The sequence below is a fragment of the Hyla sarda genome, chromosome 7, assembly GCF_029499605.1.
Source record: "Hyla sarda isolate aHylSar1 chromosome 7, aHylSar1.hap1, whole genome shotgun sequence".
In the NCBI taxonomy this organism is placed as follows: domain Eukaryota; kingdom Metazoa; phylum Chordata; class Amphibia; order Anura; family Hylidae; genus Hyla; species Hyla sarda.
This window is the reverse complement of record NC_079195.1, coordinates 29399341-29471429: the sequence shown is the minus strand read 5'-3', so window position 1 is coordinate 29471429 and position 72089 is coordinate 29399341. Positions and strand designations below refer to the sequence as shown.

The 72089-nt window shown below is 44.2% G+C and overlaps 1 protein-coding gene across 4 annotated transcripts; it reads left to right on the top strand.

Moving 5' to 3' along the window:
- Positions 1-33162: 33162 nt before the first annotated feature.
- Positions 33163-56137, top strand: LRRC23 (leucine rich repeat containing 23). Of its 4 annotated transcripts, none has more exons than XM_056529994.1 (8): positions 33163-33440; positions 35409-35558; positions 36287-36399; positions 37096-37352; positions 49636-49766; positions 51608-51744; positions 51828-52047; positions 53183-53671. In XM_056529994.1, exons 2-8 carry the CDS (start codon positions 35409-35411, stop codon positions 53195-53197), a joined length of 1023 nt encoding a protein of 340 aa, XP_056385969.1. In that variant the 5' UTR covers positions 33163-33440; the 3' UTR covers positions 53198-53671. The 4 variants fall into 4 exon arrangements, with proteins under 4 accessions (XP_056385969.1, XP_056385968.1, XP_056385967.1 ...); XM_056529993.1 differs by having other exon boundaries at positions 33163-33463; positions 35406-35558; XM_056529992.1 differs by having other exon boundaries at positions 33164-33440; positions 35406-35558.
- Positions 56138-72089: the final 15952 nt, after the last annotated feature.

Here is a 72089-nt window from a genome sequence, read left to right as displayed (position 1 = left end):
TGCTATGGGTACACATTTCCGTTGTTTTGGAGTTTGCTTTCAGCTGGTTGTATTACGACGTCTCTTGTGAAGCATGTGAAGCGGATGCGAGGTACCATTGAGAAAAACCATGGTGCTCTCGAAGATGCCCACCGTCGCGCTGTTGTTACTGTGTTGTCCCTAGTCATGTTATTCCTTATGCACTTTGTGACATCCATCATTCTTCTGTACAAACTGTTTCCTGAACAAGACTTCCGCTCAATTCTCTTTGAAATTATCTCTAGGTTATATGCACCATGGCATGGGATAATACTTGTTAGAGGTAATTCCAAACTCAGGAGTGAGGCAAACAAAATTAAAAAGAAAATACTTGGGACATTGCAGCTACTTACATCAAAAAGAGAAAACAAGTTATTCCATATGTAGATAAAACCTCACTCCAGTTGATTAATAATTCATTTTAGTTTTATGTTACACTTATACACTCACTGGCTACACCTATTATATACACCTGTTTTATTGCTTGTTAACACAAATTGCTAATCTGCCAATCACATGACAGAAACTCATTTCGTTTAGGCATGTAGATGTGGCCAAGAGCAGAGGATCAGAATGGGGAAAAAGGGGATTTTTAGTGACTTTGAAGAAAATTTATCAAACAATTTAGATGGCTTTTTTTTTGGGGGGGGGTTTAAATTTGTCGTAGGAAAAGTCGCAGGCTGGTCCGATATGACTTTTCCTGCAACATTTCTTTTAGACTATTTAATTTTTATGACCACAAAGTGATCTTATTTAGTGAATCTCTGTGAAACTTAACCAGAGCATCTCGGTGGGCATTCATCAACGTCAGTTCACCATTTGATAAATTTGGTGCACGGATGCCACTTTCCTGGCAACTTTTTTTTTGCTCTAAAGTGAGCAAAAAGCAAGTTCACATTCAATAAATGAGTTTAGCATTGTTGCTGGTGCCAGATGGGCCGTTCTGAGTATTTTGCTGGGATTTTCACAATCACAACAGTTTACACGATGGTTGAATGGTTTGAAAAAGTGGCAGGTGTGGAGGAAAATGCCTTGTTGAGGAGAATAGGCAATTGGTTCAAGATTACAGAAAGGCAACAATAACTCAGATAACCAATGGTTACAGCCAAGGTATGCAGAATACCATCTCTGAATGCACAACACGTCCAACATTAAAGGGGTACTTCGGTGAAAACCTTTTTTCTTTTAAATCAACTGGTAGCAGAAAGTTAAACATATCTGTAAATTACTTCTATTAAAAAATCTTAATCCTTCCAGTACTTATTAGCTGCTGAATGCTACAGAGGAAATTCCTTTCTTTTTGGAACATTGATGACATCACGAGCACAGTGCTCTCTGCTGACATCTCTGTCCATTTTCGCAACCGTGCATAGCAGATGTATGCTAAGGGCAGCATGGTGGCTCAGTGGTTAGCACTGCTGCCTTGCAGTGCTGGGGCCTTGGGTTCAAATCCCACTAAGGACAACAATAAATAAAGACTTATTATTATAATAACGTCAGCAAAGAGCACTGTGCTCGTGATGTCATCAGAGAGCATTCCAAAAAGAAAAGAATTTCCTCTGTAGTATTCAGCAGCTAATAAGTACAGGAAGGATTAAGATTTTTTAATAGAAGTAATTTACAAATCTGTTTAACTTTCCGGAGCCAGCTGATTTAAAAGAAAAAAGGGTTTCACTGGGGTACCCCTTTAAAGAAGATGGACTACAGGAGAAGAAGAAGCAGAAGATCCCACCGGGGGCCACTCTTGTCAGCTAAGAGCAGGTATCAGCTAGCAGGGTCAGAATTCGGTGTAAACAACATATGGATCCATTCTGTCTTGAGTCAGCAATTCAGACTGGTGGTGGTGTAATGGTGGGGGGGCATTTTCTTGGAACACTGGGCCCCTCAGTGCCAATTGAGCATGGTATAAACACGACAGCCCACCTGAGTATTGTTACTGACCATGTCCATCCCTTTATGACCACAGTGGACCCATCTTCTGATCCTTCCAGCAGGATGATGCCCCATGTCACATGACATCATCTCATACAGGACAATGAGGTAACTGGACTCCAATGGCCTCCACAGTCACCAGATCTCATCCAATAGATGTGGTGGAACCAGAAATTCTTATCATTGATCATGGAACTGTCTCTTAAATGAGTGGTGAGGAACATGAGGGATTATGAGACTACCCCAAACTTAAAGGGGTACTCCGCCCCTAGACATCTTATCCCCTATCCAAAGGATAGCAGATAAGATGTCAGAACGCGGGGGTCCCGCCGCTGGGGACCCCAGCAATATAGCATGCAGCACCCACCTGAAACTGCATCCAGAAACGCTGGAGGCTCAGGCTATATTGCGGGGGTCCCCAGCGGCGGGACCCCCATGATCTGACATCTTGTCCGCTATCCTATGGCCATTAGGCCAGCCACTGCCTCCAGCTCAGCTAAGCTACGCAGTATAGTTACAGGCCGGCCAATGTGACTGTGTCCTATTTAGACTCCTGTATGTCAGACAGGTTCTTCTAAGCACTGCAGACTCCCTGTTTCGCTGCAGTTGATCCTGCAATGTGACTGCCAGGCCTGATGATTTAGCTGACGGACGTGCTACCTCTCAGCAGGCACTGCTCTCTTAAACTGGCAGTGTCTGCCGGACCCAGTGGACCCGGACAATATGAGTACTGGCTGGCAGAATATGAAGGTTTGTTCTTCCAATCGTTTTTTGTTGCAATTTTTTGCCGCTGACAAAAATTGCTACCATATTCGTTATAATTTTCGTATGGGAACAGGTTTTTGTTAACGCAAATTAAAATTTTTGTTAAGAAAAAGGGTAAAAAAAACTTGTCAGGAAAATTATGATGAAAGAACACAGATATGTACAACATAGAAAACACGATCACATCTCTGCTGTGACCGTGTTTTCTACATCGTATGTGTCTCTGGACTGGCCAGTTGGTCGCTTTCAGGGGTGAAGGCTGCCAGTGCTGGCTCTTCTCTTTCCTCCACCCACCCTCATCTAAAGCTAGCGTGTTACTGCCTTGGAACCTTTGGTGGAAAAGGTAACCCAATGCTCCTGTATTTTGCATCTGTTTTTCTCCAATCTGATTTGACTTCACGCTTTCATCTCCAGCGCTCCACCATCATGTATTCACCTACTGACTTACTTCTTATTTCAGGTCAAACTGCAATAGTTTTGTTAGGTTTTGTCACCAATGGCTTCATATCGGTGGTAAATCTACTGGACTGGAAATTCGGCAATGTTCTATCCACCTCAGACTACTATATAGCTGGTGTTGCCTTATCAAATCTCTCTCTCCTGTTGTGGTCTGGATTCAATTGGTGCTGTGACCTTGTTGGAAACTATGGTGCATTGTGTTAAAATACCTTCTAGATGATGATGATCTCTACCCTCTGGAGCTTTAATATGGGTGGACTTCTGTGCATGTTCTAATGTACCAAAATTGTTTTGTCCAAAAACAGGGTACTTATGTGCTACCAAAGGTATCTCCACACATCATTTAAAAAAGTAATTTGTCACACAATCATGAGCTCCTTCATCCTAGGGATACCTCTCTAATGAAGATGGAACAACCAACTCCTAAGTCTGGCTATGTATTCCAATGGCCTCCACAGCTGCCACGCCCCCTCCCATAGGCTTGCATTGAGGGGGCGGAGCGTGACATCACACTATTAGACACGTCACAATACTCCGGCCCCGTGATCGGCAGTCATCAGATGGTAACGGGGTGCTGCGTGAAAGGATAGGGGATAAGATGTCTATCCAAAGGATAGGGGATAGGATGTCTTAGCACCGGAGTACCCCTTTAAACTAAATGTGATCTAAGATAATTTACCATTGAATTATAAAGGAATTCACTGGTAAAAATAGGTCCATATTTTGGAATTTTTTTTAAACCTAACATGGGCATTTTTTTAGGTTAACATTACATAAGAAAACACAGCCAAAAAAGTGTCACATACCCTAGGTGTCTACAGTATGTGAGTGTGTTGGAGAATAAATATTCACATGTATGCTTGCCGATATTGCTAAAAGAAATATCAAACTACTTTGTAAAATAGCTTTAAAGGGGTAGTCCAGTGGTGAAAAACTTATCCCCTATCCTAAGGATAGGGGATAAGTTTGAGATCGCGGGGGGTCCGACCGCTGGGGCCCCCTGCGATCTCTCTGTACGGGGCCCCGGCTCTCCGCCGAGATAGCGGGTGTCGACCCCCGCACGAGGCGGTGGCCGACACGCCCCCTCAATACATCTCAATGGCAGAGCCGGAGATTGCCGAAGGCAGCGCTTCGGCTCTGCCATAGAGTTGTATTGAGGGGGCGTGTCGGCTGCCGCCTCGTGCGGGGGTCGACACGCCCCCTTCCAGCGGGCTGTCGGGGCTCCGTACAGGAGATCGCGGGGGGGCCCCAGGGGTCGGACCCCCCGCGATCTGCAACTTATCCCCTATCCTTAGGATAGGGGATAAGTTGCTCACCACTGAATCACCACTGGACTACTCCTTTAAGTAAAAATATCCTAATGTATATACAGCTCCTAAGTGTCTCCAAGGCTACAGACTACAAACTCAGTGTGTAGTCAGTTCCTGTAGTCATATGTTAGGGCTAATGAATGGAGCATGTAGACCACTGCACGAAGCGGTGGCCGACACACCCCCTTCATGCTTCTTTATAAGAGAGACGGGTATCTCTGGGTCTCTTATAGAGATGCATACAGGAGGCGTGTCGGCCACCACTTCATGTGGTGATCGACATGCTTCTCTCAGGAAAGGAGCCGGGAGATCACGGGGGTCCGACTAGACGACAATATCACAACCCCTATTGTTGTTATTCAGGACCCTATGAAATCTATGGTTGTTGATTTTCCAATTACTGGCTCTGTTTTGCTACCTCCTACCTATATGTACTTCAAAATTGTCTTAATCTTAATAGAAGATACACCACACATGGATGGCTTCTGAGAATAGTATAATCATAGTTGAGTTGCTCTTCTGGCTCCCAAACTACTTGTGCTTTCTGCCTAACATCTTGCAAGAAGCCATGATAGTTTTAATGCCTAAACCTGGGAAGGAACCAACCGTGAGAAATACTATCCCATCTACCTTCTAAACAATGACTGAAATTTTTATTTTACAAAAATCTTAGTGACTCAATTTAATGAAGTAATCTAAAATCATACCCGCGGATCACTCCCCTACCATCTGTCATGTGTCTTAAAGAGACAGTTTGAATTAGGGATGTCCCGATACCATTTTTTTAAGATCGAGTACGAGTACCGATACTTTAATTCTAGTACTCGCCGATACCAAGTACGAGTACTTTTATTTTAAAGGGAATCTGACAGCAGGGTGACGCGGTCTCTGGCGCTGCTCACCGTATGATATGTGGGTCCTTGTTGTGTACAATGGAGGCGGCTGCTGTAGTATGAGCCAAAATACCTCTCTTCTCCATTGGACAGAACAGGGAATTTGCATTAGCGGCGAGTCCGATTACCACATGGTGAGCAGCGGCAGAAACCGGGTCACCTGCACTATCTACACATAAATTCAAGTTAGTGCAGGTGACTCTTTTGTAAGATTGCCTTTAATAGTAGGTAGTATCCCCTTGCAGACATTAGCAGCAGCCCATTGGCAGTCATTAGTAGCAGTCCCCCGTGTAGACACAAGTAGCAGCCCCCCTGTAGACCACAGCCCCACTTTAGACAGTGGGCCCCCATTTAAACAGCAGCAGCCCCCCCCCATTTAGACAGCAGCAGGGCCCCCCTTTAGACAGCAGCCCCCCCCCCCGTTTAGATAGCAGCAGGCCCCTCCCCCTTTAGACAGCAGCAAGGGCCACCCCTTTAGATAGCAGCAGGGCCCCCCTTTAGATAGCAGCAGACCCCCCTATAGACAGCAGCAGGGCACCCCCCCCTTTAGACAGCAGCAGGGCCCCCCTTTAGACAGCAGCAGCCCCCCTTTAGACAGCAGCCCCCCTATTAGACAGTAGCAGGGCCCCCCTTTAGACAGCAGCAGGGCCCCCTCTTTAGACAGCAGCAGCCCCCACCTTAGACAGCAGCAGGCCCCCCCTTTAGACATCAGCAGGGCCCCCCCCCGTTTAGACAGCAGCAGCCCCCCCCCCCCTTTAGACAGCAGCAGCCCCCCCCCCCGTTTAGACAGCAGCAGGCCCCCCCCCCCGTTTAGACAGCAGCAGGCCCCTCCCCCCGTTTAGACAGCAGCAGCCCCCTCCCCTTTAGACAGCAGCAGGGCCCCCCTTCAGATAACAGCAGGGCCCCCCTTCAAATAGCAGCAGGACCCCCTTTAGATAGCAGCAGGGCCCCCCTTTAGACAGCAGCAGGGCCCCCCCCTTTAGAAAGCAGCAGGCCCCCCCTTTAGACAGCAGCAGCCCCCCCCCCCGTTTAGACAGCAGCAGGGCCCCCCCTTTAGACAGCAGAGGGGCCCCCCTTTAGACAGCAGCAGGGCCCCCCCTTTAGACAGCAGCTGGGCCCCCCCCCGCTTAGACATTAGTAGCAGCCCCCCCTCCTTGCAGGCAGCTCACCTCCTCTGTCGGGTGCTGATGCTGCCGCTCTTCTGCCCCGTTCTCCCGTCCTCCGGTCCGCATTGTGTTGTCCTATGGAGGAGCATGTGACATATACGTCCCTCTGCTTCCTCCATAGCGTTACGCTGGTCGCAGGGAAGGAGGCGGAGTGAAGTGTGTGTCACATGCTCCTCCATGGAACACTATGATGCTGACGGGAGGATGGAAGAACGGGGCAGCATAGTGGCACCAGGTATCGGGGACATTAAACGAGTCCCCGATACCATGCAAATGGATAGTATCGGCCCCGATACCGATACCAGTATTGGCATCCCTAGTTTGAATGCTTCGCTGTCTTCCTGAATCTACAGAAATCACAGCAACTACTTTTCCTGTGATTATACATGAGGCGTAACATAAGTTTTGCTTGAGCCTTTAATAATTACATGTCATATTACACGTGGTACATTTACATGAGCATGTAAAAAGTTCAAAAAGCAAAAAGTTCATATAGATGGCCTCTTGCAGGAAATTAAACCAGGGTGCTTACAGTAGCTATCTATCTTCACTTCCCTTATGGATATACAGTAGCTATCTATCTTCCCTTCCCTTATGGATATGCGAGTTATAATACACAAAAAGATTCTGATGCTAGACATGCAGGAACGAGCCCTATGTATACTCTTATCTTACCTACCTAGCCTGGCCGTCCTTAGCCCTGTCCCTTTCCTGAACTCAAGACCATAGGCACCACATACCACAAAAATAGATGCTTCATAAAGATGCACGAGAAAAAAATATGTCCCAAAAATGGTATCAACCCTTGGAAATCACTGATCTTCCTTGCTATATATGTGGCTTCTCTATGACTTGTCAAATATAGAATATACTGGAATTTCAGCCAAAGGATACGATATAGAAGACACACCTCAATTGGGATGGAGGTAATTTGCAAACAACTTTCTATGGAGGTAAACCAATACTTATCATATTTGCATCTATCTCTAACTTCATTTTGCACCTTTCCCTCTCAGAATCACCATGTCTTCCACCATTGTATGGGTTTTTAGTACAGTCCAGATCTTGGCATTCCTCTCCGGCTTGATCTCAAATGGGTTCATCCTTGGAGTCAACATTTGGGAGAGAAAGCATTTAATCTCTCTGACTAAATCCGACTTCTACATGTGCTATTTGGCAGTAACCAACCTTTCTCTCCAGATCTGGGCCACAGCCACTTGGACATGTTACCTTGCTCAAGATGAAGACTTTTTCTGCCGCCTTATGAATGCTCTTAAGATGACCTCCGGTACTTGTAGCCTGCTGTTGACCGCATCTCTGTGCATGTTCTACTGCAGTAAGATTGTGGTCTTCAAGTACTGTTTGTGTCGATGGGTTCAAAAACAGGCCATTCAAAATTACCAATATATGATCATCGTGTCTGTTCTTTTGTGTATGGTAATGGGTCTACCTCTGGCATGGACTATTAATGACTACTCAAATACTTTATGCACCAGCTTGCCAACTCCATGTAACAAGACGATTAAAGAATATTCCTACATAAATATATATCGCTCTGTAATATTGTTTTTCGGGTATGCAATGCCGCTTTTTTACGTTGTTCTGGCTGCTGGTCTTATACTTCAGTCACTTTTATATCATATGAAACAAATGCACACAAGTATAAAAATGGGACATGAAATCAGTATGGAAGCCCACCGTCAAGCTGGATGCACAATACTGTCTTTGCTCCTTTTGTTCGGCGTGTACTTTGTGTTTTCTATAGTACTTTTAATAGATATAGTTCCTCAGGGCAGCATATTTTTTTACATATGTTATTTAGCACCAATGCTGTACTCAACTGTGCACGGTCTTATTATGATTACAGGAAACGTCAAACTACGCAATGCAGCTAGTGTCCTTGTGAGAAAGTTTAAATCTATGATGTGATTACTAATACATATCTGTCCATCATTTGTTACAACGAGAAGCAAATCAAAAGATGGACCCTATTCCCTCCACAACCCTTGTATCAACCTGAAACTATTGCTGTTAAATATAACCCAACACCGCTTTATTTTGCATCTATTTGTTTTCGATTTATTTTGACATTATTTCAGTTCAACCTGCAATCGTTTAGTTGGGGTTCATCACCAAGGGCTTCATACTGGTGGTCAATCTACTGGACTGGAAATTCTGCATTGCTCTATTCCCTCTGATTACTATATAACTGGTGTTGCCTTGAAACTCTCTCTCCAATTGTTGGCTGGATTCAAGAGGTTCAAGGATCTTGTTGAAAACTTTGGAACTTCCTGTCAAAATACCTTCTCACCGATTATAATCTCTACTTACTGGAGCTTACTGGACTTTTGTGCATGTTCTATTGTGCTAAAATTGTGATGCCCAAAAATTGGCTATTTAGGTTCTACCTCCATGCATCATTGCAAAAAGTGATCTTTCAAATAGCAAAGCTCCTTTATTCTAGGGATACCTCTCTTTCTGATTAACGCTATGTTCACATGGCAGAATTTGAATTCCACAGAAGTGGAATTCTGCAGGAATATTCAGCTCGGAAATTCCACTGAAACAGGGTTCCATTGATTTCAGTTGAATTCTACTGCACTACTGCAATTCTACTACAGCGGAATTTCTGCCACGAAAATCCCAATTCTGGCATCTGCAGAAGCATTGAACCATTTAAAGACGGCAACAAGATGCACACAAGTATGAAAATGGGACATGAAATCTGCATGGAAGCCCACCGTCAAGCTGGTTGCACAATACTTTCTTTGATAATTTTGTTCATTATGTACTTTGTGTTTTCTACATTACTTTTCACAGAGGTGGTTCCTTGGGATAGCTAACTTTCATACGTATGTTATTCAGCACCAATGTTGTACTTCACTGTGCATCGTTTTGTTATGATTAAAGGAAACGTTAAACTACGAAATGCAGCTGGTGGCCTTGAAAAAAAGTTGGAATCTATGATGTGATTACTTATGATTACTAATATATATCTGTCCATCGTTTGTCACAATGAAAATCAAATCAAAACATAGACCATGTTCCCTCCACAACCCTTGTATACAACAGGAACCAACCCAATGCCGCTTGATTTAGCATCTATCTGTTTTCGATTTATTCTGACATAAGCTCTTTTTTTTTTTTTTTTTTTTTAGCTCAAACTGCATTAGTTTTGTTTTGTTTATACTGGTGGTCAATCTACTGGACTGGAAATTCGAAAATGTTGTATACATCTCTGACTAATATGTAATTTTGTTAACTCATATGTCATTTTTGTTGCCTTATCAAATCTCTTTTTTCAGTTGTGTTCTGGATTCAAGAGGTTCTGGGACCTTGTTAAAGGGTTACTCTGGCCCTAAGACATCTTATCCCTTACCTAAAGGATAGGGCAGTGGTCTTCAACCTGCGGACCTCCAGATGTTGCAAAACTACAACTCCCAGCATGCCCGACAGCAAACGGCTGTCCGGGCATGCTGGGAGTTGTAGTTTTGCAATATCTGGAGGTCCACAGGTTGCAGACCACTGGGATAGGGGATAAGATGCCTGAACGCGGGGGTCCCACCACTGGGAACCCCCGCTATCATCAGCCTCCAGAGCGAACATCGCTCTGGGTCTGATGAATCACGATCACAAGACCGGAGTATCGTGACGTCACGGCTCCGCTCCCGTGTGTCATCACGCTCTACCCCCTCAATGCAAGCCTATGGGAGGGGGCATGATAGCTGTCACGCCCCCTCCCATAGGCTTGCATTGAGGGGGCGGAGCGTGACATCACACGGGGGCCGAGCTGTGACATCACGATACTCCGGCCCAGTGATCGTGATTCATCAGACACGGAGCGATGTTCGCTCCGGAGGCTGATGATAGTGGGGTGCTGCATGAAAGATTGTGGGGGTCCCCAGCGGCGGGATCCCCACGATCAGGCATCTTATCCCCTATCCTTTGGATAGGGGATAAGATGTCTTAAGGCCAGCGTACCCCTTTAAACACTATGGCACCCTCTGTCAAAATACCTTCCCACCGATTATCATCTCTTCTTACTGGAGCTTACTGGACTTTTGTGCATGTTCTATTGCCCAAAAACTGGTTCTTTAAGTGCTACCTCCATTCATCATTGCAAAAAGTTATCTTTCACATAATTATAAGGTCCTTTATCCTGGGGAAACCTCTCTTTCTGATTTAAATGGCGTGATTTCTAAGTGGAATTCTGCTGAAATATTCCGCTTGGAAATTCGGAAGCAACAGAGTCCCATTTATTTTAATGGAATTCTGCTACACTGTGCACACGGCAGATGTTTCTGCTGCAGAAATTCCAATTCTGGTGTCTACAGAAACATTGAACCGATTGAAGACTGTACATATCCGAGCAGTCCTAGTGCCGCCGAACCAAGCAAAAGTGCGGAATGTCTGCCCGTGATTTCTTGGCGGACATTTCGCACATGTCCGCCGTGTCAAAGAAGGAAATACTAATTCCTTTACTTTCTTAATAATATCGAACTGCTCTTATGACCTCTAATTATACATATCCATTGTTGTTAGGTTTGGTTTCAGGTGCTTGTATAACAGTTATAGTAAGAATAATGTTTGCTCATGTTAATTCATAATTATATACATTGTCTCTTCTGGCTTTCATCTGTGGTTTCATCTTGTATTCATCCATTATATTTGAACTTATTGCAGTACAGACTGTAGTTATATTGTTAGGTTTAATCACCAATGGATATGTAGTGATGGATCTATGGTGCTGGATATTCTACAGTGATCTGTATTCTAATCCCTTTGTATGTAACATCATATATTACTTCAATTGTGGTGAGGATTTAGCTGATTTTGTGTCAATGACCAATATTAGTTTATCTTCTTCCAGGATTTTCACTTGTTATACCTTTAGGGTATAGTTGTAAAATCCACAACTGCAGATTTTACAAAGCAATAGAGTGATTGCCTTCAACTACGGATTCGATCTGTGTGTGTGAATTCGCCCTAAGATTTGCAGAATTTTGCTTCCCAAATTTTTCCAAAGGTAGTAAAAAGAATCCATAGAGCAAGACTGTGGGTCAGTCCCATTGACTGTCTATATTCCATGTATGTGAAAAGGAGTTTCTTGAACCCGTTCACATGAATGAAAATGTTCTGCCCTGGTTCCACCACAAAAATAGCATGCTGCTTATTTCTGAAGATTATGTATGGAAGATTCTATACGGGATATTCTGTATGGAGAAGCAGAGACTTAGCCCCATTGTATGATAATGGACTAATCCTTGTGCTGATCTGAAGAAGTTTAAACTTCACATCGGCAGCAGAGATCTGTGGGTCAGCATTAGATTTTTACTGTAGAAATAGATGTGAGATTTCCATCCTTGTAGAAAAACAGCGAGTGGATCCAGCAGGTGCAGTTAAAAGACTTTTGATTTATTAAGTGGTGTCCATCAATTCCAAAAAACGCATAGCAGCCGTAACACCATCATGTTTCTGGAGCCTAGGCACTCTTAGTCATGGCTTACATGTGAACATACCTAAAAACAAGCATGCTGTCAATTTACAAATCTGCAAAATGCTCGTTGTGTTTCATGGTCTTGAGGGCAAATTGTATTGTATTTGTTAAGTAATTTTCATTAAAATCCACACAGGTCAAAGAAATTTCTGCAGATTCACCACCGATGTGATAGTTTTGCAGCGAGATACAAGGCAGAATTTGTTTCTAGTTTTAGTATATCAGCTTATAGTATATCCACCCACTGGTTGTTGCACTTGTATCACATGTTACTAGTTTTGTAAGTTCTTAGGATACAATATTTTTTTTTTAATTGTGGAGGGAATCGTATAAGTAAGGCAGCCAATGTATTTCAGTTTTTTTGCAGTATTACTGCAATATTATACAGCTATGCCTACTAGAAAGCACTGATCATATTACTTTCACCCTCCTCCTGGTGTGGAGTTATTGGTGGTGGAGGTAACTCAATGCTCCTGTACTTTGCATCCATCCTTCTTCCTACTTTGACTCCATTTTCACATCAGAATCTCCACGATACACGCAATTGTTCAGTTAGCTCTTATTGCATCTTCTTTCTCAGGAGTAACCATCAATGGCTTTGCACTGGCAGTCAATCTCTGGGACTGGAAATTTAGGGGTAATCTGAATGCCTCCGACTACGACATATGTAGCATTGCCTTTTCCAATCTCTTCCTGCAGTTCTGGTTAGGATTCAATTGGTTTTGTGATAATGAATGAAATTACGACATCTTCTGCCAAATTAACTTTGCCGTGATGATAATCTCCATGCATAATATTATTGGCTGGATGTCTGTGCTTGTTTTATTGTGTCAAAATCATGGTGTCCAACCATTGGTTACTACATAGATATAGCAAAATATACACTGAATCATACAGATGTCTCATCCTTCACTTTTTTTTTTAATCAACTGGTGCCAGAAAGTTATACAGATTTGTAAATTACTTCTATTAGAAAAATCTTAATCCTTCCTGTACTTATTAGCTGCTGAATACTACAGTGGAAATTATTTTCCGTTTGAAACACAGAGCTGTCTGCTGACATCATGAGCACTGTGCTCTCTGCTGACCTCTGCTGTCCATTTTAGGAACTGTCCAGAGTAAAAGGAAAACCCCATAGCAAACATATGCTGCTCTGGACAGTTCCTAAAATGGACAGAGATGTCAGCAGAGAGCACTGTGCTCATGATGTCAGAAGACAGCTCTGTGTTCTAAAAAGAAAAGAATTTCTGTTGTAGTATTCAGCAGCTAATAAGTACTGGAAGGAGTAAGATTTTTTAATAGAAGTAATTTACAAATCTGTTTAACTTTCCGGCACCAGTTAATTAAAAAAAAGTTTTCCACCGGAGTACCCCTTTAAAGGGAAACATTTAGTTCAGAACGCTGGGTGAGGGGGTCATGACGTCACGGCCACGCCCCTTGTGATGTCACACCCCCTCAATGCAAATTTATGGGAGGTCACGCCCCCTCCCATAGACTTGCACTGAGGGGGCGTGGTGTGACGTCACGACCCCCGCAGCCCCTACTCAGCATTCGGTACTAAATGTTCCAGACACTGGGACAGTGGAGTACCCCTTTAATGCTTTTCTGTCATAGGGTTACCACTCTTCTGGAAAAACAGAGATCCATCCACTATCCTGGACTCTCCTTTGATTAACATAAGCTCCAGATGTTATGTTGGCAAGATATTATAAAGGATAAACAAGATATTTTGGCAAATCAACAATTGGGAGTTGTCGTTTTGCAACAACTGGAGGCACACTGGTTGGGAAATACCACTTTGGCAAAAGCTATAGCAGCAAAAATGGCTTTATGCAAGTAATGTTTTTGGATGTTTTTATCCCAAAAAGAAACATATTTTGGCAAAAAAATGGCCCAAAAGAAGTCCCTTGCACTTTTTTTTATGGCCATAACAATTACAGATTGAAAATGAAACTGAATGTAAAGTTTGAGGTGTTTTAATAATGAATTCAAGGAAATGTAATAGTAAAAAAAAAGTACTGTTACCATTTTTTGTCTGTTTTATTTTTCAAAAGACAGCCAAAAATGTGCCTAGGCGTTAGAGGATAAAAATTCACTTTGACAAAAAGTCACACTTTGAGAATGAAGGGTGTGGCTTATTGTGGGTGGGGTTTGGTTTAATGTGTATGGTTTATTGTGGGTTGTGTTTGTGGGTGTGACTTATTTGGGGTGGGGTTTGTGGGGTTTAGCTTATTGTAGATGGGGTTTGTGGTTTATTGTGTGTGGTTTATTGAGGGTGGTTTATTGTGTGGTTTATTGTGGGTGGAGTTTGTGGGCTGTGGTTTATTGTGGGTGGAGTTTGTGGACTCTGGTTTATTGTGGATGGGGCTTGTGGGCTGTGGTCCATTGTGTGTGATTTATTGTGGGTGGAGCTTGTGGGCTGTGGTTTATTGTGTGTGGTTTATCGTGGATAGTGTTTGTGGGCTGTGGTTTATTGTGTGTGGTTTATTGTGGGTGGGGTTTGTGGGCTGTGATTTATTGTGTGTGATTTATTGTGGGTGGGGTTTGTGGGCTGTGATTTATTGTGTGTGGTTTATTGTGGGTGGGGTTTGTGGGCTGTGATTTATTGTGTGTGGTTTATTGTGGGTGGGGTTTGTGGGCTGTGATTTATTGTGTGTGGTTTATTGTGGATGGGGTTTGTGGGCTTTGGTTGATTGTGTGTTGTTTATTGTGGATGGGGTTTGTGGGCTTTGGTTGATTGTGTGTGGTTTATTGTATGTGTGGAGTTTGTGGGCTGTGGTTTATTGTGGGTGGAGTTTGTGGGCTCTGGTTTATTGTGTGTGGTTTATTGTGTGTGGAGTTTATGGACTGTGGTTTATTGTGGGTGGAGTTTGTGGGCTCTGATTTATTGTGTGTGGTTTATTGTAGGTGGAGTTTGTGGGCTTTGGTTTATTGTGTGTTATTTATTGTGAGTGGAGTTTTTGGGCTGTGGTTTATTGTGTGTGGTTTATTGTGGGTGGAGTTTGTGGGATGTGGTTTATTGTGGGTGGAGTTTGTGGGCTCTGGTTTATTGTGTGTGGTTTATTGAGGGTGGAGTTTGTGGGCTGTGGTTTATTGTGGGTGGAGTTTGTGGGCACTGGTTTATTGTGGATGGGGCTTGTGGGCTGTGGTCCATTGTGTGTCATTTATTGTGGGTAGAGTTTATGGGCTTTGGTTTATTGTGGGTGGGGTTTGTGGGCTGTGGTTTATTGTGTGTGGTTTATTGTGTGTGGGGTTTGTGAGCTGTGGTTTATTGTGGATGGGGTTTGTGGGCTGTGATTTATTGTGTGTGGTTTATTGTGGATGGGGTTTGTTTGCTGTGGTTTATTGTGTGTGGTTTATTGTGGGTGGGGTTTGTGGGCTTTGGTTTATTGTGGGTGGGGTTTGTGGGCTGTGGTTTATTGTGTGTGGTTTATTGTGTGTGGGGTTTGTGAGCTGTGGTTCATTGTGTGTGATTTATTGTGGGTGGAGTTTGTGGGCTGTGATTTATTGTGTGTGGTTTATTGTGGATGGGGTTTGTTTGCTGTGGTTTATTGTGTGTGGTTTATTGTGGATGGGGTTTGTGGGCTGTGGTTTATTGTGTGTGGTTTATTGTGGATGGGGCTTGTGGGCTGTGGTTCATTGTGTGTGATTTATTGTGGGTGGGGTTTGTGGGCTTTGGTTTATTGTGGGTGGGGTTTGTGGGCTGTGGTTTATTGTGTGTGGTTTATTGTGTGTGGGGTTTGTGAGCTGTGGTTTATTGTGTGTGGTTTATTGTGGATGGGGTTTGTGGGCTGTGGTTTATTGTGGATGGGGCTTGTGGGCTGTGGTTCATTGTGTGTGATTTATTGTGGGTGGAGTTTGTGGGCTGTGATTTATTGTGTGTGGTTTATTGCGGATGGGGTTTGTTTGCTGTGGTTTATTGTGTGTGGTTTATTGTGGATGGGGTTTGTGGGCTGTGGTTTATTGTGTGTGGTTTATTGTGGATGGGGCTTGTGGGCTGTGGTTCATTGTGTGTGATTTATTGTGGGTGGGGTTTGTGGGCTGTGGCTTATCACAGTGTGGTGTCCTGATTCACGACATACTACACATTGCCTGTCCTCTCAGGTAGATTTTGCCTCAGGTGTCTGTTTCGGCCCACAGCTCCAGTGAACTTGTTAATAATTTTGTCTTTATTGTGCTATGTTTTATACCAATGTATGTTGTTCACTTTATATAAATTGTACTGTGCCTTTAGGGGAAAGGGTGCAGAGGTGTCATGTGATCACTGCGGCCAAAAAGAGCTCAGCCCTAAGCCCCCTGGTCTGGCTAGACAGGGAGGAGTCAGTTAGTGTAAGGAGTTAGTGTAGCTCAGTCAGAGCTAGAGGAAGCCTCTCGGCTGTACCCTGCCCCATACCTCTAATGAGGACAGGAGTCACTAGTGGTTATGGGGAGAAGGAGATAAGTCAAGTCTAGTGTCTGGAGAGGAGAGGAAGGACGGTCCTGGGCAAGGAGGAGAGACTGTGCAGCATTCAAGTCAGTGGAGCCTGAGGAGGGGTCAAGTGTCGAGCAGCTACACCCATTCGTTAGCATCCCGCCGTCCAGGTCAAGTCTAAGTCTAAATTCCAGGGAGAAGTCGTCATAGTGCCGAAAGGGCCCTGTAGCGCCAAGGAACAAGAGTGAGTCTTTGTTAGTTGTCTCCTAAGTTAGTCTAAAGTCCAGCTAAGTCAAGTCAGTTAAGTCATCACAGCTGCACTATAACTACATGTCCAAGAGTGCCCAGCGAATTAAAATGACATCCTATGCAACCTTACCCCCAAACAATTGCACTAAAAAGTTTGTTGTTTTAATTGCATGGACTGTAACATCTGCCTGCAAGTATGTTAGTAAAAGTAGTTTCCATAATCCTGCATGTGTGGTCTTTTATTTCCTCATTGCTTGGCCCAGGAAGCTGCTTACCCTTGGAGTGTGGAGGTTAAAACTACCCTGGTGTCACAAACTCTATCTCAGTCACAACACCCTGTCACTATACTACAACACACCACTTATTTAGCCACCACAGCAGGGGAGGTTTTTATTTTAACTATAGTTTGTCCTCTGTAGGAAGGACTCCCTGGATGTCAGACCCCATGTAGCAAGTTTACCCCTTAAGGGTTTATTCACACGTACAGTATTCTGCGCAGATTTGATGCGCAGGATTTCAAGCTGTGTTCAATCATTCAGTTTGCGTTGAAATCTGCAGCAGAAAATCCTGCGCATCAAATCTGCGCAGAAAACTGCACGTGTGAATAGACCATAAAGGTTTACTGTAAAAATGTAACTCCACTCCCCTGTTATCCCATACCTATGTGCTGGCTAGACATCTCCCCACATAGAATGGTGTCCCACCTTGGCCAGTGATGGGCTGTGAGGCAATGTCATGTACTGAGCTCCGGCATTGGAAGAAGACCGGCACCGGGTCTCAATACGTCACACTGCAAGTCAACCATCACTGACCTAGGGTAGACACTACTGCGGCCAATAATTTGCTGAGCTGCACTGTGCCACATCGCCTACTGGCACCAGGATGAGGCTTGCACCAGGGACCAAAGCAGAGGTACCAGGGGAGCGTGAAATGTAAGTAAAGGTTGTTGTTTTTTTTTAATAAGAAACAGGATGGGCATCTTTAAAAAAAAAAAAAAAAAAAATACCTCTGGGGTAACCGTTTAGTGTTACTTGGAACTAAATGGAGGTGAACGGGGGCTGCAGGGAACTGGGGATAGGTAAGTATGTTTTTTTTTCTATTTTCCGCTGGCACCAGAGATAAGGAGAACTCCAGTGAAATAAGAGAAATCCAGTCAAATGAAATTACATTTATATAGCTGCATGTTAAAATGATACAACTTTGTATTGTACAAGTGTAATATTTGCTAAGCACATACCGTTTCTTTCAGCTTCTCCTCCAGGCAGGAAGTCCAGTAGTTCTTAGCACACATGATGACTGTCAGACACCAGTTTTCTGGGTTCAGCTGTCATGACCAGGGGTGGACAGGGAGAGTGAGCTCTAAGCTGTCCCTAATAACACTCTCCCTGGCTACTTGCCCATCTGCCCTAAACGGCGAATCAACAACTATGGTGCCAGTCCCTACCTGAGCTTAAGTGCAATGGGTATAAAACAAATAACAATGAACACAGCCTAAGACAGATATGAAACATAACGGGATGACTACCAAAACCAGACATAATATAAATACAATAAACGGGGCAGAATATAGTGTAATAACAGACAGTTCAGAAACCAGATAAACGGCAGATATGAATAAATGAACATGACTAGGTATGGAATGAGTATACAGCAGAAACCAGGAAATGCAGGGGATAAACAGAAGAACTGAAATGAAACAATAAACTAGAACAGGAAAATAGAACACTGTTTACACTGGACTCAGATAACTAACATAAACAGATTAAGTACAGAGGACACAGATCAGTGAGTAAGCACAGAGGACACTATAGACCAGTGATTCTCAACCTGGGTGCCGCGGCACACTGGGGTGCCGTTCGGCACTGCTCGGGGTGGCACAGGATTTTGCTGTCAAAATTATTATTTTTTCTTTTTTAAATTTCCCTCCCCGGCACCGCAGGGGGGAGGAAAGTTTGTGTGCGCTGTGCGTGCACCTGTGTCAGATAGAGGAGCAGTGTGCTTACAGGACGTGTGATGATGTCACCGTCATGTGATCAGTCACATGGAGGAGGAGGAGTCACAAGATCAGGGGCTGCTGCTCTAGGCCTCAGCGTCCCCCTACGTCCCCCAGCGTCCCTTAGCTTCCCCCTCCCCCTGCGGCCCAGAGAGGGGAAGTAAGCGGAAGGTGTAGTGACCCATGCCCCAGCGTCCCCCTCCCCTGCGGCACAGTGAATGATTTCCATGCTGGAGCCCTGAGTTGGTGCCCTGCCGGAGAGGGGAAGAACGAGGAAGAAAAATGGCTTGCTTAAGGTACTGTACCATGTCCATCCCCACTCTCACCCATGTCCATCCCCACCTCTCACCCATGTCCATCCCCCCTCTCACCCATGTCCATCCCCCCTCTCACCCATGTCCATCCCCCCTCTCACCCATGTCCATCCCCCCTCTCACCCATGTCCATCCCCCCTCCTCACCCATGTCCATCCCCCCCCTCTCACCCATGTCCATCCCCCCCCTCTCACCCATGTCCATCCCCCCCCTCTCACCCATGTCCATCCCCCCCCTCTCACCCATGTCCATCCCCCCCCTCTCACCCATGTCCATCCCCCCCCTCTCACCCATGTCCATCCCCCCCCTCTCACCCATGTCCATCCCCCTCTCACCCATGTCCATCCCCCTCTCACCCATGTCCATCCCCCTCTCACCCATGTCCATCCCCCTCTCACCCATGTCCATCCCCACCCTCACACCCATGTCCACCCCCCTCTCACTCATGTCCACCCCCCTCTCACCCATGTTTATCCTCCTGTCATCCATGTCCACCCCCCTGTCCATCCCTGTCACCCATGTTCACCCCCAGTCTACCTCCTGTCACCCATGTTCACCCCCCTATTCACCCCTCTGTCCCCCCTCTTTTATCCCCCTTATCATCCTTGTCCACCCTTCTGTCATCCCTGTTTACCCCCATATCTCCAGTGTCCCCCCTCCTGTCATCCACGTCCACCTTGGCCACCTCTTTGTGACCCCTGTCCATCCCCCTGTCACCCACGTTCACCCACCCATTTGTTTTGCAGGTTTAACAGTGAAGAGTTGTGGCTGGAAGAAATGGTCAGGACGGTCCGGACCAGACGGAAAAGAACAGGGAAAGATGCTGATCAGAGAGGACGTCACATGTGAGTAGCTGTATAAAGCAGCACTTTAAACTACATACCCACTGATAAAGATATTGCATTTTGTGTGCATTGCGGCCTCTTTTTTTTTTTTTGCTCGTGAACTTCGGTCGGGGTGCCCTGCGAAAAAAATTTTTTCAGAGGGGAGCCCCGAGACGAAAAAGGTTGGGAAACACTGCTATAGACCAATGGTAAAGCACAGAGGAAACACTAGATCAGTTATCATGATCAGTGCATATACTATAAACTCTAAAGATCAGCAATCATGAACTCCATAAAAACAACAGGTCAGGATACAAGACAGGAAATATTTCAGGATACAAGACAGGATATATTCAAAACCAAACTTCACAACGTGAACGGACACAGGTTAGGATTCTCAAAGTGTGAACAGAGACTAAGAAACAAGGTACAAGCAGAACGGACATACAATCCTAAAAACCAACAGATGAACCACAGACTAAAATCAATAATAAACAGGACTATTAATCAAGACTAAAACTCAGATAATATCACAAAATAAATACAAGGTCCATGATAAACCAGCAACCAGAGTACAGCAAAGCTAGGGTTTAAATAGCCACAACCGAGTGAATTGGCTCAGAGCATTAACTCTTCCAAGCACAGGAAGAATTAGAACAGAAACTGCTCAGACAAGAATACCATTGTCTGAACAGACTTCAAGACATAGAAACACAAAGACACAAAAACGGACATTACATCAGCGTCCATTTTAGGTCCAACACGTCACTTTGTAATATCACACTCCCTTCTCCTCAGCTGCCCAGACCTCCCTCATCTATATTCACTGCTTCTCTAACGATGTGACCTGCTCAGCTCTCTAAAGGCAGCTCCATCTACAGCTCACACAGGAAACAAGTAAAGGGGCTCCTGGCCTGTGTAGTTTTCAGCAGATCTTAGCTCCCTGCAAAAACCAGGAAGTACCTGGAATTTCAAGGGCTGTATATGGGGGAAATGTTGGTCCGATTTAGAAACAAATCTGCTGGGATGCCTTGTGGAGTAATTTTGAGCGTATATATAACTTATTTTTATTCTTGCCACTTAGTTTTTATTCTTACCACTTTTGGCCAGATATCTCCTTTAACACTGCTTACTTAATGCTAAATGCTTAGATAGGCACTGTAATTATTATTAGCACCTTTTCTGCTGGCTCTGTGTCACGTGACCAATATGGTCTGAGAATGTTAGTCTATGGGATTTTCGCGCTCCCATAAACACAGAGCAGGCAGAGAAGTGTGCGGCACTTCTCTTTCCGCTCGTTCTAGTGACCAATACGACATGTAAAAAGTTAAAGGGGTTATCCACCATAAGGTGATTTTACTACTTACCTGCCAGACAGTAATGGACATGCTTAGGAAGGATCTGCTAAATGGCTATGTTGTGAGATTACCATAACGCTGTGGCTATCTTTTTGTGAACTGGCTATCTCCTGTCCCATGGCTGTTTCCTACAAGTTCCATAATTCCTTGATTGCAAGTGTGAGGTCACTTTCCTCCCTCCCACACTTCAGACACCCCACTCATTGAAATACAAATGAGCTGCATTCCAAGCAAAAGACCAGTGTTCTCTAATCAGGGTACCAACGGCTGTTGCAAAAATACAATTAGTTGCAGAATGATCTCTCTTCCACCCAGCGGTCACTTCACCCATTGAAGCAGGACAGGCTCCCTCTGAACACCTGACTAATAATGTAGTGTCTCAGGGCCGCATTGCACCCTGGGAACCTGAGACAACATTCATTTTGTATGCTGTTAAAAATAACCTTTGGGCCAAAAAAATATCACAGACTTGCGAGACCGTCATCACACAAAGGTGCAGACACTATATTGTCAACTACACTAACTTTACAGCCCCTGTAGCAAATAAAAAAATTCTTGGAATACCACTTTAACCCCTTAAGGTTTTTCAGTTTTTGCATTTTCATTTTTTCCTCCTTACCTTTTAAAAATCATAACCCTTTCAATTTTCCACCTAAAAATCCATATTATGGCTTATTTTTTGCGTCACCAATTCTATTTTGCAGTGACATTAGTCATTTTACCCAAAAATCCACAGCGAAACAGAAAAAAAAATCATTGTGAGACATAATCGAAGAAAAAACGCCATTTTGTAAATTTTGGGGGCTTCCGTTTCTACGCAGTGCATATTTCGGTAAAAATGACACCTTATCATTATTCTGTAGGTCCATACGGTTAAAATGATACCCTACTTATATAGGTTTGATTTTGTCGCACTTCTGGAAAAAATCATAACTACATGCAGTAAAAGTTTTACGTTTAAAAATGTCCTCTTCTGACCCCTATAACTTTATTTTCCCACCTACAGGGCGCTATGAGGACTCAATTTTTGCGCCGTGATCTGAAGTTTTTATCGGTACCATTTTTGTTTTGATCTGACTTTTTGATAACTTTTTATTCATTTTTTATTTCATTTTATGGTATAAAAAGTGACCAAAAATATGCTTTTTCGGACTTTTGAATTTTTTTGCGCGTACGCCATTGACCGTGCGGTTTAATTAACGATATATTTTTATAGTTTGGACATTTACGCACGCGGCGATACCACATATGTTTATTTTTATTTACACTGTTATTTTTTTTATGGGAAAAGGGGGGTGATTCAAACTTTTATTAAGGAAGGGGTTAAATGACCTTTATTAACACTTATTTTTTTACTTTTTTTTTTGCAGTGTTATAGCTCCCATAGGGACCTATAACGCTGCTCACACTGATCTTTTACACAGATCACTGGCGTGTATTAACACGCCTGTGATCAGTGTTATCGGCGCTTGACTGCTCCTGCCTGGATCTCCTGCCTGGGCACGGAGCAGTCATTCGCCAATTGGACACCGAGGAGGCAGGTAAGGGCCCTCTTGGTGTCCTGTAAGCTGTTTTTGACACCGCGATTTCACAGCGGCGGTCCCGGACGCCGCGATTTCACAGCGGTGATGTCCTGTATTAGCTGCGTGACCCCGCAGCATATCGCGGGAGCCAGCGGAGGACGTAAATATACGTCCGTCGTTAAAGGGTTAAAGACATGCACATTTTATACACTCTGTGGAGCGGAGTGTTCAATAGGGCGAGATAAACGTTTGGCTGACATCTATTTTATGTATATGGCTACCTTTAACCTCTAGATATCATCGGGCATAAATGTACGACTTGGAGTGTTAAGGACAAAGCCCATTTTGACCTTAGAGGGGTACTCCGCCTCTAGACATCTTATCCCCTATCAAAAGGATAGGGGATTAGATGTCTGATCGCGAGGGTCGTCACGCCCCCTCCCATAGACTTGCATTGAGGGGGCGCGGCCGTGACATCACGAGCCTCCACCCAGCATCGCCAGTCATCCGGCACATAGTTACATAGTTAGTACGGTCGAAAAAAGACATATGTCCATCAAGTTCAACCAGGGAATTAAGGGGTAGGGGTGATTACGTTCGCTCTGTGCACCGGATGTCTGTGGTGCCGCAGCCAAGATCGCTAGGGTCCCCAGCAGCGGGATACCCGCGATCAGACATCTTATACCCTATCGTTTGGATAGGGGATAAGATGTCTGGGGGGGGGGGGGAATACACCTTTAAGGACCAGGCCAATTTTCGTTTTTGCACAAAATTTTTCCTCCTGCCCTTCTAAAAATCATACCGCGTTCAATTTTGCACCTACAGACCCATATAAGGGTTTGTTTTTTGCATCACCAATTGTACTTTGTAATGACATCAACAATTTAATAACAAAATCTACCGCAAAACCCAAAAATATATATTTGTGGGGTGAAAATAAAACGCTATTTAGTGGGCTTCCGTTTCTACACAGTGACATTTTTGGTAAAAAATTGTTCTTTATTCTGTAGGTCCATATGGTCACAAGGATACCTAATTTATGTAGGTTTTATTTTATTTTACTACTTTAAAAAAATTATAACTACATGCACCAAACTTAGTATGTTTAAAATGGTCCTTTTCTGACCCTTATAACTTTTTTTTATTTTTCTGCATACGGGGCTATATGAGGGCTCATTTTTTTGCGCCGTGGTCTGTAGTTTTTATCGGTATCATTTTTGTTATGATGGGACTTTTTGATAGGTTTTTATACATTTTTTAATGGTATATGAAGTGACCAAAAATGCACAATTTTAGACTTTGGTACTTTTCGTGTACGCCATCGACCATGCCGTTTAGCTAACCTTATATTTTAATAGTTCGGACACTTACACACGCAGCGGTACCACATATGATTATTTTTTATTACATTATTTTATTTTAAAAAATGGGAAAAGGGGGTGATATAAACTTTTTTTAGGCAAGGGGTTAATTCACTTTTATAAATTTTTTTTTTTGTCCCTATAAGGAGCTATACAATGCAATACTGATTGCATATACTGTTCACCGTTAACCCGCATTTTAGATGCTGCGATCAATACATCACATTGCTGCTCAGACAAACACTGGCTAAGGAGGGACACCGGGAGCAACGATACTAGAGGCACCAGTGGATTGCAGGCAGTAATCATAGTTTCCTTAGTTTTTTTTTTTTTCAACCCCTACAGGACCCATGACGTAACGTTACGTCCCGACACCCTGGGTCTTAAGGACCAAGGATGTACATTTACGTCACGGGCAGTTCTGGTCCCCGCCGTGCACCAGGCGGGGATCGTACCGGGATGCCTGCTGAAAACATTCAGCAGGCATCCCGTGCAAATGCCCAGGGGGGTCATCAGACCCCCCCCCCCATGTCGGCGATCGCGCCAAACCGCAAGTGAATTCACACTTGCGATTTGCGCAATTCCGGGTCTATAGTGACCCGGAATGTAAGGGGGATCGCGGGTGTCTAAGACACCCAGGATCCCCCTGAAGTGATAGGAGTGAGGTGGCAGGGGTGCTTTTGTTAACTTTTGTTTTCCCTGTTCTGCCCTCCCACAATAGGCGGGGCAGGACGGGGAAACGACAGGGACCGGCGCCGAAGATCCACTTACCGATCCGGGCGGGCGTCGGAGGCTGCGGGCGGCGACGTCGTGCGGCTGGATCCGACGGAAGCCGGTGAGTTGCCTAGCAACATCTGCAGGGTACAGTTTGAGACCATTATACAGTGGTCTCTAACTGTAGCCCTCCAGATGTTGCAAAACTACAACTCCCAGCAAGCCCAGACAGCTGTTTGGGCATGCTGGAATATGTAGTTTTGCAACAGCTGGAGGGCTACAGTTTGAGACCACTATATACTGGTCCCCAAACTGTAGCCCTCCAGATCTTGCAAAACTACAACTCCTAGCATGCCCAAACAACTGTTTGCTGTCTGGGCATGCTGGGAATTGTAGTTTTGCAACAGCTGGAGGACCACAGTTTGGAGATCACTTTGCAGTGTTCTCTAAAACTGTAGCCCTCCAGATGCAAAACTGCAAATCCCAGCATGTCCAAACAGCAATCAGCTGTCTCGGCATGCTGGGAGTTGTAGTTGCGTACCTCCAGCTATTTTATAACTACAACTCCCAGCATGCCCTTCGGCGATCAGTACATGCTGGGAGTTGTAATTTTGCAACAGCTGGAGGCACACTGGTTGGAAAATACTGAGTTAGGTAACAGAACCTAACTGAAGGTTTTCCAACCAGTGCCTCAAGCTATTGCAAAAGTACAACTCCCAGCATGCACGGTCTGTCAGTACATGCTGGGAGTTCTAGTTTTGACAGGTACATTCACACAGGCAGGTTTACAGTAAGTTTCATGCTTCAAGTCTGGGCTGCGGCAAATTTTTCTTCGCAGCTCAAACTCCTAGCGGGAAACTCACCGTAACACGCCAGTGCGAATGTACCCTAAAAACACTACACTACACTAACACATAATAAAGAGTAAAACACTACATACACACCCCCTTACACTGTCCCCCCCCCCCCCAATAAAAATGAAAACCGTATTGTATGGCAGTGTTTCCAAAACGGAGCCTCTAGCTGTTGCAAAACAACAACTCCCAGCATTTCCGGACAGCCACTGACTGTCCAGGCATGCTGGGAATTTAGCAACAGCTGAAGGCACCCTGTTTGGGAATCACTGGTGTAGTATACCCCTATGTCCACCCCTATGCGATTCCTAATTTAGTCCTCAAATGCGCATGGTGCTCTCTCACTTCGGAGCCCTGTCGTATTTCAAGGAAACAGTTTAGGGCCACATATGGGGTATTTCCGTACTCGGGAGAAATTGCACAACAAATTTTTTAATTTTTTTCTCCTTTTACCCCTTATGAAAAGGAAAAGTTGGGGCTACACCAGCTTGTTAAGTGTAAAAAAATAAAAAATGTTACACTAACATGCTGGTGTTGCCCTATACTTTTTATTTTCACAAGCGTTAAAAGAAAAAACGCAATTTCTCATGAGTACAGAAATACCCCATATGTGGGCGTAAATTGCTCTGCGGGCGCACAACAAGGCTCAGGAGCGAGAGCCTTACATTTGAGGCCTAAATTGGTGATTTGCACAGGGGTGGCCGATTTTACAGCGGTTCTGACATAAACGCAAAAAAATAAATACCCACATGTGATCCCATTTTGGAAACTACACCCCTCACGTAATGTAATAAGGGGTACAGTGAGCATTTACGCCCCACAGGTGTCTGACAGATTTTTGAAAAATGTAATTTTTCATTTGCACAGCCCACTGTTCCAAAGATCTGTCAAACGCCAGTGGGGTGTAAATACTCACTGAACCCCTTATTAAATTCTGTGAGGGGTGTAGTTTCCAAAATAGGGTCACATGTGGAGGGGGTCCACTGTTCTGGCACCACGGGGGGCTTTGTAAACGCACATGGCTCCTGACTTCCATTCCAAAAATTTTTTTCCCAAAAGCTCAATGGCGCTCCTTCTCTTCTGAGCATTGTAGTGCGCCAGCAGAGCACTTGATGTCCACACATGGGGTATTTCCATACTCAGTAGAAATGAGGTTACAAATTTTGGGGGGTCTTTTCTGCTATTAACCCTTGCAAAATGTGAAATTTGGGGGGAAACACACATTTTAGTGAAAGTAAAAAAATGAAGATTGTGAATTTTCTCCTTCACTTTGCTGCTATTCCTGTGAAACACCTAAAGGGTTAAAACGCTGACTGAATGTCATTTTGAATACTTTGGGGGGTGCAGTTTTTATAATGGGGTCTTTTATGCGGTATTTCTAATATGAAGACCCTTCAAATCCACTTCAAACCTGAACTGGTCCCTGAAGAATAGTGTTTGAAAATTTTGTGAAAAATTGGAAAATTGCTGCTGAACTTTGAAGCCCTCTGATGTCTTCCAAAAGTAAAAACACGTCAATTTTATGATGCAAACATAAAGTAGACATATTGTATATGTGAATAAAAAAAAAATTGTTTGGAATATCCATTTTCCTTACAAGCAGAGAGCTTCAAAGTTAGAAAAATGCAAAATTTTCAAATTTTTCATCAGATTTTGTGATTTTTCACCAAGAAAGGATGCAAGTTACCACAAAATTTGACCACTATGTTAAAGTAGAATATGTCACGAAAAAACAATTTCGGAATCAGAATGATAACTAAAAGCATTCCAGAGTTATTAATGTTTAAAGTGACAGTGGTCAGATGTGCAAAAAACGCTCTTGTCCTAAGGTGTAAAATGGCCTGGTCCTTAACCCCTTAAGGACGCAGGACGTAAATGTACGTCCTGGTGAGGTGGTACTTAACGCACCAGGACGTACATTTACGTCCTAAGCATAACCGCGGGCATCGGAGCGATGCCCGTGTCATGCGCGGCTGATCCCGGCTGCTGATCGCAGCCAGGGACCCGCCGGCAATGGCTGACGCCCGCGATCTCGCGGGCGTCCGCCATTAACCCCTCAGGTGCCGGGATCAATACAGATCCCGGCATCTGCGGGAGTTCGCGATTTAAATGAACGATCGGGATCCGATCATTCATAACACGGCACGGAGGTCCCCTCTCCTTCCTCCGTGCGGCTCCCGGCGTCTCCTGCTCTGGTCTGAGATCGAGCAGACCAGAGCAGAAGATCGCCGATAACACTGATCTGTTCTATGTCCTATACATAGAACAGATCAGTATTAGCAATCATGGTATTACTATGAATAGTCCCCTATGGGGACTATTCAAGTGTAAAAAAAAATGTAAAAAAATGTAATAGTAAAAGTAAAAAAAAAAAGTGAAAAATCCCCTCCCCCAATAAAAAAGTAAAACGTCCGTTTTTTCCTATTTTACCCCCAAAAAGCGTAAAAAACATTTTTTATAGACATATTTGGTATCGCCACGTGCGTAAATGTCCGAACTATTAAAATAAAATGTTAATGATCCCGTACGGTGAACGGCGTGAACGAAATTTTTTTTTAAAAAGTCCAAAATTCCTACTTTTATACATTTTATTAAAAAAAAAATTATAAAAAGTGTATTAAAAGTTTTTTATATGCAAATGTGGTATCAAAAAAAAGTACAGATCATGGCGCAAAAAATGAGCCCTCATACCGCCACTTATACGGAAAAAAAAAAAAAGTTAGAGGTCATCAAAATAAAGGGATTATAAACGTACTAATTTGGTTAAAAAGTTTGTGATTTTTTTTAAGCGCAACAATAATATAAAAGTATGTAATAATGGGTATCATTTTAATCGTATTGACCCTCAGAATAAAGAACACATGTCATTTTTACCATAAATTGTACGGCGTGAAAACAAAACCTTCCAAAATTAGCAAAATTGCGTTTTTCGTTTTAATTTCCCCACAAAAATAGTGTTTTTTGGTTGCGCCATACATTTTATGATATAATGAGTGATGTCATTACAAAGGACAACTGGTCGCGCAAAAAACAAGCCCTCATACTAGTCTGTGGATGAAAATATAAAAGAGTTATGATTTTTAGAAGGCGAGGAGGAAAAAATGAAAACGTAAAAATTAAATTGTCTGAGTCCTTAAGGTCAAAATGGGCTGAGTCCTTAAGGGGTTAAAGGACATGTCCGGTGCTCACTTTTCTTATTGTATCCGTTCCGGGCTGCAAAAAAAAAGAAAATATGCTTTCTCTTGCCTGCCTACGCTCCCCCGATGCTCCGGTACAGGCGTTCGGTCCCCGGGCTGTATTCTTCTTACTTCCTGTTAGCCCGGCACGTCACACGGAGCTTCAGCCTATCACCGGCCGAGGAGGGACATTGCTGCGGCCGGTCATAGGTTGAAGCTCCATGTGACGTGCCGGGCTAACAGGAAGTAAGAAGAATACAGCCCGGGGACCGAAAACCTGTACTGAAGCACCAGGGGAGCCTAGGCAGGTAAGAGAAAATTTGTTTTCTTTTATTTTTCAGCCCGGAACGGATAAAATAAGAAAAGTGAGCACCGGACATCTCCTTTAAGGGGTTAAACATGAAGCCTGGACATATTTTTAGTAAAACAGGTTTTGCTGAACAGCCCCTGTAATGTTTTCTTCGGCTACATTTATTTCACCATTTTTGGTCGTATATCTAGATGTATCCATTGACCTCTATTCACAAATCTTATCCAGCACATGCACACGTGGTTGCCAATTTTTTGTCGGGTGGAAAAATCAAGATTTTGACATTCCGATTCAACAATGGATTTAGAGTACGTTTACATGGGATAATCCGCAGTTACCATTAACTTCAGTGGGTCTGTGGAAAATGTGTAATAGTAGCAGATTTGCGGATTTTCTGCTAGCCCATTGGAATCAATGGTTGTTGCAGATTTTATGCAGCAAATATGCTTCAGAAAGTTAAAGTACCCTTAAATCCTAGCATCGGCTCTGCTATTCAGCAGGAAGTTTCATCTGAGGGAGAATCGTCTGAGGGATGACGGCTTTTTGGACGAGAGAGTTTCGGATGAGGGACAAGGGAGTTGTGGCTGACGACTGATGGAGGATTGGTGTGAGGGAGAAGGCGGGACACTGTGTCGCCTGACGGGAGATGAAGTATACAGCAGCTAATAAATACTGAAAGGATTAAGATTTTTAAATAAAAGTAATTTACAAATCTGTTTAATTTTCTGGCAACAATTCATAAAAAAAAAAAAAGTTTTTCACTGGAGTACCCCTTAACCGTTTTTGCACTTTCGTTTTTCCTCCTCACTTTTAAAAATCATAACCCTTTCAATTTTGCACCTAAAAATCCATATTATTTCTTATTTTTTGCATCACCAATTCAAATTTGTCAGTACTACTAAACAGTCATTTTACCCCAAAAAATGGCGAAACGGAAAAAAATATCATTGTGCGACAAAATTGAAGAAAAAACGCCATTTTGTAATTTTTGGGGGCTTCCATTTCTACACAGTACATTTTTCGGTAAAAATGACACCTTATCATTATTCTGTAGGTCCAGACGATTATAATGATACCCTACAGGTTTGATTTTGTCGCACTTCTGGAAAAAATCATAACTACATGCAGGAAAATGCATACGATTAAAATTGTCATCTTCTGACCCCTATAACTTTTTTATTTTTCTGTGTATGGGGCGGTATGAGGACTGATTTTTTGTACCATGATCTGAATTTTTTTTTGGTACCATTTTTGTATTGATCGGACTTTTCCTGATATTAAAAGTGACCAAAAAAGCACTATTTTGGACGTAGGAATTTTTTTGCACATACGCCATTGACCGTGCGGTTTAATTAATGATATTTTTTATAGTTCGGACACTTACGAACGCGGCGATACCACATATGTTTATATTTATTTTCATTTACTTTTTTTTTTTTTATGGGAAAAGGGGGTTATTTGGACTTTTATTAGGGAAAGGGTTAAATCATATTTAGTAACTTTTTTTTTTTACACTTTTTTTTTTTTTTTTGCAATGTTATAGGCCCCCAAGGGGGCTATAATATTGCATACACTGATTGCCAGCACTGTTCACTACAAAGCCATAGCTTTGCACTGATCAGTGTTATCAGCGGTCGATTGCTCAAGCCTGGATCTCAGGCATTTTCACTGCGGTGGTCCTGATCAGCCCACTGATCACCCGGGAAGCTTTTACTTTCGTTTTAGACGCGGTGTCCAACAAAAGGGTTAATAGTACGCGGCACAGCGATCGCTGCCGTGCGCTAATAGCCCCGGGTCCCAGCTTCAGTTACATGCCGGGACCGACCCGATATGACCCCGCGTTATATCGCGGGAAACAGCCACGGACGTAAATATATGATGTAAATAATGATAAATAACGTAAATAATGATTCCCGGCATTAACCCCTTAGACACCTCAAACATAGTTGATTGCGGCATCTCAATTTACAAAAAAAACATTCCCAGCAGCCCAGCGGAGCTGATCGGGACCACCATGGTAAAACCACAGTGTTCCGATCAGCTGAGAGGACAGCGGGAGGGCCCTTACCTGCCTCCTTGCCATCCGATCGGTGCTCTGATGCACCAGGAAGCCTCAGCAGCCTGGAGCAAACGGGTAGAGTGCCGATAACACTATGGCATAGCATTGAACAGTGTATGCACAAGCATTTCATGTAATAGTGTCCTATGGGGACTAAAAAATTGTGCAAAAAGAGTAAAAAAAAAAATAATAATAAAATAAAAGGGTTAATAAATGTGAATTAACCACTTCTCTAATTAATGTTTGAATCACCGCCTTTTCACCATTTAAATATTTTTTTTAAATATTGGGGATCGACCGATATCGATTTTTTAGGGCCGATACCGATAATCTGTGACCTTTCAGGCCGATAGCCGATAACTTATACAGTGACCCCTCGAATTATGATGGCCTCGACATATGATCATTTCAACATATGATGGCCTCTCAGAGCCCATCGTATGTTGAAGGCAGCCTCGACATATGATGCTGCTGTGTGTCGGGGCCATCGTACAAACAGCTATCTGACAGCCCTGACAACTTCACCACCTGACAGATAGTTGTTTAATGTGCCACGTTCTGCCTCCTGTTACTCACATGCTGTCCTGCTAACTCACGCAGGCTTCCACTGTGAGCTCCGTGTAAGCCCCCCCCCCCCAGTGCAGCCATAGCCAATAACATACAGCATCTTGCTGCAGGCATCCAATGAGCTGCTGGCTGCCCTCCCCTTCCTTTCCTATAGAGCTGTAGTCGGCAGGATGGTAATGGAGGACATTCTGTCCCCCCTGAAGGTATTTAAAGAACTGTACAGTACTGTATGCGATGTCACACATCACATACAATACATATACACACAATACACCCCATAAATCAATGTTTCCCTATCAGTGTGCCTCCAGCTGTTGCAAAACTATAACTCCCAGCATGCCCAGACAGTCAATGGCTGTACATGCATGCTGGGAGTTGTAGTTGTGCAACAGCTGGAGGCACCCTGGTTTGTTAAACACTCCCCATACACTCCACATACAATGGTCATCCCAGAACCAATTAGCAGTTTCCCATAGAGATATGTATTCAACATACAATGGTTCCGAGGCCCCAGAACCAATTACCATTTTTACATAGACATATGTACTCGACATATGATGGTTTCAACATATGATGGTTCTCCTGGAACCAATTAATATCATATGTTGAGGGACCACTGTACTGATATTCCGGTATAAGTTATCGGCTATTACCTCCCCCCCCCCCCCCCCGGGCCCGCAGAAGCCGCTGCAGATCAATTATTTAAAGTGGGCGCTTTAAATCAATGAACTGCAATGGCTTTTGCGGGGCCAGAGACCGCCGCCCGCTTCTCTGCCCCTGGCTGTCCTGGGGTCCTCCCTAGTCCAACCACCACCGTCGCTGCCCCACTGCCTCCCCCATCCCCAGTTTTATAATTACCTGTTCCCGGGGACCGCGCTACTTCTGGCTCCGGCGGCGTCCTGAGCCGTCACTGTGCGCACTGACGGTGACACTGGATAATGTCCAAAATCGTGAATATCGCCCGATAATATCGGCCAAACCGATAATCGGTTTATCCCTAGTAAATAATAAACATATGTGGTATCACCACGTGCGTAAATGTCCGATCTATAAAAATATAATGTTAATTAATCCACATGGTCAATGGCGTATAAATAAAAAATACCAATGTCCAAAATTGTGTATTTTTGGTCATTTTGTCTACCCTATAAAAATGTATAAAAAGCGATCAAAACAAAAATAAAAACTACAGATCACATGCAAAAGATGTGTGTGTGAACAGGTCCTTAGAATTTTCTAGATAGGAAAGTGCAGGCAATAAATGGAAGGCCCTACCCAACAATGGGGACCTGTATGACAGCAAGACCGTACCTGTTGCCCATGGCAACCAGAGCTCAGCTATCATTTCCTATACCTCTTCTGGTAAAACGAAAGCTGAGCCCTGATTGGTCGCTATGGGCAACAAGGATAGCCTTAGTGTTAGATAGACCGGGGAAGCCATAAGGGATATATTAGCGCCAATATTACTAATTCCCAGTATCTTATCTCTTATACATTAGTAAAGCCTGACAAAATGGCTGTGCCTCCTAGTGCAGCGCGAAGTGGGCGTGGCTAGAGTCACCTGACCTCATGCGCGTCGTCAAGGAGCCTCGAGTTAATACTTCCGGCAGTTTCTATAGCAACTGTAACGCTTTTTCTGAGTTTCCGCTGCCGTGTGTGTCCATAGCAACCAGAGCCGGGCGGAGAGGTGAGTGATGTCTGCAGGATCAGCTGCATCTACAACCGATCATAGATGGATATTTTTCTCCTGTATTCTTGTTTTCATCATATATGGCTATGTTTTCCAATCTGTGGCTTTCCAGCAGTTGCAAAACTACAACTCCCAGCATGCCCTGACAGCCTTCGGCTGTCAGGGCATGCTGGGAGTTGTAGTTTTGCAACAGCTGGAGAGCCACTGGTTGGGGATCACTGATATGCAGCCTACATTTTCCATAAAGCCTCTAGCTGAGGGTGGGGAGTTTGATCACCGCACCTGATCAATTAAGTAAGGCTGCTTTCACACTATATAATTTCTCTGGTTTAAAGACCCGTTATAATGTTCCGTTAAGGAAACCTTTAAAACCGGCCATTACAAAATCCCATACGGCCGTTACAAAATCCTGGTCAAGTCAATGGGATTTTGTGACCAGCCGTTATGACCGTTATACACCTCTCAACCAGCTCTATCTGTATACTGCTGCTGCTATCTCTATAGGATCAGGATATATATTGCAGTTATACACCTCCCCTCCAGCTCTATTTGTATACTGCTGCTGCTATCTCTATAGGATCAGGGAATATATTGCAGTTATACACCTCCCCTCCAGCTCTATCTGTATACTGCTGCTGCTATCTCTATAGGATCAGGATATATATTGCAGTTATACACCTCCCCTCCAGCTCTATTTGTATACTGCTGCTGCTATCTCTATAGGATCAGGGAATATATTGCAGTTATACACCTCCCCTCCAGCTCTATCTGTATACTGCTGCTGCTATCTCTATAGGATCAGGATATATATTGCAGTTATACACCTCCCCTCCAGCTCTATTTGTATACTGCTGCTGCTATCTCTATAGGATCAGGGAATATATTGCAGTTATACACCTCCCCTCCAGCTCTATCTGTATACTGCTGCTGCTATCTCTATAGGATCAGGATATATATTGCAGTTATACACCTCCCCTCCAGCTCTATCTGTATACTGCTGCTGCTATCTCTATAGGATCAGGGAATATATTGCAGTTATACACCTCCCCTTCAGCTCTATCTGTATACTGCTGCTACTATCTCTATGGGAGGAGGATATATAGTAGTTATACACCTCCCCTTCAGCTCTATCTGTATACTGCTGCTATCTCTTTGGGATCAGGATATATAGTAGTTATACACTGACCCTATGGAGATAGCAACAGTATACAAATAGAGCAGGAAGGGAGGTGCATAATTACTATATATCCTGATCCCATAGAGAGAGCAGCAGGGGGAGGTTTATAGCTACAATATAATCTGATCCTATAGAAATATCAGCAGTATACAGATAGAGCTGGAGAAGAGTTGTATAACTACTGTATATCCTGATCATATAGATATAGCAGCAGTATACAGATAGAGCTGAAGGGGAGCTGTCTGACTAGTATATATCCTTATCCCATAGAGATGGTAACAGGTAGTTCTAGGAGCAATCGGATAGGTAACAATGGGGGAGATTTATTAAAACCTGACCAGAGGAAAAGATGCTGAGTTGCCTATAACAACCAATCAGATCGCTGCTTTCATTTTTGAAAAGGCCTCTGAAAAATGAAAAAAGCGATCTGATTGGTTGTTATGGGCAACTGGGCAACTTTTCCTCTGGACAGGTTTTGATAAATCTGTGGTTCAGAGGGAGTCATCTGACCCGGGACTGACCTCTTCATAAGCACTGTAATTTTCTGTAGCCAGTGATACAGCCGTCACGCTCCCTCCCATAGACTTGCATTGAGGGGGCGGGGCGTGATGTCACATGGGGGCGGAGTCTTGATGTCACGATACTTCGGCCCCGTGGTCGTGAGTCTTCAGACTCGGAGCCTCCGGCGCTGCGTGCAGCGGCGGGAACCCCGCGTTCAGACATCTTATCCCCTATCCAAAGATGTCTTAGAGCCGGAGTACCCCTTTAACAATTTTATTTTTCAGAAGATGTCTGACACAGAAGATGAAGTTCTGGATGAGGAGCAGGAGGGTGAAGAACCTTTAGAAGAGGCGAATGTGGATGAAGAAGCAGAAGAAGAAGAAGAGGGAGAAGATAAGGGAGAGGAGAAGGAGGAAGAGGAGAGGGAAGAAGAGGAGGTGAGGAGACTAACAATATGAACTTGGGATCACAGGATAACGTGCACATCCTCATAGTGTAGTGTTTCCCAACCAGGGTGCCTCCAGCTGTTGCAAAACTACAACTTTCAACATGCCCGGACAGCCGAAGGCTGTCCGGGCATGCTGGAAGTTGTAGTTTTGCAATAGCTGTGTTGTGAAACATTGCTTTATAGCACACCCTCAGAAGAAGCAGCAGCATGGAGGACATTATAGAGCATGCTGGGAGTTGTAGTTTTGCAATAGCTGTGTTGTGAAACATTGCTTTATAGCACACCCTCAGAAGTAGCAGCAGCATGGAGGACATTATAGAGCATGCTGGGAGTTGTAGTTTTGCAATAGCTGTGTTGTGAAACATTGCTTTATAGCACACCCTCAGAAGTAGCAGCAGCATGGAGGACATTATAGAGCATGCTGGGAGTTGTAGTTTTGCAATAGCTGTGTTGTGAAACATAGCTTTATAGCACACCCTCAGAAGAAGCAGCAGCATGGAGGACATTATAGAGCATGCTGGGAGTTGTAGTTTTGCAATAGCTGTGTTGTGAAACATTGCTTTATAGCACACCCTCAGAAGTAGCAGCAGCATGGAGGACATTATAGAGCATGTTGGGAGTTGTAGGTGTGCAACAGCTGGAGGCACACTGGTTGGGAAACACTGTTCCAAAAGGATCAATTTGTCTTTTTTCGGCTGACTTTTTACTGTGTTCCAGACCCCTCCCCATGTGCCGCTGACTGAAGAGATGCTGAAGGAAGGACTATCTCTGCTGTGTAAGACTGGGAATGGCCTTGGTCACGCTTATGTCAAATTAGAAGTGCAAGACAAGTAAGTTTAATAATCTGGGCTGTCATTTATTATTTTCTGATTATGGCGTCTGGCAAATAAGTAATGTAATGTATGTACACAGTGACCTCACCAGCAGAATAGTGAGTACAGCTCTGGAGTATAATACAGGATATAACTCAGGATCAGTACAGGATAAGTAATGTAATGTATGTACACAGTAACCCCACCAGCAGAATAATGAGTACAGCTCTGGAGTATAATACAGGATATAACTCAGGATCAGTACAGGATAAGTAATGTAATGTATGTACACAGTGACCTCACCAGCAGAATAGTGAGTACAGCTCTGGAGTATAATACAGGATATAACTCAGGATCAGTACAGGATAAGTAATGTAATGTATGTACACAGTGACCTCACCAGCAGAATAGTGAGTGCAGCTCTGGAGTATAATACAGGATATAACTCAGGATCAGTACAGGATAAGTAATGTAATGTATGTACACAGTGACCTCACTAGCAGAATAGTGAGTGCAGCTCTGGAGTATAATACAGGATATAACTCAGGATCAGTACAGGATAAGTAATGTAATGTATGTACACAGTGATGTATCTTTTTATATATTCTGAAGATTCTTTGTAGATTTAAATAGTTAATATACCCCATTGAAGAGCTGACCTATGTATCCTGTTTGTCACGTACAGTGTACACTAGCATTGTGTTTCTCCTACAGGGAACTCACAGACATCTCAGTCCTGGAATCTTTTATACATCTCCGTTATGTGGATTTGTCCAACAATTCCCTTCGAGATCTGACTCCACTGGGATCCCTCACCCATCTGCTGAGTCTACGTGTAGACCAGAACCAGCTGGTCAGTGTCAGTGGACTGGGACAGCTGCCTTATCTTCAACAAGTAAGCCTGGCCCAGAATCGCCTTCAGAACCTTCAAGGACTTGCACACCCAAGACTGGAGTCTCTCAATCTCATCGGTTGGTGTTCATCATCATTTCATGGTCCTAAAAATCACCTTGAGTCGGTCTTTTCTCTCTAAATATGATTTATAGAACATGTAGCTTTGCTATAAATGCTCCATGAACATTGGATGATAACCAATATGGCTGCCATTACAAGGTCTGCAGATCAGTACATGATAAGTAATATAATGTATGTACACAGTGACTCCACCAGCAGAATAGTGAGTACAGCTATAATACAGGATATAACTCAGGATCAGTACAGGATAAGTAATGTAATGTATGTACACAGTGACCTCACCAGCAGAATAGTGAGTACAGCTCTGGAGTATAATACAGGATATAAATCTAGATTTTCCTAGCTTGTGACGGAAAATATTAGTTATATGAAGACAGGAGGCGAGTATCTTATGCATTAATCTTTCTTTATTAATGCCCATAGCAGAATCTTTATAACTTCTTTTAATAAAGTTCAAACAAAGAATTTCAATCATAAAACTACAACTCCCAGCAGTCCTAGTAATCCTGTAAGCCACACCCAGGCTGGTGGCCCCTATATAATGGACTGCCCCAGGATGATCCTCCTCTTTCTTGATGCGACAACCTCAGAAACACTGGAAGCACGATAGCCATCCGGAGAACCGCACCGCCACACGAGTCTTCGGCCAGCCGGCCCGCATTCTCCGACTCCAGATCTGGAACATCACCAACGGGTCCATCCCAACGGGGATGGTATCGGAGGAACGTCATCCCAACAGGGGATGAAGACAACCGTCAACTGCTCGACCAGGTCAATCACCAACACGGACACGTCTCCGTCTTTCAGTAACCTGGGAAGAGATAAAGACATCCATCACAGGGTTGGGTCGGGAGGGAAGATACTCGCCTCCTGTCTTCATATAACTAATATTTTCCGTCACAAGCTAGGAAAATCTAGATTTATATATCAGACAGGAGGCTCATATCTTATGCAAGTTCAAAGCTAACAGTTCATAATGATACATCAATACATAAGATACGTAAACTGTCATAAGACCGACATGGAAATATGTTCCTCCGGCCTGAAGTAGAAATGGCGAAAAGTGGTCTCAGAAGACCAATCTGCCGCCATCAAAAGGTCGGAAAGGGAGCCCCCTGAAGAGACTACCTTAGTAGCCATTGCTCCCCTGGTGGAATGAGCACCAAACAGGGAAAGGTCTATGCCTGCCAGTGCCATGGCGGAACGCACCCAACGTGCCAGCGTGGCTGACGAAACCGGGAGGTGCGGTTTAACGTAAGAGACAAGAAGTTGGGGAGAATTCAAGGAACGCAAGGCGGCAGTCTGCGATTCGTAGGCCTGTAGGCAACGGACAACACAAAGCCGCGGATGATCCGGAAAAAACGGGTAGAAGACCGAATGAATACCGGTCTTGGTCCTACGGACCACCGAAAAACTAACTCCCTGAGGCGAAAATTGTCGCCTAGAAATGTCTAGGGCCTTCACGTCCGACACCCTTTTGACGGACACCAAGCACAAGAGCACCGTTAGTTTAAAGGACAACAATTTCAGGGAAAGATCGATGTTGTCTTCCCAGGTGGAAAACATGTCAAGCACCTTGGAAACATCCCAGGTGGTTTGGTACCTGGGCCGCCAAGGGCGTTGAAACTTTACGCCTCTCAAAAGTCTACACACCAGCGGGTGTTTACCAACCGGCAAGGAATCTACCGGGCAGTGATAGGCTGAGATAGCCGACCGATAGACGTTAATGGAGCTATAGGACTTGCCGGATTCAAACGAATCAGCCAAGTAATTCACCACTACTGATACAGGTGCCTGTACGGGATCAACCTGTCGTTGATCACACCAACGCACCCAGAGTCTCCAGGCTGATCGATATGCCGATCTAGTCCCGGGGGCCCAGGCCAAGGCGAGGAGATCCCTAGCTGACTTTGAAAGGTCGCTATCTGCATCTGGGATCCCGAAACCAACCACGCCAGGAGAGGCAAGTTGCCCTCCAGAACTAGGGGGTGAAGACCCTTGGTCGGATTGGTGAGCAGCTGTGGAAAGTGGGGAATCAATCTGGGATAATCCACCGACATCCCCAGAAGGAGGGGAAACCACGGTTGTGTCGGCCACCAAGGGGTGATCAGCACCACAGTCGTATTCGAGTTCGCTATTTGTAAGAGGACCCTGGAAATCAACCGGAAGGGGGGAAACGCATAATGCGTGCCCTTCGGCCAGATTTGGCGGAACGCGTCCACCGCGTACGCCTCCGGGTCCGGCCTCCAGCTGAAAAAGTGGGGTAGCTGGCGATTGAGGTGCGAGGCGAATAGATCCAAGTGGAACGGACCCCAAAGTTGCCTCAGCTGAAGAAAAATGGAACGATCCAGTCGCCAATCGCTGGAATCGAGCAGATAGCGGGAATTCCAGTCGGCAACCATATTGGAGACCCCCGGGATATACTCCGCGATCGGGATTATTTAGCGGGCTAGGCAGAAGTGCCAGAAGTCCTTTGCGACGTTCGCCAGGACTCTCGATTTGGTGCCCCCTAAGCGGTTGACGTATTGCACCGCTGCCACATTGTCCATGCGCAGTAATACACAGCAATTGGACGCGTGTGGTATGAGACTCCTGACGGCGAAAAACGCCGCTAAGAGTTCCAATGCATTGATGTGAAGAGTGGCTTCTGATGCGGACCATGTCCCTCCTGTGGAGGAGCTTCCGTACCGGGCACCCCAACCCCGTCGACTCGCATCCGACTCTATGATAACGTCCGGACTGGAATTGAAAATGGTCTTGCCGTTCCACTCTACGGCATGACGAAGCCACCATCGTAATTCCTCGGTGGTCTCCGGGCAGAGGGGTACCTCGTCCGCATATCTGAGACCCTGCCTCAGATGCATGATCTTGAGCCTCTGTAGGGCCCTGTAGTGAAGCGGGGCCGGGAAGATGGCCTGGATAGAAGCCGCTAGGAGACCCACCAGACGCGCTAGCGCACGTAAGGATAAACAACCCTTTCGTAGGACCGCCCTGATCTCTTTGCGGATCAGGGTAAGTTTTGACTTGGGAAGACGGAGGACGGCCTGATTGGTGTCCACCAGAAATCCCAAGAACTCCATCTCTTGGGCTGGGAGTAGAATAGATTTCTCTAGGTTGATTATGAATCCCAGCCCTTGTAACAATGACATCGTCCATGTCATGTGGAGATATGCTTGAGGTTTGGAATAAGCCATGATGAGGAGATCGTCTAGATAAATGATCAGACGAACACCTCGGCTCCTTAAAGACGCCACCACAGGTTTCATGAGTTTTGTGAAACACCACGGGGCGGAGGATAGACCGAATGGAAGGCAAGTAAACTGCCACATTCGGTCCCTCCAGAGGAATCGAAGTAGGTGTTGTGATTCCCTGTGAATCGGGACGGTGAGGTAGGCGTCCTTCAAGTCTATTTTCACAAGCCAGTCTCCCGGCTGAAGAAGGTCCCGAAGGAAGTGAATGCCCTCCATTTTGAAATGTCGATACTTGACATGTTGTTTCAAGTCCCGGAGGTTGATCACAGGACGATAACCACCCCCTTTCTTCTTTACTAAAAAGAGATTGCTTACGAAGCCCGGAGAGGAGGGTTCCACCTCCATGACCGCCTGCTTGGCTAGGAGGTCTCGTAACTCCTTGTCTATGAGGGTAACGTTTTGGTTTGCAAATCGAATAGGGGGGGGGATAACATTTAGAACCGGTAGTGACTGGAGGTCTATGAGAAATCCCGCTACTGTCTGTAGAATCCACGCGTCTGCCGTAATCGCAGACCAAGCGTGGATAAAATACCTCAGACGCCCCCCCACAGGAATATGAGCAAGAGGAGTGAAAGGTGTACTCACCGGTAGGAGGTCTGGATCGAGGGTAACCACGTCCGCCGCGGCCGCGCCAGGGTCTGCCCCGGGGTGGAAAGAAGGGCGCTGGTTGCGCCACAGGCATGGGATAGGATGGAGCCTGCGAGTATTGGAACTGAGAAGGGGCTCTGCCCTGTGGCCTATAGGATGGGGTGCGGCCGGCAGATCGGCCTCTACCTCTGCCGGCCTTAGGGAAAACCTTATTGGTCCCCGATTTCTTCAATGACGTCTGGGCTTTGTCTAAGCTTGTAAAAAGCCCTACAAATTTGTTAATGTCCTTTATTAAGGAATCCCCAAACAGCATTCCTTCTGCTGAGGGGCCAGGCTCAGATTCTGCCAGGTGGGACAATTGAGGATCCAGGCGCATCAATATTGATCGGCGCCTCTCTATGGAGCAAGTAGTATTAGCGCTGCCAGCTAGGCAGACCGCTCTCTGTGCCCACCCTCGCAATTGTTGGAGGTCCACAGGCTGATCAGTTGCAGCTGCTTGCTCCGATAGGTTCAAAATCTTCGTGAGGGGACCCATTAGGTCTAGAATGCGGTCCTGTATTGACTTAAAGGACCTCTCAATCCCTTTCTTAGGGAATTTTCCAGATTTTAATAAATATTTAGTTAGAATTGGGTCTACCTCTGGGGTAGCTACTGCCTTTCTAGGAATGAAGGGCCTAGGGCACTCTGCTCTCAGTTTATTTCGGCTAGTCCTATCCATGGACTTACGTGCCCACGATTCTACGTATTTAGATACGTGAGGCAAGGGGGTCCATTCACCAGAACGGGGATGAGAGATGCCGTCTGGGTGGAAGAATGGTTCGCCTAGAGCATCTAGGAGGAACTCGCCCTGCGTTGCAGGGTTGGCATCTGTGTCGATCGCCGTGTCCCCAGCATCATCATGAAAAGATTCAGACTCGGAGTGGTCCGACTCGTTGGAATTATCCGACGAGTCCTCATCTGAGGTGTCGACAAATGAGTCGGGTTTAGCCCGTCTAGCGGATCTATGCCCCTTCACATGTATCTCCCTGGGGCCCAGGGGTCGAGTGGTGTCTGAGGGATGCTGGGGTTGGTAGCTCGTGGTTGGAGCTGCCTGGAGCATATTGTTGTCTTCCCCTGCCGGGGAGTCATGTGCCGCCAGGGAATGTTTGCGTTTATGGGACGCTTTCCCTTTCTTAATTGGCGGTTCGCTACCCTGCGAAGGTAGCGGTAGAAAAGTCACTGGTTGTTGGGCTTTAGTGGTCACAGTGACTGAGGCCAGAGCTGCCTGGACCGACTGATTAATGAGGGCCTGAATCTGGCTTGCACTCAAACTGTGCTGAGTCTGTAGAGAAGACCTCCCCTCTGAGGGGGGCATCTGTAGGTTCCTCAGCCATGAAGGGGTTAACTTAATATGAGTATATATAAATATACAGTATCTCTGAGGTAAGTAGTTGAGAGACTCTTACAGGACCAATAAAGGATAGTAGGTATAAATATATATCTATATATAACTATAAGGATATATAACTACAAAGGCTAACACTAATTAGGAGAGTGGAATAAATTCCCTCTCTCCACTGCTTACAGGCTCCTTCCTCTACGCCGTCCGCGCTGTAACTGGCGCTGCGGTGTGAAAAGAAGCCGATAAGCTCCAGTTCCCAGGGATGAAGTCTCGCGAGACTACCTCCCTGGAGCTGATAGGACGTCGCAGAAACGCCCGCTGCATACGTCAGCAGGAGCGAAGGACGTGCGAAGAAAGGAAGAAGGAGGACCCGCCCCCCCCTGCCCGCGCGCGCGCGCGAAGAGCGCGGGAAGAAGATGGAGGAGGAAGGAAGAAAAAGGCGCAGAGGTAAAATGGCGCCGAGCGGGGGAAGGGATGGGGGGGACAGGGAAAAAGAGAAATATTCAGCGATATCTGAACCGGAGGGACGGCTCCGGTGCCTATATAACCCCAACACAGGAAGGGGAAAGAAACTATAGAGTAAGAAATAATGGAAAGTGAACCATGTATATATATATATATATATATATATATATATATATATATATATATATATATTTTATAATATATATATATGTATGGGACAGAAGATACCTTAGGGTATCTGTACAAAATATCAAGTATACAACGTTACACAGTATATTATATGAGACTTATCTGTATGTATGCTGCCATGAGCAGAAAGAAAGAGGAGGATCATCCTGGGGCAGTCCATTATATAGGGGCCACCAGCCTGGGTGTGGCTTACAGGATTACTAGGACTGCTGGGAGTTGTAGTTTTATGATTGAAATTCTTTGTTTGAACTTTATTAAAAGAAGTTATAAAGGTTCTGCTATGGGCATTAATAAAGAAAGATTAATGCATAAGATATGAGCCTCCTGTCTGATATATAACTCAGGATAAGTAATATAATGTATGTACACAGTGATCTCACCAGCAGAATAGTGAGTGCAGCTCTGGAGTATAATACAGGATATAACTCAGGATCAGTACAGGATAAGTAATGTAATGTATGTACACAGTGACCTCACCAGCAGAATAGTGAGTACAGCTGTGGGGTATAATACAGGATATAACTCAGGATCAGTACAGGATAAGTAATGTAATGTACGTACATAGTGACCTCACCAGCAGAATAGTGAGTACAGCTCTGGAGTATAATACAGGATATAACTCAGGATCAGTACAGGATAAGTAATGTATGTACACAGTGACCTCACCAGCAGAATAGTGAGTACAGCTCTGGAGTATAATACAGGATATAACTCAGGATCAGTACAGGATAAGTAATGTAATGTATGTACACAGTGACCCCACCAGCAGAATAGTGAGTACAGCTCTGGAGAATAATACAGGATATAACTCAGGATCAGTACAGCATAAGTAATGTAATGTATGTACACAGTGACCTCACCAGCAGAATAGTGAGTACAGCTCTAGAGTATAATACAGGATACAACTCAGGATCAGTACAGGATAAGTAATGTAATGTATATACACAGTGACCTCATCAGCAGAATAGTGAGTGCAGCTCTGGAGTATAATACAGGATATAACTCAGGATCAGTACAGGATAAGTAATGTAATGTATGTACACAGTGACCTCACCAGCAGAATAGTGAGTACAGGATAACTCAGGATCAGTACAGGATAAGTAATGTAATGTATGTACACAGTGACCCCCACCAGCAGAATAGTGAGTGCAGTTCTGGAGTATAATACAGGATATAACTCAGGATCAGTACAGGATAAGTAATGTAATGTATGTACACAGTGACCCCACCAGCAGAATAGTGAGTACAGCTCTGGAGAATAATACAGGATATAACTCAGGATCAGTACAGCATAAGTAATGCCGAAGGCTGTATGGGCATGCTGGGAGTTGTAGTTTTGCCACAGCTGGAGGCACCCTGGTGGGTAAACACTGGACTAGAGACTGGTGGCTAAAGACGTGTCTGATACTCAGGGCTTCATGTTAAAGAGCAGCTCCCATCATCCTATATTTTTTTTTCTGTCCCTGCCTATTGCACATCTATTCCTAACCCCTCCCTGCTTTTAATTTTTATTTTTACTATATTAAAAATAACTTTTTTTCTGCCTGGTAGTGTGCTCACTACCAGGCAGACTTCCCCAGCAGGCACCACGTCACTGATGCCTGCTGGGGTCTACACTTCCGCCCTTAGTTCATCTATACAGGGTGCCTCCAGCTGTTTCACCACTACAACTCCCAGCTTGCCCTGACATCTATTGGCTGTCAGGGCATGCTGGGAGTTGTAGTAGTGAAACAGCTGGAGGCACCCTGTGTAGAAGAACTATAAGTTAGTGCCATGCGGCGCTACCCTGTTCCCTCCGTCACACCGCCGCCCCCCGCCCGTACTGAAACCCGGAACTCCGCTCTCCCCCAACCCCTATTATAACCACCAACTCCCCTAAGTAATCATAAATAAACATTATTACTGATATTGCGGAGTCCAGCAGCGGGCGTGCAGGGGCAGAGGCGGCGACGACGTGCTGGAGGAGTGGCCTCCCAGCCAGTGGCCGGGGAGCCATTGCGCTCGCTCCCGCCTGTCTGATTGTGTAAATGAATTAGGACCGATTGCCCGGCTGCAATCAGTCTGAATTCAGGCGTGATGTCACGCCGTGCTGCAGCCAGCCACTAGGAGGGAGACCCCTAGTGGCCAGTTTCCAAACGTAAAATTCACCCTGAAAATGAAAAAATAAATAATGAAAATATATTACAGATATGTTGTTGTACATAAGTACTACAACATATCAAAAAATAAAGATGGTGACAGTGCCCATTTAACCCCTTAACGACAAGCGCCGTAAATGTACGTCCTGGTGAGGTGGTACTTAACGCACCAGGACGTACATTTACGTCCTAAGCATAACCGCGAGCATCGGAGCGATGCCCGGATCATGCTTGGCAGGTCCCGGCTGCTTGTCGCAGCCAGGGACCCGCCCATGATGGCGGACATCCGCGGGATCATTAACCCCTCAGATGCTGTGATCAATACAGATCACGGCATCTGCAGCATCGCGGTCACGAAAATGGATGATCGGATCGCCCACAGCGCTGCCGCGACGATCCGATCATCCAGCACGGCAGACGGAGGTCCCCTCACCTTGCTCCGACTGTCTCCCGACGTCTTCTGCTCTGATCTGCCTTCCCGCAGACCAGAGCAGAAGATGACTGATAACACTGATCAGTGCTATGTCCCTATGGGGACTATTAAAGTGTAAAAATAAAAGTAAAAAAAATGGGAAAAACCCCCTCCCCTAATAAAAACATAAATTGTCCCATTTTCCCTATTTCACCCCCAAAAAGTGTTAAAAAAATATTTTATATACATATTTGGTATCGCCGCGTGCGTAAATATCTGAACTATTAAAATAAAATGTTAATGATACCGTATGGTGAACATAAAAATAAAAAAAATTCCAAAATAGATGCTTTTTTATAACATTTTATTCCCAAAAATGTTTATAAAAAATGGATTAAAAGTTTTATATAAGCAAATATGGTATCAATAAAAAATTACAGATCACGGCGCAAAAAATGAGCCCTTATACCGCCGCTTATACGGAAAAATGAAAAAGTTATAGGTCTTCAAAATAGGGGGATTTTAACCTGTTAAGGACTGAGGGCGTATGGATACCGGTGGGGACCGGAGCCGGATTCCTGCTGAAATCGTTCCGCAGATCGCTGGACAATTCAGTCCAGCGATCTGCGGCGGATTCTGGGTCAATCGGGTCTCCAGTGACCCGGTGACGAACAGCCATAGCCAGCAGGGGTGAGGTGGCACTGGTGCCACCTCACGATCGCCCTGATTCGTCAGTCGGTTTACCGGCCGACCAATCAGGGCACCTGCTGCGGGTGCCACTCCCGCAACCCGCTCCACCCCTCTTCCGGAGGACGTGAGTGGGTGCGGGAAGTTGACCCCGGCAGCTGGGGACCCCGATCCCCGGCGATCCGCTGCTTGCAGCAATAGGAGGTGAGTGAGAGCCTCCTTCTGTTGCTTAGCAACAGCTCCAAGCATGCAAAAAGGGCATGCTGGGAGCTGTAGTTATGCAACAGCAGGAGGCAGACCACCACAACTCCCAGCATTCCCACAGCCGGAGGCACATTTTTTCTATGGAAAAGTGTACCTTCAGCTGTTGTATAACTACAACTCCCAACTTGCACAAACAGCCAAAGTGCATGCTGGGAGTTGTAGTGGTGCATCTGCTGGTTGCATAACTACAACTCCCAGCATGCCCGTTGGGTGTCGGTGACTGCTGAGAGTTGTAGATTTGCAACAGCTGAAGGCACACTGGTTGTGAAACTCAGAGTTTTTTTTTTTTACCTAACTCAGTGTTTCATGACCGGTGTGCCTCCAGCTGTTGCAAACTACAACTCCCAGCATGCACCGTACATGCTGGGAGTTGTAGTTTTGCAACAGCTGGAGGCACACTGGTTGTAAAACACTGAGTTAAGTAGCAAACCAGTGTGTCTCCAGCTGTTGCATAGCTACAATCCCCAGCATCCCCAGCCAAAGTAGTATGCCTCCAGCTGTTGCATAACTACAAGTCCCAGTATGCCCTTCCGCTGTCCGTACATGCTGGGGGTTGTAGCTTTTGCAACAGCTGTAGGCACACTGGTTAAGTATCACTGAGTTTGTTACCAAACTCGGTGTTTCACAACCAGTGTGCCTCCAGCTGTTGCAAAACTACAACTCCCAGCATGCACTGATAGACCATACATGCTTGGAGCTGTAGTTTTGCAACAGCTGGAGGCACACTGGTTGTGAAACAATGAGTTTGGTCACAAACTCAGTGATACATAATCAGTGTGCCTACAGCTGTTGCAAAGCTAAAACTCTCAGCATGTACAGTATGTCAGCGCATGCTGGGAGTTGTGGTTTTGCAACAGCTGGAGGTATTTTCCCCCCCAATGTGAACGTACAGGGTACACTCACATGGGCGGAGGTTTATAGTAAGTATCCGGCTGCAAGTTTGAGCTGCGGCAAATTTTCTGCCGCAGCTCAAACTGCCAGCGAGAAACTACTGTGAACCCCCGCCCATGTGACTGTACCCTAAAAACACTACACTACACTAATACAAAATAAAATAAAAAGTAAAAAACACTACATATACACATACCCCTACACAGCCCCCCCTCCCCAATAAAAATGAAAAGCATCTGGTATGCCACTGTTTCCAAAATGGAGCCTCCAGCTGTTGCAAAACAACTACTCCCAGTATTACCAGACAGCCACTGACTGTCCAGGCATGCTGGGAGTTTTACAACAGCTGGAGGCACCCTGTTTGGGAATCACTGGCGTAAAATACCCCTATGTCCACCCCTATGCAAGTCCCTAATTTTGGCCTCAAATGCGCATGGCCCTCTCTTTTTGAAGCCCTGTCGTATTTCAAGGCAACAGTTTAGGGTCACATATGGGGTATCGCCGTACTCGGGAGAAATTGTGTTACAAATTTTGGGGGGTATTTTCTGCTTTTACCCTTTTTAAAAAATGTAAATTTTTGGAGAAAACAAGCATTTTAGGGAAAAAATAAAAAAAAATTTACATATGCAAAAGTCGTGAAACACCTGTGGGGTATTAAGGTTCACTTTACCCCTTGTTATGTTCCACGAGGGGTCTAGTTTCCAAAATGGTATGCCATGTGTTTTTTTTTGCTGTTCTGGCACCATAGGGGCATCCTAAAGGTGACATGCCCCCCAAAAACCATTTGTCGCTCCTTCCCTTCTGAGCCCTCTACTGCGCCCGCCGAACACTTTACATAGACATATGAGGTATGTGCTTACTCGAGAAAAATTGGGTTACACATACAAGTAAAAATTTTCTCCTTTTACCCCTTGTAAAAATTCAAAAATTGGGTCTACAAGAACATGCGAGTGTAAAAAATTAAGATTTTGAATTTTCTCCTTCACTTTGCTGCTTTTCCTGTGAAACACCTAAAGGGTTAAAACACTTACTGAATGTCATTTTGAATACTTTGGGGGGTGTAGTTTTTATAATGGGGTCTTTTATGGGGTATTTCTAATATGAAGACCCTTCAAATCCACTTCAAACCTGAACTGGTCCCTGAAAAATGAGAAAATTTTGTGAAAAATGTGAAAATTGCTGCTGAACTTTGAAGCCCTCTGATGTCTTCCAAAAGTAAAAACTTGTCAATTTTATGATGGAAACATAAAGTAGACATATTGTATATGTGAATAAAAAAAAAATTATTTTGAATATCCATTTTCCTTACAAGCAGAGAGCTTCAAAGTTAGAAAAATGCAAAATTTTCAATTTTTTTCATCAAATTTGGGGATTTTTCACCAAGAAAGGATGCAAGTTACCACAACATTTACCACCATGTTAAAGTAGAATATGTCACGAATTTTTTTTTCGGAATTAGAATGATAACTAAAAGCATTCCAGAGTTATTAATGTTTAAAGTGACAGTGGTCAGAATTGCAAAAAAACTGCCGAGTCCTTAAGGTGAAAAAGAGCTAAGTCCTTAAGGGGTTAAACGTACTAATTTGGTTAAAAAGTTTGTGATTTTTTTTTTTAAGCGCAACAGTAATAGAAAAGTATGTTATCACGGGTATCATTTTAATCGTATTCACCCAAAGAATAAAGAACAAATGTCATTTTTACCGTAAATTGTACGGCGTGAAAACTAAACCTTCCAAAATTAGCAAAATTGCGGTTTTCTTTTTAATTTCCCCACACAAATAGTATTTTTTTGGTTGCACCTTTACTATACATTTTATGGTAAAGTGAGTGATGTCATTACAACGGACAACTGGTTGCGCAAAAAACAAGCCCTCATACTATGGATGAAAATATAAAAGAGTTATGATTTTTGAAGGCGAGGAGGAAAAAACTTAAGAATTAAATTGTCTGCGTCCTTAAGGCCCAAATGGGCTGCGTCCTTAAGGGGTTAATGTTTCTATTCTTTCATTGTAGGAAATGAGATCCATATCTTGGAAAGTCTGGATTGTCCAAAGCTGAATAGTCTGCACACCCTGGAGCTCCGGGGAAATAAACTGCAGAGCACAGCCGGCCTGTACCTGCCCAGCCTGCGGGAGCTATACCTGGTAAGTGCAGACCAGGGGCAGCTGTTAGGCCCGGGTCACACGGTTCATGCAAAGCTGCCGACGGAAGTTTTCTCCATAGACGGCAATGTCTGCAAAGCGGATTCTGCCAGAAGTATGGAAAAGTTTATTCTTTTGGTGGCAGGACTTCAGGGGCCGCAAAAATTCTGTAGTGTGCACTGTGCAGAGGAATCCTATTGTCACTAATAGGACTATGCTGCATCGGAATTTTCAAGTGAAATTCTGCTTGGAAATTCCGTAGTGTGAACTCGGCCATTGTGATCCTCCTACTGCCGTGGTGTCTGACTCCTTGTAGCTCACATTCGGTCTACAACATGTAGTCAGTTAATTGTTTTCACCCACTTTTGACAACCACTTATTGTTAAAGGGGTACTCTGAAGGAAAATAATTTTTTTTTTTAAATCAACTGGTGCCAGAAAGTTAAACAGATTTGTAAATTACTTCTATTAAAAAATCTTAATCCTTCCAGTACTTATCAGCAGCTGTATGCTCCAGAGGAAGTTTTTTTTCTTTTTGAATTTCCTTTCTGTCTGACCACAGTGCTCTCTGCTGACACCTCTGTCCATGTCAGGAACTGTCCAGAGTAGAAACAAATCCCCATAGCAAACATATCCTGCTCTGGACAGTTCCTTACATGAACAGAGGAGGTTCATTAACTGCAACAGTAACATAGCACTCCATAGACCCTATTATAACTAATAGGTAACTCTATGCGCTTATGGCCCCCTGCCCGCCCGATAAGTAGTCCACTGGGAGGAGAGCTATACTCACCTAGTCCTACTGCTCTGGCTGTAATCACGCCCCCTCAGCATGATTGACAGCCCTGGTCACCGCTCAGCTCCCTAAGCAGATGGAGCAGAGTGATGATGCGGGCTGTGCCTGGGCTGTCACGCTGAGGGGGCGTGATTACAGCCGAACCAGCAGGGCTAGATAAGTATAGTTTCCCACCTAGGGTTCTACTTATGGGGCTGGCAGGGAAGACTATTAAACTATATATCCTTACCATCCCTGCGGGCAGGAACGTCTCCTGGGATGGTAAGGAAGAAGATATTACCATATATAATGCTTTGCTATGCGGTATATATGGTCAAATCTAATGAGAGGTTTCCTTTAACTTCTACAGTTATGGTGCAGTAAGGGTAGCCAAGTGGTAGGTCCTCATTTAAGGAGCGAGTGAAGCCATACAAGATTCACCATTAAAGGGGTACTCCAGTAGAAAAAAAATGTTTTCAAATCAACTGGTGCCAGAAAGTTAAACAGATTTGTAAATTACTTCTATAATCCTTCCAGTACTTATCAGCTGCTGTATACTACAAATATACTACAGAGAAATTTGTGAAGTTCTTTCCAGTCTGACCCCAGTACTCTCTGCTGACACCTTTTGTCTGTGTCAGGAACTGTCCGAAGCATCAGAGGTTTTCTGTGGGGATTTGCTTCTAATCTGGACAGTTCCTGACATGAACAGAGGTGTCAGCAGAGAGCACTCTGGTCAGACTGGAAAGAACAACTCAACTTTTTCTGTAGTATATCTGTAGTATACAGCAGCTAATAAGTACTGGAAGTAATTTACAAATCTGTTTAACTTTCTGGCACCAGTTGATTTGAAAACATTTGTTTTCCACTTGTTTCCACCTAAGTTCCCCTTTAACAATATCTAATGGGCAACTCCTCTCCCTCCCTGCACATGTCACAGAGCATGGCCACCATACTCTCCCATCAAAGTCTCAATAGGTTGTTCCGTATATGGTAGTATCGGTCGATAAGACTTGTATGTTATAATATCACCTCTAATTTACAGTGATATTTTTTTTTAACTCCTCCAGGCCCAGAATAACATAAAGACTTTGGGAGGACTAGACAATCTGGTTCACCTCACCAGCCTTCATCTGAGAGATAACCAGCTGGAGAATCTGGACGGGTTCTCGGAGAACATGCGGGCCCTGCAGTATCTTAATCTCAGGTTCGTGTGACCTTTAGATGTCTTTTGCCTATTTTAGAGAGCTTCTATATCAGCTTATCTTAGCTCTGTATACTCCTGTGTAGGGGTAACCTCATACCCAGGCTACAGGAGGTGGAGAAGCTCAGGGTCCTGCCCATGCTGCGGGCGCTGGTCTTACGAGAGAACCCATGCGAGGAGGAAGATGGTTACCGCCTGGAGACTCTGATCGCACTGCCCCATCTGGAGAGACTTGATAAGGATTTTTTTGAGGAGGAAGAAAGAACTGAAGCTGCAGAGACACAAAAATCAAGAATGGAGGATGGGGTAAGTAGCGTGTTTCTCCGAAAATAAGACCAGGTCTTATATTAATTTTAGTCACCAAAAACACACTAGGGCTTATTTTCAGGGTAGGGCTTATTTATTTACATGTGATGGGCGCATCTCCCCCCCCGCCGGTTTATCAGCCCAGTGCTGCACCCCACATCGGGGGGCTAATCGTACTGTATGTCACCCGCGAGTGCAGCTTCTCTCCCCCCCCTGCCAAATAATTATCAGCCGCTGCGCTGTACTTGTAAAGTAGCTTGAGCATGAAGGGCCCACATATACACCTGAATGTTTTTTACGTAGCACACACCTCTATACTTTTAAACACTGACCAATACCTTTGCGCCAAAAGAGCAGTTAAGTATTCCTGTGCCCGGGCTGCAAATATTTAAAAACATACTTTAACTTACCTTCGTCCTCCGTTCCCACGTTGCTAAGGAACCGGCCTCATGGTCCCTCCGCTGTTCTTGCTGCGGTCCTGGGGATGGAAATGTCACAGAGCCTCCAGCCTATCACCGGCCGCAGCGATGTCCCGCCTCTTCCGATGATAGGCTGAGCCCACTGTCATGTAAGAAGCCGGCCGACTCCTTACATGACAATGCGCTCAGCCTATCATCGGCAGAGGCGGGACATCACTGCGGCCGGTGATAGGCTGGAGGCTCTGAGACGTCACAACACAAGGGAGCAGCAAGAGCAGCGGAGGACAGTGAGGCCGGTTCCTTAGCAACGCGGGAACAGAGGACGAAGGTAAGTTAAAGTTTGTTTTTTAACATTTGCAGCCCGGGCATTGCCTAGGTCAGTGGTCTTCAACCTGCGGACCTCCAGATGTTGCAAAACTACAACTCCCAGCATGCCCGGACAGCCAACGGCTGTCCGGGCATGCTGGGAGTTGTAGTTTTGCAACATCTGGAGGTCTGCAGATTGAAGACCACTGGCCTAGGTCTTATTTTCGGGGTTGGGCTTTTATTGCAGCCCACCCCGATAATCCAGCTAGGGCTTATTTTCGGAGTAGGGTGTATTTTTCGGGGGGTATATATAGAAAGAGCGGAGACCAAGGCTCTTCACAAGTTGTGTATTCAGAAGGATTGAAGGATTTGGAGTGATGGACACCAAACAATCTACGTCTCTCTTTCAGATCACGGAGTCGTAAAATAAGAGATTCAGCTACTCAACAAAAATGGCTCCGCTGTTATAACTGGAAGCGGGATGATGTCATAATGTAAAGCGCCATTCACATGTGTCCGCTTTGATATGGGATTTCAGAACAGATTCCCTGTCAAATCCAACAACAATCCACATCCACTGCATGTGACGATGGTTTCTACAACCCTGTTCACATGCTATCAAATGTTTCCTCTCAATTTTTTGCCTTCACTGCAAAACACCAAGGAACAGTCCCAGTGAATAACGATGGGGGCGAATCCTCATCGGGATCTGCTGCACATCCGCAGCCGAAATCTGGGTATAAGATCTTATAGTAAAATATGTATCAGGCTTGCAATATGCAATTCTGAGAACCATTAAAGGGGTACTCCGGTGGAAACGTTTTATTTTATTTTTTAAATCAACTGGTGACAGAAAGTTAAACAGATTTGTAAATTACTTCCAGTATATATTAGCGGCTGTATACTACAGAGGAAATTATTTTCTTTTGTCTGACCACAGTGCTCTCTGCTGACACCTCTGTCCATTTTAGGAACTGTCCAGAGCAGGATAGGTTTGCTATGGGGATTTTCTCCTACTCTGGACAGTTCCTGACATGGACAAAGGTGTCAGCAGAGAGCACTGTGGTCGTGACAGAAAAGAAATCCAAAAAGAAAAGAATTTCCTCTGTAATATACAGCCGCTAATAAGTACTGGAAGGATAAAGATTTTTTTAATAGAAGTAATTTACAAATCTGTTTAACTTTCTGGCATCAGTTGAAAAAAAAAAAAAAAAAAAAATATATATATATATATATATATATATATATATATATGTGTTTTCCACCGGAGTACCCCTTTAGCAATCCCTAAAATCAGCAGCATAGCCCATGATTACATAGGAAGGAGTGTACTATCCTGGAATACTCTGCAAGTGCAAAATAAGGGGAGAGGAGTCATATTTTGGGCAATAGTCTGCAGGTTCTATAATGGGAGCCTATTTGCAATACCCTTCTGGTGCTATAGTGGGGAATTAGCTTGCAATACCCTGGGGGTGCCATCTTTAGTATTCTGCAGGTGCCAGAAGAATGGACTTTTATGCAATACTTTACAGGTGCCAAAATGGAAAGTAGTTATCTTAAAATACCCTAGTAGTGTGAGAAGGTAGGCTGTGCTATCCGGAAATACTCTGCAGGTGGTTGCAGAGGTCTGTTCTGAAATACAGTGGTCCCTCAAGTTACAATATTAATTGGTTCCAGGACGACCATTGTATGTTGAGACCAGAACTCTATGGAAACCTGGTAATTGGTTCTGAAGCCACCAAAATGTCATCCAAAAATAGGAAAAAGTGAGGATTAAAGAAAAATAAGTAGATAACTAATACAGATAAAGCAAGTCCTTACATATAAAAGCAATAAAGAGCTGCTGGGAGCTGTAAATCCTTGTCTGTGTCCTGTACAGTACACGCAATGTCCTAAAAAAGTCAAATGAGTCGCCCTTACTTGGTGTCCAAAGTAGCGGCCAACCCTGGCACAGGTAAAGAGTAGTACAGAACATGTAATACATCCCTGTACTGTAGGGGGCGCTACCAGACACCAGTCAGTGCATACACTTCAGTAATACAGGTAAAGAGTACAGAACATGTAATACCTCCCTGTACTGTAGGGGGCGCTACCAGACACCAGTCAGTGCATGCACTTGAGTAATACAGGTAAAGAGTACAGAACATGTAATACCTCCCTGTACTGTAGGGGGCGCTACCAGACACCAGTCAGTGCATGCACTTCAGTAATACAGGTAAAGAGTAGTACAGAACATGTAGTACCTTCCTGTACTGTAGGGGGCGCTACCAGACACCAGTCAGTGCATACACTTCAGTAATACAGGTAAAGAGTACAGAACATGTAATACCTCCCTTTACTGTAGGGGGTGCTACCAGACACCAGTCAGTGCATACACTTCAGTAATACAGCTAAAGAGTAGTACAGAACATGTAGTACCTTCCTGTACTGTAGGGGGGCGCTACCAGACACCAGTCAGTGCATACACTTCAGTAATACAGGTAAAGAGTAGTACAGAACATGTAATACCTCCCTGTACTGTAGGGGGCGCTACCAGACACCAGTCAGTGCATACACTTCAGTAATACAGGTAAAGAGTACAGAACATGTAACACCTCCCTGTACTGTAGGGGGTGCTACCAGACACCAGTCAGTGCATACACTTCAGTAATACAGGTAAAGAGTACAGAACATGTAACACCTCCCTGTACTGTAGGGGGCGCTACCAGACAGCCAGTCAGTGCATACACTTCAGTAATACAGGTAAAGAGTAGTACAGAACATGTAATACCTCCCTGTACTGTAGGGGGCGCTACCAGACAGCCAGTCAGTGCATGCACTTCAGTAATACAGGGGTTTTACCAGTGAATGCCCATTCTGATTGGTCAGATCTTCCGGCCATTAACACGTTTCACAGATCTGGACTGTCTGTAGCATTGTATGGGGAGTCTGGTTTCAAGTTACAATAGTCCAGAAAAGACCATTGTATATTGAAACTATCCATTGTAAGTTGAGGGATCACTGTACTATGCCTATGCAATACTCTGAAAAAAGATATCTCCATTTAAACTTTGCAGGTGCCATGAGCAGGGATCATGTCTTGCTGTTGTTTGGTTTGAGCCTCAATACTCTGCAGGTGCTAAAAGGTGGGAGTCTATCCTGCTCTACTGTGCAGGTTCCACAAGAGGCTGACCTACAATATCCTGATAAGGAAAGCTCACCCCCCCCTGTATTATCCCGGACCCTCTCAGGTAGTGCTCTGCAGGTACCAGCTTTTGTATTGCAATCCTTCGCAGGTGTCTGGGGGACATTAGTTCTCTTTTTTATTTTCATTTACAGCAAAACTATAAGTAAATGGACATGTATTTCTATCACTTGTGTCAGTTTATTTTGTTGCATGTATCCTTGGTTCTGTGCGCTGACTCTTACATTTGGGGCCTTCTTGCTCTGATAGTGTATGTCTATGGACATATACTACCGCACAGACAATCATTTGCACCTTTTTACTTGCTATGTAGAACAGTGTTTCCAAATCAGGGTGCCTCTAGCTGTTGAAAAACTACAACTCCCAGCATGCCCGGACAGCCAACGGCTGTCCGGGCATGCTGGGAGTTGTAGTTTTGCAACAGCGGGAGGCACCCTGGTTTTGAAACCCTGCCTTAGGCCTTAAAGGGGTTATCAAGGAAAAAAACTTTTATTTATATATCAACTGGCTCCAGAAAGTTAAACGGATTTGTAAATTTCTTTTATTAAAAAAATCTTAATCCTTCCAATAATTATCAGCTGCTGAAGTTGAGTTGTTCTTTTCCCTCTGGCAACAGTGCTCTCTGCTGACATCTCTGCTTGTCTCGGGAACTGCACAGAGTAGGAGAGGTTTGCTATGGGGATTTGCTTCTACTCTGGACAGTTCCCGAGACAGGTGTCATCAGAGAGCACTTAGACAGAAAAGAACAACTCAACTTCAGCAGCCCATAAGTACTGAAAAGATTAAGATTTTTTTTTTATAGAAGTAATTTACAAATCTGTTTAACTTTCTGGAGCCAGTTGATGTAAAAAAGTTTAAAAGTTTTTTCCTTGTTACCCCTTTAATTTCATGTTTCTTATTACACCGTGACCTCAAAATGCGGCATAAATGATGGATTCCATAATAATAATTCCTAATCCTATTTAATGCCTTATCAATTCTAAGATCTCTGCTTTCTGTCAGTAAAGAGGAATATTCAAACTGACATCTAATTACGATTTGTATTCGTAAAAGGTTCAACTTCTATGCTCAGATAATCATTTGCATCTTTTTTACTTGCTGTGTAGAACAGTGTGCCTCCAGCTGTTCAAAACGACAACTCCCAGCATGTGTGCCTCCAGCTGTTTAAAAATCAGTGTGCCTCCAGCTGTTTCAAAACTACAGTGTGCCTCCAGCTGTTTCAAAACTACAGTGTGCCTCCAGCTGTTTCAAAACAAATCAGTGTGCCTCCAGCTGTTTCAAAACTCAGTGTGCCTCCAGCTATTTCAAAACTATAGTGTGCCTCCAGCTGTTTCAAAACTCAGTGTGCCTCCAGCTATTTCAAAACTAGTGTGTCTCCAGCTGTTTCAAAACTACAACTCCCAGCAACCCCAGACAGCCAAAGGCTGTCCAGGCAGGCTTGGAGTTGTAGTTTTTCAACAGCTGGAGGCACACCCTGATTGAGAAACACTGATGTAGAACTACAACTCCTTGTATACGTGCGTCCTCGAGAGCATGGCCATTTTGTCACCTTCACTCTATACCTCCCATTGGGGTTAGCCGCTTTACCACATCAGCACCAGCTTTAGCCGCTCATCCATTGCATAGTCTTACGTCTTTATTTGTCCCCTCAAGTGCTTTTATAATTTAACATCGCCACCTGCTGTCTAAAAAGGAACACTGCGAGTCTCTCTGCACAAGTTATTTTGCTACTAAGATCTACGGCAGTGTTTTCCAAACAGTGTGTCTCACACTGTTGCAAAACTACAACTCCCAGCATGCCCGGACAGCCAACGGCTGTCCGGGCATGCTGGGAGTTGTAGTTTTGCAACAGCTGGAGACACCCTGTTTGGAAAACACTGATCTACAGCAGTGTTCCCATTCCCATATCATATAGCACTCAGTAAGGGTTGTACATGTATTGATTCACAATGCATAGTAGGTAAACAATGGGGGTAGAAGAGTGGGGGGCAGTTGCCAATAGCAACCAATCAGAATGCTTCTTTTATTTTTAAGGAAGCCTCTGAAACATGAAAGAAGCAATCTGATTGGTTGCTATTGGCAATTGCACCACTCTTCCTCTACACAGGTTTTGATAAATTTCCCCTAATATTTAGTTTTGGCTGTGTTCACACTGCAGAATTTATGTGCAGAATTCCGCCGGAAAATTGTGCTTGGAAATTTACTGCGCATTGAATTGAATGGGGATACCGCCGTCCCATTCACATAGCAGAATTTCCGCTGCAGGAATTCTACTTTCCAGATTCTGCTAAAAAACATTGAACATATGTTTAAAGGGTACCTATCATCAAAAAAACTTTTGATATATTATAGATTAATGTATGCTTGGAATGTTATTAAATGTTATTAAAAAAAATATGCTTCTTTCTATTTAAGTTTCCACTTTGAAAAATGACCACTAGGGGTCTCCCTACCAGTCCTTTTTTTTTTTTTTTATAGATTTCAGACTCATGCTGGAGTCCTAAAGCTGGAACACAGACAAACTCAGCACTGTTCACTGCCAGGGAGCAGTGCTGTGCTTGTCTGTGTCCCGGCTGCAGTCTGAGATTTAGGACTCCAGCATGAGTCTGAAATCTATTTAAAAAAAAGGACTGGTAGGGAGACCCCTAGTGGTCATTTTTTCAAAGTGGAAAATGTAATAGAAAGAAGCATATTTTTTAATAACATGCTATTGGAAAGTTATTCTGCATACATTAATCTATAATATATCAATATAATATTTTTGATGAAAGGTACCCTTTAAAGGAGTACTCCGGTGGAATTTTTTATTTATTTTTTTAACAACTGGTGCCAGAAAGTTAAACAGATTTGTAAGTTACTTCTATTAAAAAATCTTTACCCTTCCAGCACTTTTTAGCAGCTGTATGCTACAGAGGAAACTCTTTGCTTTTTGAATTTATTTTTTGTCTTGTCCAAAGTGCTCTCTGCTGATAACACCTGATGCCCGTATCAGGAACTGTCCAGAGCAAGAGAAAATCCCCATAGCAAACCTATGCTGCTCTGGACAGTTCCTGATACGGGCATCAGGTGTCAGCAGCGAGCACTGTGGACAAGACAAAAAAGAAATTCAAAAAGCAAATTATTTCCTCTGTAGCATACAGCTGCTAAGAAGTACTGGAAGGGTAAAGATTTTTTAATAGAAGTCATTAACAAATCTGTTTAACTTCCTGGCACCAGTTCATTTAAAAAAAAAAAAAAAGTTTTCCACGGGAGTACCCCTTTAAATTTTGCAGAATCCCAACTCAATGGGGCTTTGAATTGATTCATAATTTTGTGTTTTCAGCACACAGAAATGACGCCCAAATTCTGCAAAACTGCAAAAATTCTGCAGCAAGCTTTGCAGAAGAGAATTTGTGCAGAATAATAGAATTTTCACTGTGTGACATAGCCTTAGGCCATGTTCACGTGGCATAAAATGTGCGGAATATCCGTACAGATAAACACCTGCGGACATTCCGCACATTTGAATAATCCAGCGGGCGCTAGGACTGCTTGGAAATGCACCTTCTCCTAGATGCCAGTGCATTTTCAAGCGAAATCCGCAAAAAGAAAAGACATGTATATTCACTCTAGAAAATTCTTTTTGTGACTGCCCGAATCTGCAGATGTTTCTGCCGTGGAAATTCCAACATATGAACAGTGCAGCAGAATCCCATTGAAATCAATGGGCTCTGGGCTGCAGCGGAATGCCTGTGCTGAATATTCCTGAGGAATTCTGCACAGACATTCCGCTGTGTGAACATAGCCTTAAAGGGGTACTCCAGAAAGTTAAAAAGATCTGTATGCTCCAGAGGAAGTTGTGTAGCTCTTTCCAGTCTGACCGCTGTGCTCTCTGCTGACACCTCTGTCCATGACAGGAACTGTCCAGAGCAGGAGAGGTTTGGGGATTTGCTCCTTCTCTGGACAGTTCCTGAAACGGACACAGGTGTCAACAGAGAGCACTGTGGTCAGACAGAAAATAACTCCACTACCTCTGGAGCATACAGCAGCTGATAAGTACTGGAAGGATTAAGATATTTTAATAGAAGTCATTAAAACATTTTAAGACAATAGAAGAAAACATTTTTTTAAATCAACTGGTGCCAGAACGTTAAACAGATATGTAAATTACTTCTATTTAAAAATCTTAATCCTTCCAGTACTTATCAGCTGCTTTATGTTCCTGAGGAAGTTATTTTCTCTTTGAATTTCTTTTCTGTCTGACCACAGTGCTCTTTGCTGACACCTCTGTTCATTTTAGTAACTGTCCAGAGTAGTTTCCAAAATGGGGTCACATGTGTCGGGGGTCCATTGTTCTCGCACTATGGGGGCTTTGTAAACACATGTGGCCTTCAATTCCAGACAAATTTTCTCTTCAAAATCCCAATGGCGCTCCCTCTCTTCTGAGCATTGTAGTTCGCCCGCAGAGCACTTTAAATTCACATATGGGGTATGTTAGCAGCTGATAAGTACTGGAAGAATTAAGATTTTTTTAAAGAAGTAATTTTCAAATATGTTTGGCACCAGTTGATTTAAAAAAATGTTTTCCAGGGGAGTGCCACTTTAACTTTCTGGCATCAGTTGATGTTTAAAAAAAAAATTTCCACTGGAGTACCCCTTTAATCAGAAAGGGTGATTTAGACTACACATAATTCTCCAAAATCAATGCCACAAGTGCGGACCATACACCAATAATGACAGCCATACCTTTATAGGATCTCATAGTAATTTCATCATTGGTGCCAGCAGAGGGCTCCCTATAAACAGTAGTGTCAGCGACAGGACGGTGCCAATTATATAAACTGTACCATCAGAGTGTCTCGAGCTTGCGATGAATAATATAAGTACATATGAAACCAACTTCCTTTAGTGGCGTGGGTGCACATGTTTTGCAGGCGTTCTAGGGATCTCCCTATTGGGGTACATTCGCACATTGCATGTAAACATGGTCAGAATGGCCCTGGATCCTCCAGTGGGCCTAAACTGTGACACAAGGTCTAGTAGAATACCCCTTTATGGGCTGACTTCAAAACCAATCATTAGATATCCTAATCCTGGGAAAAGGAACTGTATTGTCAGCAAATTAATGGATGGGGTACTCACCGATAGGGCATGGAAAGCATAAAGTAAAAATCAGAACAGAAAGCCTATGTAAACTTTTGTGAAGTTTTTCTATGTACGTCACTGACTCTGGATAAACAATGGCGAGGAGGGGGCGGGGGGAGATTTATCAAAAACCTGTCCAGAGGCCTAAAGTTGATGAGTTGCCCATAGCAACCAATCAGATCGCTCCTTTCATTTTTCAGAGGCCTCTGAAAAATGAAAGAAGCGATCTGATTGGTTACAGCAACTTTAGGCCTCTGAAAAATTAAAGAAGCCATCTGATTGGCTGCTATGGGCAACTCAGCAACTTTAGGCCTCTGAAAAATGAAAGAAGTGATCTGATTGGTTGCTATGGGCAACTCGGCAACTTTAGACCTCTGAAAAAAGAAAGAAGCGATCTGATTGGTTGCTATGGGCAACTCAGCAACTTTAGGCCTCTGAAAAATTAAAGAAGCCATCTGATTGGTTGCTATGGGCAACTCAGCAACTTTAGGCCTCTGAAAAATGAAAGAAGTGATCTGATTGGTTGCTATGGGCAACTCGCCAACTTTAGGCCTCTGAAAAATGAAAGAAACGATCTGATTGGTTGCTATGGGCAACTCAGCAACTTTAGGCCTCTGAAAAATGAAAGCAGCGATCTGATTGGTTGCTATGGGCAACTCAGCAACTTTAGGCCTCTGAAAAATGAAAGAAGCGATCTGATTGGTTGCTATGGACAACTCAGAAACTTTTCTTCAGGACAGGTTTTGATAAATCTCCCCCACGGTGTTGCAGTGTAAGTTCACTAAAAAATTCTTTGCTAAAAATTCACACACCTAAATACAAAGCAGGTAGGTGCCCTCTCCTGACCTGCTTGTTTTAGCAAATACTTGTATTCCCCATGAAATACCAACTCTGGAACATCTTTTCGTATAGCTCTGCGTCGTGCCGTTTCCTCTGCTAGGTGTTACCAGTTGGGGCTGTGTCCCTGCACTGTCAGCCTTGATTGGGTAGGGCCAGACAGTGCAAGGACATGCCCCCAACTGGTAACACCCACTTGCCTATATAAAGGGGTGTTCCAGGATTTTTTTTAATTTTATTTGACTCTTATTAGTGTGGTTCATAATAAAGTGTCTGTACCAGTGTGTGACGGTTTTCTCACAATTTTTACATGATTTTCACCCCAATATTAATTTTTCACAGCATACAAAATGACTGTTGTCTCAGATTTTTTCCAGGTTGCAATGCGGCCGAGACCTGACTCACTAGTCAACTGATGACAGGGAGCCTGTCTGCTTCAATGGGTGGAGCGATCGAGGGAGGGAGGAAGGGTCCTCTTCCAGCACTTTGCCACCAAAGTTTTAGCAGCCAAGGCTATATGCATAAATAGCTTAAACGGCTTATTAGAGAGAGTAGGAGGAGATAGGTGAAGAAGGTAAGTCAGAGGGTCCAAAGGAACCAACACACCCAGGGTATCAAATAATAAACGCTGCACTATTTTCCAGTAGTCTATTAGGAGAGGACAGGACCAAAAAATATGAAGCACCGTACCCAACCCCACCCCACAACGCCAGCATTGAGGAGGGATGTCAGGGTTCAATCTATTTAATAACTCCGGAGTGTGATACCAACCCATAATCAGTTTATACTGAGTTTCCTTATAAGCCTTATATATGCAAATGGAGGCCTTGGAAGCCCTCTCCCATATGACCCGCCACTGTGGCAAAGTGATGGCAGTGTTCAGAGCAGCTTCCCAACGGCCCATGTAACGGTGTGACGGGGGGGTCTGCACAAGGCTTTAACCACTGGTACTGGTACCTGTACGCCCGTGTGGCGGGGACCGGACCGGGGTGACTGCTGATATCGATCAGCAGGCACCCCGTGCAAATGCCGGCCGCAAATCGCAAGTGAATTCACATTTGCGATTTGCGGCTATTCCGGGTTATACGGGTCTATGGTGACCTGGAAAATAAGGGGGATCGCGGTTGTCCAAGACACCTACGATCCCCCTAAAGGCATAGGAGTGAGGTGGCCGGGGTGCCACCCCTCCTATCCCTGCTATTGGTCATATAGATGCGACGACCAATAGCAGATCGGGGGTGGGGGGGTTAACTTTCGGTTTCCCCATTCTGCCCACCCACAATAGGCGGGGCAGAACGGCGAAACCGAAGGGGACCGGCGACAAAGTCCACTTACCCTGCGAGCGAGGCCCCGGGCGACGATCGGTGTCGGAGATTGGCAGGCGGCGATGTCGTGCGGCTGGCTCCCTGGATCCTACGGAAGCTGGTGAGTTGCCTAGCAACATCTGTGATCTGTGATACAGTGATCTCAACTGTAGCCCTCCAGATGTTGCAAAACTACAACTCCCAGCATGCCCAGCAGCTATTTGCTGTGTGGCATGCTGGGATTTGTAGTTTTGCAACATCTGGAGGGCCACAGTTTGGAGATCACTGTGCAGTGGTCTCAAACTGTAGTCCTCCAGATGTTGCAAAACTGCAAATCCCAGCATGCCCACACAGCTGTCTCGGCATGCTGGGAGTTGTAGTTGCGTACTTCCAGCTGTTGCATAACTACATCGCCCAGCATGCACTTCGGCGATCAGTTCATGCCGGGAGTTGTAGTTTTGCAACAGCTGGAGGCACACTTGTTGGAAAATACTGAGTTAGGTAACAGAACCTAACTGAAGGTTTTCCAACCAGTGTGCCTCCAGCTGTTGCAAAAGTACAACTCCCTGTCAGTACATGCTGGGAGTTGTAGTTTTGAAACAGCTGGAGGTTTGCCCCCCCCCCCCCCCCATGTGAATGTACAGGTACATTCACACAGGCAGGTTTACAGTAAGGTTCCTGCTTAGCGGTAAACTCACTGTAAACCGCCGCCAGTGCAAATGTACCCTAAAAACACTACGCTAGACTACGCTAACACATAATAAAGGGTAAAACACTACATGTATACACCCTTACACTGTACCCCCCCCACCTCCCACCAATAAAAATGAAAAACGTATTGTATGGTAGTGTTTCCAAAATGGAGCCTCCAGCTGTTGCAAAACAACAACTCCCAGCATTTCAGGACAGCCACTGACTGTCCAGGCATGCTGGGAGTTTAGCAACAGCTGGAGGTACCCTGTTTGGGAATCACTGGCGTTGAATACTCCTACGTCCAGCCCTATGCAATCCCTAATTTAGTCCTCAAATGCGCATGGAGCTCCCTCACTTCAGAGCCCTGTCGTAGTTCAAGGTAACAGTTTAGGGCCACATATGGGGTATTTCCGTACTCGGGAGAAATTACACTACATATTTTGGGGTGCTTTTTCTCCTTTTACCCCTTATGAAAAGGAAAAGTTGGGGTCTACACCAGCCTGTTAGTGTAAAAAAATATATATTTTACACTAACATGCTGGTGTTGCCCTTTACTTTTTATTTTCACAAGAGGTAAAAGGAAAAAAAGACCCCCAAAATTTGTAACGCAATTTCTCCTGAGTAAGGAAATACCCCATATGTGAATGTAAAATGCTCTGCGGGCGCACAACAAGGCTCAGGAGTGAGAGCGCACTATGTACATTTGAGGCCTAAATTGGTCATTTGTACAGGGGTGGCTGATTTTACAGCGGTTCTAACAGAAACGCAAAAAAATAAATACCCACATGTGACCCCATTTTGGAAACTACACCCCTCACGGAACGTAACAAGGGGTATAGTGAGCCTTAACACCCCACAGGTGTTTGACGAATTTTCATTAAATTTGGATGGGAAAATTAAAATAATTTAATATTTCACTAAAATGCTGGTGTTACCCTAAATTTTTCATTTTCACAAGGGAAAATAGGAAAAAAGCCCCCCAAAATTTGTAGCCCCATTTCTTCTGAGTAAGAACATACCCCATATGTGGATGTAAATTGCTCTGCGGGCGAACTACAATGCTCAGAAGAGAGTGAGCGTCATTGGGATTTTGAAGAGAAAATTTGTCTGGAATTGGAGGCCACGTGTGTTTACAAAGCCCCCATAGTGCCAGAACAATGGACCCCTCCCACATGTGACCCCATTTTGGAAACTACACCCCTCACATAATGTAATAAGGGGTTCAGTGAGCATTTACGCCCCACAGGTGTCTGACAGATTTTTGGAACAGTGGTCCGTGAAAATGAAAAGTGTAATTTTTCATTTGCTCAGCCCACTGTACCAAAGATCTGTCAAATGCCAGTGGGGTGTAAATACTCACTGCACCCCTTATTACATTCCGTGAGGGGTGTAGTTTCCAAAATGGGGTCCACTGTTCTGGCACCACGGGGGGCTTTGTAAACGCACTTGGCCCCTGACTTCCATTCCAAACAAATTCCCTTTCCAAAAGCTCAATGGCGCTCTTCCTCTTCTGAGCATTGTAGTGCGCCAGCAGAGCACTTGACATCCACACATGGGGTATTTCCATACTCAGAGGAAATGGGGTTACAAATGTTGGGGGTAATTTTCTCCTATTACCCCTTGTAAAAATTAAACATTTGGGGGGAAAAAACAGCATTTTAGTGAAAAAAAATGTTTTTTTCATTTACATATCCAAATTTAACAAAAAGTCGTGAAATACTTGTGAGGTGTTAAGGCTCACTATACCCCTTGTTACGTTCCTTGAGGGGTGTAGTTTGCAAAATAGTATGCCATGTGTTTTTTTGTTTGTTCTGGCACCATAGGGGCTTCCTAAATGCGACATGCCTCCTAAAAACCATTTCAGCAAAATTTACTTTTTAAAAGACAAATGTGACTCCTTCTCTTCTGAGCATTGTAGTTCGCCCGCAGAGCATTTTACGTCATAACGGGGGGGGGGGGGTATTTCCATACTCAGAAGAGATGGGGTTACACATTTTGGGGGGCATTTTCTCCCATTATGCTTTATAAAAATGATAAATTTGGGGAAAAAACTGCACTTTAGTGAAAAAATTTTTTTTTTCATTTACACATCCGAATTTAACGAAAAGTCGTCAAACACCTGTGGGGTATTAAGGCTCACTGGACCCCATGTTACGTGCCTTGAGGGGTGTAGTTTCCAAAATGGTATGCCATGTGGGGGTTTTTCTGCTGTTCTGGCACCATAGCGGCTTCCTAAATGGGACATGCCCCCCAAAAATCATTTCAGAAAAACTCACTCTCCAAAATCCCATTGTCATTCCTTCCCTTCTGTGCTCTCTACTGCGCCTGCGGAACACTTGACATACACATATGAGGTATTTCCTTACTCGAGAGAAATTGGGTTACAAATTTTGAGAGGCTTTTTCTCCTTTTACCTCTTGTAAAAATTTAAAAACTGGGTCTACAAGAACATGCGAGTGTAAAAAAATGAAGATTTTGAATTTTCTCCTTTATTTTCTGTTATTCCTGTGAAACACCTAAAGGGTTAACACACTTACTGAATGTCATTTTGAATACTTTGAGGGTTGCAGTTTTTATAATGGGGTCATTTGTGGGGTATTTCTAATAGGAAGGCCCTTCAAATCCACTTCAAACCTGAACTGGTCCATGAAAAATTCAGATTTTGAAAATTTTGTGAAAAATTGGAAAATTGCTGCTTTTGTTTTCCAAAAGTTAAAACATGTCAACTTTATGATGCAAACATAAAGTAGACATATTGTATTTGTGAATCAAAATATAATTTATTTGGAATGTTTATTTTCCTTACAAGCAGAGAGCTTCAAAGTTAGAAAAATTTTCAATTTTTTCATCAAATTTTGGAATTTTTCACCAAGAAATGATGCAAGTATTGACTAAATTTTACCACTAACATAAAGTAGAATACGTTACAAAAAAACAGTCTCAGAATCAGAATGAAAAGTAAAAGCATCCCAGAGTAATTAATGCTTAAAGTGAAAGTGGTCAGATGTGCAAAAAACGCTCTGGTCCTACAGTGAAAATTGGCCTGGTCCTTAAGAGGTTAAAGGGGTACTACGCTGTAAAACATTTATTTATTTTAAATCAACTGATGTCAGGAAGTTAAACAGATCTGTAAATGACTTCTATTACAAAATCCCAATCCTTTCAGTACTTATCCGCTGCTGTACAGTACTTGCTTTCTGTCTGATCACAGTGCTCTCTGCTGACACCTGTGTCCATTTTAGGAACTGTCCAGAGTAGGAGCAAATCCCCATTGCAAACATATCCTGCTCTGGACAGTTCCTGACATGAACAGAGGTGTCAGCAGAGAGCACTGGGGTCAAACAGTAAGGAAATTCAAAAAGAAAGGAACGTCTGTGGAGCATACAGCAGGATTAAGATTTTTTAATAGAAGTAATTTACAAATTTGATTAACTTTCTGTCATCAGTTGATTTAAAAAAAAAAAAAAAAAAAAAAAGTTTTCCAGTGGAGTACCCCTTTAACAAATCTCTCCTAATGCCACAAACCAACAGATATGTGTCAGATAATTGTCCACTGTGTGTGAACAGTCAGCTAAAACCCCAGTTAAAAGCCCATTTGTTATTGTGGTGCCTACGGACTCCTGGAAATAAAAATATCAGTAATACAGTTTTTTTCCCTTATCGTCCTACAGCACAAAATTTTTGTTTTCTTTATCATTCCTACAGCAGCACAATGGCAAATAGGCTTTAACCATTGTTATTGTGCTGCCCACATACTTCAAGAAATGAAAATTACAGTAAGTAAATATTTGTTTTCCTAATTGTCCTATGACAGCTCAATAACAAATGGGCTTTAAAGGGGTACTCTGTCCCTCGACATTTCATCCCCTATCCAAAGAATAGGGGATAAGATGTCTGATCGTGGGGTCCCCCTGCTGGGGACTCCCGCTATCTCCCTGCTGCACCCGGCATCCGTTTAGAGCCCATTTGTTACGGATTCCACAACTGAAATTTCAGAAGTACATGTGAATCCACCCTTAGGTTTCTAAGTGTCATCCCCATTGACTGCATCTCCATTGACGGCAATGCATTTCCAATCGGATTACTCAGATTATGTTCATTATGATTTTCACAGCAGAATATTCCGTTGCAAAAATTGTGTACAGTGCTGCAGAGTCTCATTGAAAACAACAGGTCACATTTTGGTCAGTATTTAGTCAATGTTATATGAATGGGGTTGGGTCCAAAACACTGAAATATGTGCAAATCTCTCCATTATAGTTCCATATAATACGTGTAAAGGCAGCCATACAGGAAAAGAACGTATTTAATTCATTTAATTTAAACACCATAAATCTTAAGGGAATCTGCGAATGCTCCATAGGGAATCCATCAGCTGACCTTATTGCAGCTGCTAAACCTTCATTGTGCATTCTGGTTCCAAGCGCTATCTATATGTAAATGAATTAGCTCCTTGGCCTGAGAGGCGCCACGCGGTCATGACCATGGCGCACCTTCTAAGTAGTTATAGCACCCGCTGATTTATTCCTGGTCGAGCATCTAATACGCTCTCATACCTAAAGGTTGCGTCTTTTGGAGCCTTTTATGAACACAAAAAGTAATTACACGTCAATTTGAATATTCCTCTTCACTGACAGCAAGCAGAGGTCTTAAGGCATTAAAGGGGTAGTCTAGTGCTAAAAAACTTATCCCCTTTCCTCAGGATAGGGGATAAGTTTCAGATCGCGGGGGGGGTCTGACCGCTGGGGCCCCGTGCGATCTCCTGTACAGGGCCCCGGCTCGCTGGCCAGATATCGCGTGTTGACCACCGCACGAATCCACGGCCGATATGCCCCCTCAATACTGCGCTATGGCAGAGCCGGAGATTGCCATAGTTGTATTGAGTTGTATTGAGGGGGCATATCGGCCGCTGCTTTGTGCGGTGGTCAACACGCGATATCTGGCCAGCGAGCCGGGGCCCTGTACAGGAGATCGCACGGGGCCCCAGCGGTCAGACCCCCCCGCGATCTGAAACTTATCCCCTATTCTTAGAATAGGGGATAGGCTTTTCAGCACTGGATATGTCCTTTACATAAGATTAAAGGGGTACTCCTCTTCTCGGCGTTTGGAACAAACTGTTCCGAACGCTGGAGCCGGCGCCGGGAGCTTGTGATGTCACAGCCCCACCCCCTCAATGCAATGTCTATGGGAGGGGGCGTGACATAGACTTGCATTGAGGGGGCAGGACGAGACATCACGAGGGGGCGGGGCTATGACGTCACGAGCTCCCGGCTCCAGTGTTCGGAACAGTTTGTTCCAAACGCTGCACAGCGGAGTACCCCTTTAAGAATTATTTACACAGAACCCATGATTAAGGGTCCGTTCCTACCTAACGTATACGCAGCGTATATATTTCACGCTGCGCAAAATTTACGGCAGCAGCGGGAAATACGCTGCGTATTCCTTGCTCACTAAACACACAGGGCTAACCGGCGGCAGCCCTATATGTGTAGTGAGTTTTGGAGGCGGAGCCGCGCGTCACAGTCACGCCAGCACACGGCCCCGCCTCTAAAACTCACTACACGCATAGGGCTGCCGCCGGAAAGTCCTGTGGGTATAGTGAGCACGAATACGCGTGAAATATATATGCTGCGTATACGCCAGGTGGGAACGCACCCTTATACCGCATATAAAGTGTAATAAGAACCATAGAATAAAGGCCTAAGACAGTGTTTCCCAACCAGGGTGCCTCCAGCTGTTTCAAAACTACAGCTCCCAGCATTCCTTCGGTTGTCCGGGCATGCTGAGAGTTGTAGTTTTGCAACAGCTGAAGCCACCTTGGTTGGGAAACACTAGCCTAACCTACTACAGATGAATAGGAAGCTATCGCAGACGTTTATATCAGTGTTACAGTCATGGGGGGAGGGGCGCACATATCTCTCATCCATTTTCTGTAGACCCCACGTGCCGCACTGTGAAGACGTCGGCGGCAGGGAGGGGGGGCAGGAGGACGGCCAGGGGCCTAGTCAGGGTGACACTATATATATATATATGAGCTGACAGTGTGTTAAAATACATATACATCATAGGAACAGTGTATGTAAATGCTAGTAGTGGGCTGAGGGGGAGCAGGATGGGTGCCCCTTCTTCTGCCTCATTGCTGAGTCTTTATATAGGGGGAGATTTATCAAAACCTGTGGAGTAGCAAAGTTGCCCATAGCAACCAATCAGATCGCTTCTTTCATTCTTAACAAGGCCTGTGAAAAATGAAAGAAGCCATCGGATTGGTTGCTATGGGCAACAGGGCAACTTTGCCTCTCCACAGGTTTTGATAAATCTCCCGCTATGTGTTTACATTTTCACTACTGCATTATATGATTGTTTTTGCCCCTTGCATGGTAAAAAAAAAAAAAAAAGACCTTTTCCATATCAAGCCCAGCATCGCTCAGTGCCTCCATAACATCTGCAACCGCAGTCGATGCCTCTGCAAAAAGGCGTGAAACAGCTGTCACCGCTGCAACACTTTAGTGTCTATACCTACTACCTTCTTACCTATATAGCCTAGGTGGCGTTGCTGGCTATAATTGGTCCCCCCCATAATATTACCATTCAGTCAGTGCCTCCGTAAAATTGCCAACCAAGGCCAGTGCCTCGATAACTTTACCATTCGTAATCAGTGCTGCCGTAACATTATCATTTACAGTAAGTGTCCCTGTAACGTTGCCATTACAGTCAATGCCTCCATAACATTACCATTGACAATCAGTGCCCCTGTAACATTATCACTCACAGTTGGTGTTCGTTACCATTTAGAGACAGGGCCTCCATAACATTACCATTTACAAATAGCTCTCCTGTAACAGTACTATAAACAGTAAGTGCCTCCAACACATTACTATTCACAGTAAGTGCCCCTGTAACATTACCATTCACAATCAGTGCTCTGTTACATTATGATTCAATCAATGCCTTCATAATATTACTATTCATTCAGTGCCCCCATTACATCACCATTCACAGTTAGTGTCTCTGTAACATTACAATTTGCAATTAGTTCCCCTATAACATTACCATTCAGTCAGTACCCCTCATAACATTACCATTCAGTTAGTGCCTCCATAACATTACTATTCACAATCAGTTTCCCTATAATATTACAATTCACAATCATGGCCCTTGTAACATCACCATTCACAATCAGTGCCCCTATAGCATTACCATTTACAGTAAGTGCCTCCATAAAATTACCATTTACACTCAATGCCTCCATAATATCACCGTTCATTCAGTGCCTTCATAACATTACTGTTCACAATCAGTGTTTCCATAACATTACCATTTACAATCTGCTCCCCTGAACATTATTATTCACATTCTGCTCCCCCATAACATTACTATTCACAATCAGTGCCCCTATAGCATTACCATTTACAGTAAGTGCCTCCATAAAATTACCATTTACACTCAATGCCTCCATAATATCACCGTTCATTCAGTGCCTTCATAACATTACTGTTCACAATCAGTGTTTCCATAACATTACCATTTACAATCTGCTCCCCATAACATTATTATTCACATTCTGCTCCCCCATAACATTACTATTCACAATCAGTGCCCCTATAGCATTACCATTCACAGTCAGTGCCTCTGTAACAGTATCATTCACAATCAGTGCTCCCATAACAGTACCATTTAGAGTCCATGCATCCATAATATTACCATTCATTGAGTGCCCCCATAACATTACCATTTACAGTCAGAGCCCCCATAACATTACCAGTAAGTCATTGCCTCCATAACTTTACCAATCAGTACCCTCGTAACAGTGCGTTCATAACATTATCAGTGCCCTTGTAACATTACAACGTTACAGTCAGTGTTGCCATGACATTACCATTCACAGTCGGTGCCATCTTAACACTATCTTTTACAAAGAGGTGTCCCCATGAAATTGCCAGCCAAGAGCCTCACAAAAATATAGAAGCGCCTTTTGTACCATATTGTGCGTTGATGTTGTCAATAATTTTTCAGAATAGAAAAGAGATGCTGAAATGTTCTGTCTAGTTTATACAATATAGCCATAGAACTCCTCTTATACAGTGCCAGACAGGTACCCATTAAAGTCCCAGCTACAGTCACCATAGATCAGTGTTTCCCAACCAGTGCGCCTCCAGCTGTTGCAAAACTACAACT

Bases quoted from the DNA above. Each gene is read 5' to 3' on its own strand.
- LRRC23 (XM_056529994.1), top strand. From the start codon at position 35,409: ATGTCTGACACAGAAGATGAAGTTCTGGATGAGGAGCAGGAGGGTGAA. The intron at 36,400-37,095 runs GTAAGTTTAATA...TTTCTCCTACAG, and splicing joins AAATTAGAAGTGCAAGACAA to GGAACTCACAGACATCTCAG. The intron at 49,767-51,607 runs GTAAGTGCAGAC...TAACTCCTCCAG, and splicing joins GCCTGCGGGAGCTATACCTG to GCCCAGAATAACATAAAGAC.